The sequence below is a fragment of the Labrus bergylta genome, chromosome 3 (assembly GCF_963930695.1).
Source record: "Labrus bergylta chromosome 3, fLabBer1.1, whole genome shotgun sequence".
NCBI lineage: Eukaryota > Metazoa > Chordata > Actinopteri > Labriformes > Labridae > Labrus > Labrus bergylta.
The window spans coordinates 20487029-20545383 of NC_089197.1; the positions used below are offsets into that span (position 1 = coordinate 20487029).

A 58355-nucleotide genomic window follows, 5' to 3' on the forward strand; every position below is an offset into this window, starting at 1 on the left:
AAAGGCTGGAAGGTGGCTTTGAGGTCAGCGCCTCAGCTGGGAAAATAAACAGTTGGCTGACTCGAAGCACTGTCACAGCTAAGCCACTGTGTATATTGTTCAGGTGCTTTGGATTCAGGGTAGATACTCATAATTATTACAACCACAGCTGAACTCCAAAACCTAAGGTATGAGCTTTAACAATCTGAGTTTTTGCATAGATTCCATTTGGAAAGGCAGACATGTGGGTAGAAAGTCAACCTCAAGAAATTATGAATTATTTTCTTTAACCCTTTTTTTTTTTTTGTAAAATAAGCAGCGTCTCATTAAAAAAAAAAAAAAGGGAAATAATGGTGGCATCGTTTTATGTTGAATGAAGGCCGGTGTCATGGTGCTTTCAATCCTCAAACATAATCACAAGATAGGCTACTTCGGATTATGCATTTAATATGGATTTCAGAAATATGTTTAATTTAATTTAAGACTCATGAATAAGACTTCCAAACACTCAAGTGCTCAGTTTTAATTCCAGCCTCCTTCTTTTAACACCAGGTGGCGCCACAGGTGTCAAAGCAGCCAGTGTGGTGGAATTCTGTTCAGTATCATCCACCTCTATGATGAATTATGATGACACTTCAAGATACAAAATAAACTTCAACATTTCCGATTCTACGTTTCATAAAAAGTCATTGAAATATCAGAATATCAAGAACTAATGACTTTGAAAGGAGGACAAAGGCGAGTTTAGCATTTGGTAACCAACTTGTGCCCTTCCCTCTGAGAAATGCAGGAACGTAATGTATCATGGCAACAATGAAACAGAGTTTTTTGTGGGGTTTTTTTTTTAGGTTTCTGCATTCTCAAAATAAGTCTCAGTAAAGGAAAAGGGGATACATTCAACTAGAAAAAGAAGAAAAAAATCCAACAATATGTATGGAACAAATGATCATGGAATTACTGATGTAAAAAAGAAATGCCAATTTAAGCTTTTGAGATGGGCTGTTTTGTCTATGAAGTTTTACTGTCTGTAAAGAAGAAGAAAAAAACAGAGGGTCCTAAGTCAGCATCTTTCATTGGTCATCTTTCAAAGTATTTTTTTAAATTCAAAGTTTCTGACCCACTGTGAATACTTTCCCTGTACTAAGGAGAAAGTGTGATTGGCCTACTTCAAATATTGCTGGAGAATTTACATTATGTAGCCTACAGAGGCCCACAGGTCATTTTACTACTACTGGACAATTGCTTTGTTAATAAAGTCAGCAGACATTGCTGTAGTGTTTGGGGACAGGAATGTGCCTACAGGGGGTGAATGATCTTAGTCTGAGGACAGAACTGCAGAGTTAAGGCTCTGTGGTTGTGTGTGTGTGTGTGTGTGTGTGTGTGTGTGTGTGTGTGTAATTTTTAGAGGGGTGTGTGTGGAGGCAGTCACACGCAGCCTGTAGAAGGGCCCCTAGCGCCAGACATTAGTACTGGCCTGGCTGCTCACTTCTAGCCTACTATCGGAACCACAGCATCGCAGTGCTGTCGAGGCTTAAACACGGTCAGGCGTATGGACAGGCGCCCGTAGCTCCGGGACCCTCTCTTTCTCTCCTTTAGCAATTATCCGTGCACTTCGCGGACTACGCCGACCGAAGAGTCATTTCGGCTAAACATCTATCTTGTTTTCTGCTCCTCGGTCTCTCCGCTGCAGGGCCTCTTCAGTTTTACAGGAGAAAAAAAAAAAAAAAAGTGGGTGTTTGCTGCTCACTGGTGTTCCGGCAGCGGCAGCGGCAGCGGCGTGCGGCGGCGAAGTGTCCTCGATGGCAGGGTGGAAGGACGGCTCGGTGCAGGAGAAGTATCGGCTGGTTGTGGTCGGAGGCGGCGGTGTTGGGAAATCAGCCCTGACTATCCAGTTTATCCAGGTCAGTAGCAGCGCCCTGCCTCTGTAGCCCGTTGCTTTGATTTTCAAGCTTATCCGGGAAAAAAAAACAAAAAAAACAAAAAAAACAGCCAAAGATGTTTTCTTTTGAGGGGGGAGGCCGGTTGCGGGAACCCCAGAGTCTACCTTCCTCTTCTCTACTTTGCCCAGGCCTGCAACTATTTACCGAGGGGAGACGTGTATTTTTGTGAATCAAACGAGGAAGGGTGGCTGTCACTTTAACGTGCAGATTTTCGAGAGAGCCACTTCCACTTTGCACTTTGTAGCCACTAGTCAGAAGAGAAATGAAAGTGGGTCTATGGTGCTCCCGAGTTGTCCTATCTTATGAAGTTTGCTGAAAAGGAAAGTAGCTTGGGTGTATGCGGAGTTGTTACCACTGAAGGATAATGTCTGTAAAGGCCTACCAAGCCAGAGTTTCTGATGAAATGAGAGAAAGGCTAAAGACAAATCCCTTAAGAAGTAACATAGTAGGCCACTTAGCTCAATGAAGCCCTCAAAGAGAAAGTCGTAGCCTACCTTTTTTATAGAGTCACCAAACTATCACAGTCTCATCAAAATGCTGACTTTTTAAAGGTAAAGCTAAAGGTGGGCCCACTGTACAAATAAGTAGAACAGAAGAAGATGATTAAATTGTGTTTTCAAATGAAAATTCCAACCACGGCAAGCAACTTAACTCATGTAAATATTCATACAAAATAAACTTGGCAGACAATGTGTTGTAAAGTTTTTTTTAAAGCAGCCCACTTGAAAACTCTCATGTAAAAGGCATGAAAGGTTGACCTCCCCTGGTTGCATTCCAGCACACCGCAGACATATTCTGCCTGGCGTTGACCTTCCAGGCTTTCATAATGATCATTTAGGCGAGGGCTCCTTACCGGAAAGCCCACACACAAACAATGTACACACGACCTCAGTGTATGACAGAGATGACAAACTTTGCCCTTTTGCCTTCTGTGTTTCCCCCTTGTGTCAGTGTGTTACTGACCAGACTGCCGGCAGCTGCATGTCTCTACACTCTCAGACAACAGTGGGCTGGCACACGTTTCAGAGTGGGGGTTAGAAGCTTCTCTCTCTCTCTCTCTCTCTCTCTCTCTCTCTCTCTGTGTGTGTGTGTGTGTGTGTGTGTGTGTGTGTGTGTGTGTGTGTGTGTGTGTGTGTGTGTGTGTGTGTGTGTGTGTGTGTGTGTGTGTGTGTGTGTGTGTGTGTGTGTGTGTGTGTGTGTGTGTGTGTGTGTGTGTGTGTGTGTGTGTGTGTGTGTGTGTGTGTGTGTGTGTGTGTGTGTGTGTGTGTGTGTGTGTGTGATGGGAGTTGTGTCTAATGAGGGTTCAAAAAGCTTATTAACTGCATACCAAGTAAAAAGGGATCAGATAGCCATGGCACATATTTCTGACATAGCCTACTGACCCCACTGACCTAAAGCAGAGAAGCATTTAAAGCTGGGTACAAAACACTCGGAAGTCATTTCACTTAATTCAATATCCTGATTGTAACAATCCGATAATATAACTGAACTTTCTTATATCTAGTATAAAATCAGCACATTTTTGTAATTGTAACATTTGTTACATTTTGGGCTGATTATAACAGAGTTAGGTCTAAAACATGCGTGTTTGTGTTGAAAATCTTTCTTGACATCTGCCCATTAAAGTAGCACTTTGCAGTATCTTGCAAAAGCTCTTTTTCAGCATTAAGGTTTATTAAGATGCTAACAGAGATATAGCAACATAGCTGCATCCTAAAATAAGACATGTCCATGTCTAGTTAAATTCAAGTGGGTTCAACTCTACCTTGACAGTTTCTTGAAAGATATTAGAAGATGTCTGCGTCTCGCTGCAAATTTAATATGGGATGCAAACAGTAGAGAGCATCAGTGTGTACCATCATTTTCTTACAGAATTCATTTGAGATAGAGCCTGAACAATCCAGTTTTTAATCTATCTTTGACCTACAGGTAATCTCTGTCTTCTTTTTCCCCTCTGCCTGCTTGCATACATATCTGGTGTCCTGAAAGTGAAAGTAGATTAAGATGTTGACAGCAGGAGGAGGACACATATCCTCCTCCTGAGGAGATGTTTCTAGAAGATGCCTGCCAAGGGGGAAAGACCTCAACAGTTGGTTGTGAAGTGGAGGCTTACCCCCGAACTATATGTTAAGAGTTGTGGGAGGTAGTGAGGCTGGAGGGGTGGGGGGTCTGAGTCATCCTGGGTGGGTTAATGGTCATGGACCATGTGGAATTTGGCCCCTTAAGCAGAGGAAGTCCCCTCCGCTGCTGCTCTGAGGGCCTTCCAGTTTCGTATGGAAAGATGTGACCTGCTTCCTGATTCACTGGAGCAACGTGTGTGTGAATGTGTCAGTGGAAAGCTTGGCAGAGGGTCAGATGTAGTGTTGTGTTTTTGCCAAAAATATTAGGCATTCAATGTATGTTTTTTTTTTTTTTTTAATTACTGAATTATTACTTTTAATATAGGTGCTCTAATTTGTGGCACATTTTCATATTTAGACCAGGCTCCCGACAAGTAATCATCTAGACTAGTAATTGCCCCTGCACATGTCCAACGTCTCTACCCTTAAATAGTTTCTCTCAAACTCTTGCATAGGTTGCAACACACCATGTAGCAAAAATATGATATAAAAAGTCAGTCACTGGCTTGTTTCATAACAAAAAAACAGTTACTCAATGGAGCCAGCAACTGAGTTTTTGGGCTGATAGTATACCAAACAATTTTAAAAAAGCCTTAAGTAGAAGATATGAAATATACACGTTTATTTTATTTATGTTATATGCCCTACTTTGTGGAGTATTATTGTATAAGTTGTATTGCAAGCAACTGTGATTAATGTATACCATTGAAAGAAGCAAATAACTTATACCAGTTATGATTTAGATCTGGAAGTATTTTCTCCACAATTTCCCAGTTTGGGATCTATAAAGTTATTCTATTCTATTCTATTCTATGTGGCCATTTCATTCCAATAATCAATGTTTCATAGTTTTTCTAAGCAGGATTTAATGGGCATACAAGTAGTGAGGTTCAACTCCCACTGCTAATCTTCAGGTGGCTGAACAAAGTCTGGGACATAATAGAGCACCCAACTGAAGCAGGGATTTTGTGTGGTTCAAAGGATGAAAGATGATGTCGCCTACAGTAACTGAGTGGCAGGTCCCTTGGGGCTGCTGACCACCCTGATGCCAAGCAGTTGACTCAGGCTGAAATAGCACTGGGATGACATAACATTGAGTCATCTGACTAAAAGTTGTGGAACACTGTGTGTCGTTTAATGTGACGTCCGTGAGGGAGGAAGCATCCCAAGTAAGGGAAAACATGACTCACACTAGCCATGTGAAGACTGCATGTGGGGTGATGTGTGTTTGTAGGTTTGTTTTTTAAATCCACAAGTAATGACATCAAATACAGACTTTATTTGCACAGAGTAACCCAGAGTAGCTACTGGAATTGGATGGAATGAGATAAAGTGTGATTTTGTGGAATTGTAGTGCAAGAGATCAAAACTTTACGACAGATACAGACAGATTATTTTTGGATATTTGTAGACCTCTGCTTGATTCTCGGATGAAGCACATACAGGACCCTTCCTTACTCTCTCTTTTTTTTTTTTTTTACTCTCCTCTGTTTGCACATATCTGACATTTTTTCTAGCATGGCGTTGATACCATGTATATGTGAGGTCATTTTGGAGGAATGTAGTCATACGTAGCAATTTAGCAGAATAAACGTGGATTATAAGGGCAGCCTTCCTCGGGCATGTGGAGACAAGGTGCGGTAATGGTAGTAGAGATGAAGTCGAACGTGATGTGGGCGCCATGTCTTGAGCATTTCTCAGAAACAGCCACAGGTGGTTAGACAAAGTATTTGCAGCCACAGTTTTGTGCATTCGTGCTTAGGATAAAGTTTAGAAGTTTTCTTGTATCTTACACTTCTCACACACATCTATAGCCCTTTTATGTATTCAGGCTGTTTTGTAAGTCATACCGCTGTGTGCAAACAATTCCATTTATATTGTCTCTGTGCATCTTTTTAAAAAGTTAATGTCTGTCTTTTTGTTTTTTTGAAGAATGAACCATATTACGCTCCTGCTTTGCAGCTGGCAGGTGCGTGCGTACGTGTGTGGCAGGTGATGAGAGTGCTTGTTTGTTTGGTTTTGTAGGAGGCTCACCTGTTGTTTTCTCACGGAGCAAAGCCACAATTAGAGCAAAATAAGCCCGATGGAGTCGAAAACAAATGTACAGGCAAGCACAGAAACAACAATTCTTGTATTTAAAGCTGAAGAGGAACTATTTGTCGCACAACACAGAGAAAAGAGTGTGACTCTTCTTTTGTGAAATTACCATCAAATATCAATCAAATAACAAGCGGCTTCCATAGACATGCTGTTTTTGTGAATGGTTTCAGAGGCACTCTGCTTGTGAATAATCCATCCGGTCCTCAAAAATGAAAGAAAACGGCGTGTGCTCTGTTTGCTATAAACAGCATACAGGTTGGTAAGCGCTACATCCAGGATTGATTTAGTTGTAAGTTGCCGTGGTCGCTCTCACATAAATATTTGCTGTTTCATGCCCTGGTAATAACTTAACAGCAACATTTAAACAATAGCCAGCTCTCGTGTATTACTTCAGTATGTCAAAGTGTCTTATTTAGAAGTGTCCCAGCTTTCCCTTTCCCACCACCAACCTTTAACCTTATTTGACTCTTGTGCCGCTACGCTGGTCACAGACCTTTCACACATATATCACCTTCTTGCACAAAACCTTCGTGAAATACAGAAATCAAGTTCCACCTTGCATGGTTCTGTTATGTTATAGGATTTATTTCTTTGGTCTTCTTATTAGAGGTTTATGTAACAATGCACTTTTTTTTAGCTTGAGAGTTGAAGAACTGGTGTTTTAGAGGGCTCAAGCTCATTAACAACTTGTTCAGGAGACGTAAAGAAATTGTTTAATGAAACTAAAAACATTGACCAGTACAATGTACTGAACCTCCATTAATCTCTTTTCCCTTCTACATAGCTGTACTGATGTCTGTCATTGAGCTGCTACAACAATAGAACTTCCCTTCTTGGGATTAAGAACGGTTTATCTCATCATCTGTTCCCCCCTCTTATACCAAAACACAATTCAATGTGCCTGAATCATGAGCATGTTGGAAATATGTCGATTGACCAATCACAAAGTATCTCCAAATACAAGTTAATCCTGTGACCCCTGTGTTGTTTAAAGAGGGCTTTAACTCTTATGATTAAATACAATGCTTAGGAAAACCACCAACTAGCTGGCCTTATTTTGCCATTTTTTCATGTTTTACACAATACCTGTGTTTGAAAACCAAACCTTTTTTTTTTTTTTCACCACAAAATGATCACCAACTAATCTGATGCTAAGAGATAGCTAACTTGAGCTTCATCGGACAGCATCACAATTGTGTGCCCAATTATACCCGGGGCCTCCGTCCAATCGGTAAAAAGTATGCACGCTGTGTGAGAAAGCATTGCTTGTTTACATAAAAATACTTTTCTTATATATTGCAAAGAATTCCCACTTTTGAAGTTGCTAATGCTCATGTCGCGACAATGATGAATAATTGTACAGCCCATATTAGATACCTTCTGTTTCTGTTAACAACAAAACCTTTACTTTAGCACCACCACCATCATCACCATCAAGTATCGATCAAGTTTTTGCCATCCAGACAGAGGATCAGCCATGTCAATATTGTATTTTTATCTTCTGCAACTAAGGCAGAAAGAAAAATCCCAACAATCTATCACAAGATATCTAGTAATGTCATGAGAAGCCTTGTGTGAAATTTGCTGATTATTTTCATGCTTCTAAGGAGATAAAACTCCTATAATGATACAGGCCTTTCCTGGAGTACCACCCACAAGGCAAACCTTAACAATTTCTCATGCACAAATGTCAAGCATCTGAGAACAGTTTAATACTAATTAGATACAGTTAGAAGAAGCCCCATCAGAATGTTCTTCGTGCCGTCCATCACTTTTACTGTGGGATGTGATAACCATTTGCAGCACCTAGGGCCATCCCTCATGCTCCGTGTTTTCTTAAATGTATTGATAAGTCTGGCAGAATGCCTCGCAGGACACCATAGGAATGTTCATGCTGAGGGGAGTCAAGGATCTGTAAAGACACTCCCACCCAACTGGGAAAGCTCAAGAGAAGAGCAGGTCAACGCCTTTTTTTTTTTTAGATTTTGAAATAATTTCCTTGTTCAACAAAGAAAATGACTTTATAACTGTCTTGCTACTCGACCATCATACCTTTGCAGGTGTGATTATCTGACACTGCTCTGAAGACAAGAGAAACTCCAGTGATTGTTTGTCTACATGTCTATGTAGTGCTTTTCACAGCATATTAAACAGAGTGAAACATTTATCAGGACACTTTTACTTTTTGAACATGGGAGTGAATACATCGTAATCATCATCATTGTGAAAAATAGGTAGGATTTAAATCACTTATCTTTTCTGATAAGTCATAACAGGAAGAAGATGATTATTTCAGAATGACTAAAAAAGCAACTCTAGACGTTTCGTAGAGTGACACGTTACAGTCTGATGCAGATTCTGAAGAAGTCTTTTGTCTGACTGAAAATCTGCAGTGGAGGATGAAATTCACAACAACTGATAGATTATTACTCTGAGGTTGATTGATCTGAGTACTACCAGTTTGCAAAACTGATTAATTAATTGATTAGCTTTACTTAATGCGGCATACAAATTGCTGATTAGAAAAATAATTAGCAGTATGTGGCTTTGCAGAAATGGAGAGTATCATAGAACTGAAAGTAAGAAGTGAGAATGTCTGCTCATACAGAAAGACACATTCTTTTAGATTGTTAATCCATAACTTTGTTATACATTTGAGAATTATTTTAATCAAGAAGAAAAGATTTTGGACTGGTAGTGTTTACAGGATTTCACATGTGTTCTGCATAGGTGTTCTCATATTGTGCTTTCATGACCTATGGGTCACGCCAATTAACCGTGAGAGAAGAGCCTCATTTGAACCAGGTCCTCAAACGTCAATATGATGGTGATAAATATACATTATTAGGATGTAAATCTCAAATACATTATTTATAATTGTATATACCCAGAGTAGCACTGCAGCTAACATCATCTTTAAGAGTCACAGCAATCTACATCAAAGCTGATGCAGCCAATGACCAACTCTTCATGAATTTGGGTTGTGATTAAACACACTAGGAGGAGTAAGAGTGGAACTTGTTTATTGATGGACTCCTCGGATGAAGCGTTGTGAAACGTCTGTATGAAATGTCACTGTTTAGTTACGTTTACCTTTATAAATATGGGTGTTGTTTACATAGAAAACACTGGAGGAAGATGGTGGTGGAGTGTGGATGCTCACCTGAAGCCACTCAAGCAGGGACAGCGGGCAAGAAATGTGTGTGTGTGTGCATGCACATTTACCCTTACACTAGTGATTCATACACAGCAACAAGTGTTGCTAATGTTTCCATGAGCAAGGTATTCAATCACCATTTTATCACTTTGTATTACCCTCAGTCCATTGTACAGAGATGTATTAATAAAGAGAAATGTAACGAGGGATTCACTGATGACAAAAAGCATGTAAGGCTGTTTTCCTGTGTGATTGCATTCCTACCTTTTTCTTTCTCTTTCATTTACTTTCTAATGCATTTTCAGATCGTGCTTATTTTAAGTCTTAAAAAAAAATCATAATTATGTCATACTTTAGTGCACTAGGTTGATGGGGGTAAAGTTTCTCATTACTACTGAAGCAGTGCAGAAAGTACGTAATTATAAAGTACTTTTTGATCACGTTCAAGCCATTAAATATCATTTTTAAATCTAAAACAAGACCATATAGAATACCATGTGCTTCTGTTGTTTTGTAGAATCAAAAGAATACCTCGCTAGGTGTTTTCTGCATACAACTCTTTCAGAACCTGATCTCAGCAAAGTTACATTTTCTGCTGTCCCTTTTATTTTTATTCAATGTTACATAACTATGTGAAGCCAGTGTATGCTAATCATTACTCTGTGATTTTTTTTAAATGGGTAATTAAATGCATCCTACCTAATACAACTTGATTTTAGGCTTAACACTACAGAATTTAAAATGTTTGTACGTACTTTCACTTTTAGCATTGCCTTATGGTAAGAAAAAAGAGAATCACATTTTCACCTGCTATACCTTCCCCCCCCCCCCTTCTCCTCCTTGTTTTCCGGTCACTGCCTATCAGATAGTCAGACAGACAGCAAGGGCAGCGGGTTCCTCTCTGTTGTTTTTTGGCTTTTGTTCTGTATTCACACATGTGTCTGTTTCAGAATAACTGGCCACAGTATCAGGTCTCACATCTCACATTCATATAACAACAACTCTGGCTATGAGAAACCGCTCGTTTTAGCTACCCACGCCCAACACTGAAAAGCATTCTAAATAGATGTTGTATGTTCGCCTTTTAATCTGACAAGATTCTATTTAATCAACACACTACTGATTAGTCTGCTTATTATTTAAAGTGAAGATGTAGTTTTTCATGTGTGTCACCTTTTGAGCGTTGTCACCGCTGTTCTGCAGACTTTTTCGATGAAAAAAAACATAATGAACGGTTGTTGTTAGAGGCCTGGGCTTGTCCCTGATGCCGAGGCCTGAGCTGTCTGCCAGGCAGCTGCTGGACATTTGGCACGTCTCATGCAGACACTGTCCAGAGGCCTGCGGGGCACCTGCTGTCCATCAGGGGGAGGTGAGGCTTGGAATGAGACAAACCCCTCAACAGGTGACAGTATAGCCTCCAGCACGACTCGCTGTCCAAATGCGCTGACGACAATGGCTGAGTGTGACTCTTGCTCCTGAGTGTGTCTCCTGCTGATCAGATAGCAGATGATAATCAGAGAGGCTGTTCTGTCAGCATCAGGTACTACATGTGTAGATCCATTATGAGATATCTGTCACACAGCTGCTGTCTGACTGTAATGCTGATCTAACACACACAGCAAATGGGACTGTGTCTCCAGCAGCAGTTGCTGTTCGGAATAATAAATTGGCACAAGCCAGCACACAACCAAGTCAACAGCTGCCTAAGAAAGTGTGTTTGGTATGTCTTAACAAAACAGTGACCTCTTACAGCCAAGCAGCTTGGAGAACTTGCAGCATGAAACTCCGACCCCTTACACACAAAAGATACTCAACTTATTGACAAGCTTAGTTAGACTATACAGCTGCTGGAAACAATAAGAAACCACTGGAAAAAAAATGTTGTTCTCTGGTTGATTTCTGAACTCAACCTAAATGAATGTGAACTTGTTTTTTAAAGACTTATTTTTTTGAAGAGACAAGACAGTGCAGAGTCAGAAATCGGGGAGAGAGAGTTGGGAATGACATACAGGAAAAGAGCCACAGGTCAGGCCGTCCGCTTCGAGGACTACAGCCTCTGTACATGGGGCGTCTAAACTAACCACTCATCCACCAGCGCCCCAAATGTGAACTTGTTATCGTTGTATTATTTACAGTCTGAAAAATACTGCATCTTTATGTTATCTTAAACAGTTGTTATTCTCTGCAAATAAAGACTGAAATGAGAATATTTGATTTGGAAGTTGGAAAGTTGGGAGAAATATCTAATAAAACACACAAACAGTTCATTTTAATCAAACACAAACAGATGAAGACATATTTCAGCAGTTGTCTCTGAATTACCGTATGTCCAGATCTGTATTCTCATAACGGCCACCCAAAGCCTCCAAAACAGCCTGATTACAACTTGATGATTGAGTCATGTGAAAATTCAATTGGCAGATATATTTGTTCCTGGTAACTTGGTGACATAGTAACTACAAGGCTTTTGTACAGTCATAGATTGGTAAAGGCCATCTTCAAAGTTGGAATGGGAAAAAAAAAAAAAGAAAAGTAGATCAATCTTTTACATGCAGTTTAAATGGTTAGATTGATGTCAGGCAGATTTAAGATATAGTTGCATATAGATATAGTAGAGGAAAACAAACATTTCATATCTAATGGAAAAGCATTGCTGAGAATATACAACCCTTTGAAGGTGATCTTTTAAGATGGCCATGTAAGAAAATCTCAGCTATACTAACTAAATTGACTTACTTTTCCTGTACTGTGCTTTTTTGTTCCCCTGTATAAAGAGTTAACTGTACTCCAAGTTCACCAGCGTGCTAACGGCCAGTTAACAGCGCAAAAAAGGCAGGTCACCTTTTACCATGTGTTTTTATGGGGTCAAAGAGTAACATCTGCTGTTTAAATGCTGGTCTAATAAGGCCTGGATATGACAGTCTACTGGTTTGAGCTCTGTTTACTTTTACAACTATACCTCATGTCATATTTATACTTTAAACTGTTTGGTTCTCATACCCTGAACCCAAATTAATAAGTTTTCTACAATAATGTATTCAAGGTTTTCTTTTTCCATATTTTCTAATTTCGTAATTGTTAATAATGATCGTTTATGCTTCTGTATCCATGTAAAATGACTTTCATGGACGTTGGATTGGCAGGCAGAGAGGAGCCAGAGAGGAGAAGATGTGTCCATTAGATCTCATTTATGAGGAGCTGCCTGCTAAAGTAATAACATTTCTGCTGTTTGTATTGTAAGACTGCAGGCCTAAAAGCACACAACAGTAATGATGCTGTGTATCTGACATGATGCCAGTGAGTGGCCTCATTTCCTTTGACATATCACCCCATGCTAAGAGTTATAGTCTGCAGCAGAGCACACTGGAGCAGAAACACACACTCAGCATTTGTAGCAGAGAAGAGAGCGGAGACGGTAAAGGGTATTAATTCAGCACGGTGGGTTCTCTACACTTAGATCTTTAAGATGCAAAAAAAAAAAAAGCATCATTTTTACTGAGGTATTTGTATAAAAAAAATGCGTCACATGCCAGTCATTGGCATTTATAGAGATATTGGCTTGACTGTAATAATACATCTCTAAATTTAGTTTGGATTACAACTTTTCTGATCCTCTGAAAGTTCTTTGTCTTCAACACTGATCAGCATCTCGTTATGTGGTCAGTCATATGTTTTCCCTCAAAAGCGTGGAGGACTGACTGTACGCCACACTCGTTAATTGACTTTGTATGGGTTTTTCAAAGTAACACAGTAGTTTCTCTGTCCGTACCGACACTGCAGTGGCTGGTGTTCTTTGTCATAGTAAAGGTTTGTGAATGTGAGCATGTGCAGAAGCTACTTCTGCTCCAAGACCAGCAGAGGAAGATGAACTGAATTAAGCTGAGAAGGAAACAAAAAACAGGCAAACACTACAACGATCAAATACAAAGAAGCGTCTCAGTATGTCACATTGTACTTTTTGTTTTGTAATAGTCAGCATGATGCAATTAGGCGTCCTCCATCCTTAACTGCTGGTACAGTACTCACTGTTCCATCAACGCCTTGCTTAATTTTCTAGTTCATATCTAGTTCAAATTGTGTCGATTTTAATATAGAATCACATGGGCCAAGGTTTCACATTTTTACAAAGGCAGGCATTGATGAAGATTCCCCAAAGCAGACAGTAGTCAGGGTTGCTCACTATGAGTGTAACACTTTTAGAAATAAGTCTTTATTTTCTGTCCCCTCCAGCAAAACAAGGAAGGACGGTATAGAAAACTGCATTGATTACCGGTCAATGGCTGGGTTTATGGCAAGGCTTAATGTAGTAAAGGGGAACATAAGTGATGTCACATGATCAGCAGAAACAATACAGGCGGTTCACACAGTTCTGCTCTTTGTGTTGTTCTGGTTAATCAGTTTGACAGCTTCTAAAGCATTCACAAAGGTCTCCACTTATATTTCAACATAATGTACTTATGAAATGGAGAATAGTCAGAAGTGTGTCCACTATAGAGCACACAGGCAGCTTTGAGCCCAGTGATCTGCTGGGTGGGGGGGGAAGGACTTTTAAATGGCACCTCTTTGATTCTGCGTCTTTGAACACTTTTGAAGCCGCTCAGAGTCCAGCACACATTGATATTTAACCGGCCGATTGAAGTTTTAATGCCACAGAGGATAGAGGAGAGCAGGGGGTGGACTGTGTCAGGAGTGGGCCTACTTTGTGAGACATTTAACCTCTGCTTTATTCTCTGCATGAGTGCTAGCTCCTACTCCACAGCCTTGAGTGCTAACTGAGGCATTACAGACGAGGAGGGAGGGAGTTGTTAACTGATAACTTTGAACAACAAGCATTAAAATAGCCTTTATTCTATCTCTCGAGGTGGTATAGAAAGGTTTGCTGTGTTGCCATCTGACCTGCAAACCTATTGATGCAAACTCTGCTAATAATTGTTGTTTAGGAAAAATCCAAATCTTTGAAAACTGCTGAGGTATAGTTCCTTTTTAGAGATGAGGAGAGAAGCATTTGCAGCTTCAGTGGGGGCACCCGCAGGCGGCAAGCAAGGGGAGGGCCAACCCCCAGTTCAACTGGCTGAAGATCCTCGTAAGAGGCTGCAGTCGGGTCCAACCCACTGCAGTGTCGCCATCTGAGTCGGCGCGGCCTCTAGCCATGCTCATTGGTGAAAAGTCATGCCTTTCCCAAACCTTTCTTCCTGAGCACTGAGATTAGTAAGAATTGTCAGAATCCCCTGATGGGAGCTGGTACGTTATTGACGGTACGTTGATTGGTCAATACAGGTCGGACTACAAAGGAGAACTCCTCCCTTTCTGAAATTAGGGCTGTGCTCCAAAAATCTGTATCGATGCAGATGTTACAGAATCGACATGGCTGCAAAGCTGTGATGACAGTTTTGAAAGACAACTGACCTATCGTGCAGTTCACAATAACGGCATAGCAATCGCTCTGGAATATGAATATTTAAATGTGGTTCTAGGATCTCTTAGGACCTGAAATTAAGTGTTTTATGTTGTAGGATCCTTAATATGCCTCTGTTGTTATTCTCAACAATCAAGAACTGTTGTAGTGAATTCAAAGTAGGACATGGTCATGACCCAAAATCAATCAGGATTTGTATCGCATCGGGCCTCTTTATCGTGATACACATCTTATCGTGGGGTTGTGGGAAATATCCAGCCCTAATACGTTTGTACTAGACAAAATAAGAGAAGCAGTAGTTAAAAAAAATGCTGAAATGCACAAGACATTACATTATTAGGTAACAGATGGGTTAAGTTACATGAGGTAGATCGTTTTTTTTCCGGAATTGTCAAATAAGTGTCAGAAATGTGGAATTTCCACAGCTAATTTGGTTGTCTGTTACTTGAGTCATTTGTCTGACTTGTTTACAGGATGTGACTGCACTCCCTCAGCGCTGCAGGGACTTCTGTTGTTAAAAAAAAAAAAAACATCAAATGATGTACATAAGTCCAAAGTTAACAGAATTGTCCTTCAATGATTAGAAAGACTTGATATGAAACTGATTAAAATCCTTTTTCCATCCTTTTACCAACTCAGACCTTGTGTTTGAAGTTTGGCCAACATTTCTGCTGCTTCCAATAAAAATGGAATTACCCTTTAACTTTAGAGTGGCAGGATGTGCATTTTCAGTAAATTCACGATGCTGGATGGATGGGACTGTACGCCAATGGTTTATCTGCTGGGGCAGGGTTTCACTGCTCTGCCGGCATTTGAGGACAAGGCAATGATTAAAGGGACAGGCTATTGATCTGTTTCGCATTAGGATGAAATGAGCTTGTAGGAGTGATGTGCATGGGTTCATTTAATTCGGCACAAAGCCAAGGTTTAGTGCTGCACCCATGCTGTATTCTCTGACTCTAAACATTGAATGAAAGTGCTACAACTGCGGATGATGACCATGCAATATGACCGTTTGGCTTTTAGCTGGTCTACAGTTTTGAAGATGGCAAGTGTCAATCAAAACTTTGAGTTAATTTCAGGTCATTCTCTTCAGCCATGAGTAAAGTCTTCAAGTTTTCCCAGCTTTCTCAGAAAGCTCCCTGGTGGCCCTTTAAGGCGTCGGACACATTGTGTGCTCTCTTTCTCCCTTTGTGTATTAGGTATTGAATAAGTGACCTTTCTAGTTCGTATGAGCTCATGGGAAAAGTGGGTGTTTCCACAGGAAGTCAAAGCCTCTCCCTCCCCCTCCGTTTCTGTCGCTTTCCCTCTCCATGTAGCCCACGCTCTCCCTCCCCCTTAAACCTTTCATTCGGTCTTATTTTTTTCCACTTTTTCTCACTTCAAGCACTCTTAAGTACTCAACCAAACAGTTCTTCTCACACAGATTCCTGTGTGAATGCTGTGAAGCATGGGGAAGAACGGTGATGATGTTGGAGCTCAGACGATGTAGAAATGCAAAGGAACTGGTCCTCTCTTCCATCTGTTTAAAATTAAATCATTATGGTGGTGGTGTGATTACAGACAGCTGCTCAGAGTCCAGCCCCAGAGGTTCTGCAGAGGTTAAAGCTGTGTGTGTTTGGGGACAGGAAGTGATGCACTAATCCTCCCAATCAAATTCCTCCTTGATTAGATCAATACTCCATGCTGAACTTCTTTAGGATATGTAAGGCTTAGTCTGACCCAGAGAGAGATGATGTTAGAAATCAGAGGCCCGAGATTTATCTAAGGTACAACAAAGAATAACATTTCAGCAGGTATATATATTATATATATATATATGTGTGTGTCTCAGTGTGTTTTGATTGATCCATTTTTATCACAAACACTTTTAACACAAAATAAAAGCCAATGAAAAGCATGGGCCGTAAATCTATACAACAATTTAATTCACAAAATTCGACACAGTGAGTACATGTTAAAAAGGAGGTTGAAGGATGCACTTACACTGTTGTAGGAGCACAGAGTGTCTAAAGGTTAAACTTTACTCTCAAATTAGAACCCTCCTTTTTAAATGACATAAAGCAGAATATTCTTTGGCGAGACTAAGGTGATATTTTATCAGGTTACCTTCAGAAGAAATACTTAATGAATATTTGAGTTGGTGTCGCCATGTGTTATCAGAAATGTATCAACCCAGTCACATTCTGCTGTTTCCATAGCTGTGGCTGTGACCTGGCAGGCTCCATTCTGTCTGGCATGAAGTCTGTCCTTAATTGACACCGCTGCACTTGGCTCTGGCCCACTGAACAACTCTTTACAACATGTCTCACCTGTCCGCTGAGGGAGATCCAACCAACAACCTCCTTCAACCCTGTTTCCTGTTAAAAGTCACTGTCATCCAGGTTATTGAAGCTGATGTCACATTTGGTGTTGCAGGTTATATTGCTCTGTTTGCAGCTTAGTTAAGCTTTAGCTGAACACTTGCTGTGAGAGAACTAGAGCTTCTTCTCATGCTTTTCAAAGTATTTCTTGATATGAAATTATCTCTGTTTTAATATTTTGTTTAATAATAAATACATTTTATTTAGACTCAAGGTCACCTTACAAAACAGAGATAAAAATGAACGACAAAGTAACAATTAATTGATAACATTACTATCAAAAAGACAAATTTACAGTGAAGAGGATTCAAGAGAGGTGGATAATGGTCAGACTGAATATGCCAGTTTAAAAAGATCTGTTTTGAGATTAGATTAAAAAAAAATATTATGGATGTCTGGTGGGAGGGAGTTCCAGAGGCAATGGGGCAGAGCAGTGCTGAAGGCTCTGGACCCCATGCTGGACGGGTGGTCCAGTGAGTGGAAGAAGACCTGAGAGTGCGGACGGGTGTGTTGATGTGCAGGAGTTCAGAGAGGTACAGGGGAGCGAGGTTATGGATGGCCTTAAAGGTGAGGAGCAGAATCTTGAAGTCAATGCGATATTTAACTGGGAGCCAATAAAGCTGCTGAAGGACAGGAGGAGTGATGTGATTAACAGAAGGCCGTTGTGGAGATGATGTGAGCAGCAGGGTTCTGGAGCAGTTGAAGATTGTGGAAGGACTTGAGAGGGAGACCAAAGAGTAGGGAGTTGCAGTAATCAGTGCGAGATGTTACCGGGGTGTGTGAGTGAACGTAGAATGGCAGTACTGTTGGGTGTGAGGGACTGCTGGAGGCAATTGATGTTACGTAGATGGAAATAAGCGGGCAGAGTGATTATTGATGTAAGCTTGGAATGATAGTGTGCTGTCAGGAATGACACCGAGATTCTTAACCTGAGGAGAGGGAGGAACTGAGGAGTGATCAAGAGTGAGGGAAAACTGTTCCGAAATTGAAATATGTGCTTCTCAGATACATTTCCATTTGAATCAAACGTGAGCTACACATGACAACTTTCCTACGATGTAAGAGAGTTCAATCGTAGAAAAACAACATGAATAAGTAAAGAGAGTCGCTTATTACTACTCCACTGCCATGACATTTCTCAGATTCAAAAACTTGTTTTTGGTTGTTTGCAGCAATCACCCATATGATCTTTCTTGAATTTTTCATGAACCTAGCCTACTTAAAGTTGTGAAAACAAAAACTCAAATCCCAAGAACATAATTCCTCACCTTCAGTTTGTTTTGCAAAATGCATGAAACCACACCAAGCTACCTTTTTCCCCCACCCACCATCCAGAACTTGTTATACACGCACATCTTTTTGACTTTTTGTCCACAATAGGAACACAAGTTTAGTAATAATTGATGCTTAGTAAGATCACTGCTCTTCCAGCATATTTTCCAGTGTATTAGCATAATGAAAAAAAGGGGTTGTGGGCTGTGTTGTTTTGGAAATGAGGAAGTTGGGGAATATAACTAGTCTGCAGATGCTGACATTGTTTTTTCAAGAATAAACATTAGATGGTGTTCATCCTACATCTTTCTTTCATTAGGGAATATCTGCAGCTGATGTTTCTTAAATCGGTCTGTGAATCCTTATTTGGCATTGGGCCATACTGAAGGTAATGAACTCCTCACAGTGTGGATGACTGTTTGTAATAGCTCAGCATCTCTCTTTTTATGACAATCTAGTAGGCAGAGACATGATTTCGCCTCGTCTGAGTAGGTGCAGTGTGTTTTTCTTAATTAATCACCGGAGGTTTCCTATTTATTCATGTTTTGCAGTGAAAATCTTGTTTCTTTTCTGCCTTGGTGCTGAGTCAGTGGTTTTGTGCTCTGCGTGTGGTTAATGATGCGTTATCTTTTTACAACTTTAACCAAACAACCCGTTAAACTGACACAGGTGGAAAAGGATCTAAATTTGGTGTTTGTAAAGCTGTTCGTGTGAAGAGGAAGTGGGTGTATAGTGCAAACACGATGTTGATTACATGCCTACACATTTCACCCATTCTTGCTTTTCTTGAGGCGGGAAACCAGCAGCTGTGAGAGACAGGATTCGCTGGGTTACGTCTGGAATGAAGCAGTTTGTGTTTCACAAAACAGCTCGGCACAAAGAGCTGTGCTGCAGCTGAGATTTTCTCCACTGGCTCTGTATTCACGTTGAAAACAGGCTGTGTGTGTGTGTGTGTGTGTGTGTGTGTGTGTGTGTGTGTGTGTGTGTGTGTGTGTGTGTGTGTGTGTGTGTGTGTGTGTGTGTGTGTGTGTGTGTGTGTGTGTGTGTGGGGGGGGGGGGGGGGGGGGGGGGGGGGGGGGGGGGATGTATGGCTGGAATGCTGGACGGGAACTGAGTGACAGGTTTGGACTTGGAAGGTAGGCGGGACGGGGGAACATGCCTTCTGTGACATCACCACCACCACCCAAAAGGCCGGGCAGTTGCCTGCTCCAGAGGTGGAGTTTCCTTCCTGCTAAGCTGACCGGGGCTGAGTGTGGCCTGACCCACCTTGCCACCGAAATCTAAAGTGTACTGCAGCTCGGTTCAGCAGGGTTCTGGGATTTGTGTTTCTCTCTTTTGTCTCATTCTAGTTTTTTGGAAAGATTCCAGTAATTTGCTTCTTCGTGCAGTTTGATTATGCACCACCTGAGGCTTACAATGAAGGAAGTTAATACTTGCCTACATAGTTGGTCATGTCAGCACTGGCCTAATAATTTCCTAAGTGGAGCTTGACAATGTTTTTTTTTTTTTTTTTTCAACATCAATCCATGCTCCATGTAAAGTATGAGTTGTTACTGCAAGTCTGTTCTGTTTTAATAGTCATTTCAGCCTTGCAAAAATGTTGCTGAACACTTCTGCTCATTACTTCTGTGGCTTTTAGATGTGGTTAGATCATTTAGAAGCAGAGCTACTGTGGACCATCTGTGTGGGTTAATGTCTGTGCGTTTGTGTCACAGTCCCAAACTACACTAACACTTGAAGAATTGAGCCCCACTGTTGACCCTTCTGTGAGTGTGTCAGCTGTCTCCTCATGACAGCTGTCCAATGTTTTCATATCAAGTCTGTCTGTCCCATCAGTGTGTACCTGTGGTGAGAACACTGAAGTCAAAGATTGTCAGGTAAATATTTTTGGAGATCATGTCAAGGCAAGTCTAGTCAGTTTTATTTATGGAGAGCAGTGCCTCATGCTGTCTTAACAAGAGCAACTAAACAAGAATTCAGTCTTATGAAAGCATTGAAACATAGGCAAAATGATGACTTCTTTCTGAAAGAAAAAATCATAAACAAAAACCATATAAAGCACCCAATTATTACTTTCCGTTTTTCATACTTGAAAGAAATTGAGGCAGTGGTGAAAGTAAAGATGAGAAGGTACTCAGATTTAATATAGAGCTCTAGCTATAGATGGTTGATTACAATCATGTGGGTGTCGCTCCTGAGAACCCTGTGGCAGCGCTATCCTTCTCAAACAGCCTGAGTCATTGTGTTTCAGCAGCCTGTTATATGTGATGAAGTCATAGATGTAAGGAATTATGGGTCATATTACTGGACATGACTCAGGCTGCCTTATGTCACACAGTTATTGGTAGTCCTCCTTTTCATGCTGCCCTCTCTACTTTCCCACCGCTCTAGCTGCAGGCCCTGTTACCTCTGGCACTGCTGCCACTGCAGAACAGCCTCATCTATCACGGGAAACGGCTCTGAGAGAATCAGCTCAGCCAGAACACAGCTCAGCAGCTAGCCACACACCACCCATGCATGTGTGCAGGGAGAGGAGGAGTAGCCAGAGGAGCACCGTGCTCAATGCGGCTGCCCGAGGTTTACAGAATAAGAGGTTGACGGGAAGCAGAGGTCACGTGCTGTTAGAGAGAGAGAGAGAGAAGTGGTGGAGGGTGGGACCAGTAACACAAGAAGCTTTTTTTTCCCCCCTCTTCTGTCTCCGTCTGGGCGTCTGGAGGCACACTGGCAGAGCAGTGAAGCACGTTCAAGAATACACAGTGATACTGCTGAATTATTGAGCAATGGTGAGTGAATGTGACACAGGCCGGCGAGCTTGCATGCTGCATAGCGACAGGAGGAGTGGAAGGGAGAGATTACCTGCAGCCAAAGAGAGCTTCGAGTGAGATGAAGCCATTTGTATGCAGAAGATACAAGAGACACTGATGAACATTCGCATGCATTTTTTTAAGACATGATTAAAACCAATATTTGAGAGTTAAAACCATCATTGGACAATATGTAAGCTGATAACATATGTAACACTTCAACGCTTACAGCATGCTGTTTTAAGTCATTTATTTGGTTATTCCACAACAGTTTGTTTTTGACAGCACTTGTTTTTTTTTTACTTTCGCAGGTTAAACATAGTCAAACATAAATATTTGATGATCTTCTTTACTATATTTGGCACTAAATAATTTGAAATCAATAAACTTGAGTTGTTGTAAAGTAAAAACAAGTATTTTGCGCTCTTTCCTTCTTCCCTATTTTTAAATTATAGGCATACATAATTATACTGAAATTATAAATAACATACTTACAGCTGTAAAAGTCACAAATCAAACATATCTAAGACCTAACTGTACTACAGCTACCTGTGACAAAAGCAATACATTTATTTATATAGAAGCTCAAAAAACAAGAGTGTAAAATGTGCTTTGAGAAACTCAACAATAGAAAACAAGACAAACAAAGGCCACACAAGGCAAGACAATAACAAGGTAACATTAATAAAAAGTTAAACCAAGAAACAAAGAAAATAAACGATTGTAAAAAAAAAAAAGGAGAAAAAACTGAAGAAGAGAAAAGAAAATATGGTTTAAAAAATGCTACTCAATCCAATCAGCAAAGTGTTGTGATTGCTTCTTTTTTCTGACCTGCATCAGGTTTCTCTTTACTAAATTCTCCATATATTGCAGTAAATGCGGCATCAAGTGTCACAATAGATGTTAAAAACTGTACACGTTTTGCAAGCTCTTTGTTAGTCTTTACCCTCACAAGCAAATAAACAGCCAGTGTCCTTGTGCAAAACCACACACACACACACACACACACACACACACACACACACACACACACACACACACACACACACACACACACACACACACACCATGTCTGTAAAAGTTAAAGTTTAAATTGGGTTGTTAGAACAACAGGAAACCTTGTCCGGATTTTGTGTTCTAGTGGTCGCATCGTGTTTTAGGGTGCTGGTTTGACAGCCCCCAAGCACTCCCCTCAGCTGTCACCACTTAACTAGTCCCTGAAGAGAGCCAGAACTACAAAACATGGGAAAAATGTAAAAAATGCATGACTCCTACTCCACCTCCTTCTCCTCCTCCCTAGTTCCCTGCTTCCCCCCCCCCCCCCCCCTTCCCGGCCCCACCCATCCAGTTTTGAGTTACTAGGAGACCAGAAATTGTCCCCAAAATGAGAGAATCAAAGCCTCAGGGACTGAGTGGTGTGAGTGTTGCAGCTGAAGAAACGTCTTGTAAATGTGTTATTAGCATGAAAACCAGCCTGCTGTCTAAACTTAAGCAGTAGTTGTTAGTGTGAGGGAATATTTACTTCACACTTTTTGTGTAAGTGTCTGTCGACAGCGTGTTTACCTTCTGTCTGCAGAAGGGCAGTAAAGGTAGAGGTCAGTGAGAATGTCTGTGTTTTTACCAAAAACACAGGGACAGAGTGGCTGTTTGGTCTCATTGAAGCATTGAAGCCAGAGAGTTTACAGTTTTGTTACTTTGACCCAAATTCATACTTATTCCAGGCATATATTTATGTATAATTTAATGTAGTATAAGCAGAGCAGTCTGTCAGCAGAATAAAAATGTTATTTAAGTGTGTAGTGGGTGGACACTTATCTCCCAGCATGCATTGCACAAAGGAAATGTTACAGCTTTGAAAAATGAATTATGGATGTAGGTGAAACAGTGCAAGGAACATGCAGAAAACTATACTGTCTGTAGACCATGTTGCTTCCTTTTATACTCACTGCAAATCTTACTGTGTTGTGAACCTTTAAACCAGACCATGCCGGTTTTATTTAAAAGCTCCATTCTGATTCTGCTTTAGCTTAAGAAGATGGAATCTTGGACAGTCAAGATGTTTATGTTTCTTCTTTTTAGAGCTTCAAATGACCTTGCTCTTGCATACTTTACTGAACTCACTTAATTATATGTCCCAGCCTTATCACCTTACGGTACTCTTTTACTTTCCTTTTAAATAAACTGATACACAACCAGTGAGACAGCCCTCTCTTTTTATTTCCCTAAACTGTTGAACTCAATGCCCTCTAGTTATCAAAATGATGAGCATTTTTGGTATATTTTTGAAAAGGAGACGCACCTCTTTAATTTTGCTTTACACTCCGAGTAAAGGTTTGACTTCAGCATGGGTTTATATTGTTAACAATGGCTTTGTCCCTGCTTTTTTATTTTGTCTATTTCACTTTTTACAATATTTCATTTATTGATTTCTAATACTTGATCGGTTTTGCTGTTAAACATTTTTAATTTGATTGCTAAATGAATAAGCTAGTGTTGAGTTAAAACAAAACAAAAATGAAATGCAGTACTGTGCTAATTTTAACAACACCCAACAAGACTAAAAAAGGTGCATTGTTTACACATTTTAATTCCTTTGCATTTCAGGTCAGACATAAGAATTCCAAATGTTTGGCTCTTTGGCACTTCACTTGTTCATGATTTATCCCTTTTATAAAGAAGAACTTCACAAGCCTGGGACATGTCGACATAATGTATCTTTCCCAGAAGTATTTACATTTTTTCTCTTCTTCTTTCTCTCCTGCAGTCATACTTTGTCACTGATTATGACCCCACGATTGAGGACTCCTATACCAAGCAGTGTGTGATTGATGAAAGGGCGGCTCGGCTCGACAGTAAGTTGTCTGAACAAACACTACCAAAGCAAATACACACACGCTCAGACAAATACACACATGTACCCTATCAGTATGGTCTAACGCACTCATGGAATTGATCCCAAATTTGCTGCAAGTTATTTTGTCTATGTGTGATTGTGTCACTGTGTGTGTCCACGCGCTCTAGTCCTCGACACGGCTGGACAGGAAGAGTTTGGAGCCATGAGAGAACAATACATGAGGACAGGGGAGGGCTTCCTGCTCGTCTTCTCAGTCACTGACAGAGGAAGGTGAGTGACAGTTTCGTGTTCTCTACTCACTCACTTTTCTTCCCTTCACATCTTTCTCTCTCTCCCTTTCTGTTTGCACATCTCTGTTTACTGTTCACAATTACTCACACTCTTTGGCTCCACCCCCACTTCTCGCTCTACTCAAACAATAAATCTTGCACCCATACTCTCACTTGTTGACGCCTGTACTTCCGGACCCCGTTGTTGTTGTTCTTGATGTCATTTTTCTTCTGTTCTCAACACTTAAACCGCATCCGGTTCTATTGAATCCACTCATCTGCGCACCTTAGTTTCTATTTAAAGTGATATGGAACATTTTCCGCTAGATATGGAGATGCAAGTAGGTTTGAGTATCTCATTCAGTGCTAACATCAAACAGCTTCCATTAGGAGTTGGAACAGATGAATATAGAATATACAGTATGTGATGCTTCTTAATGCAGCAGAATAAGATGATTTTTCCTCAGCAGAATTTAAATTTTAAGAATCATAAATTGAACAAAGTTGGCTTTTTAAGAAACTATAAACAGCATGTTTTACAAACAAACCTAGTGAAAAAAACGATGATTTTTCTACAATTCCAAATATGCAGGGTATACACAATATCAAGAAGTGTCTTTGATTTCATGAAATGTTAAAAAGTAGATGTTAAGGATTTGAAAATGTTTGATCTACAATGTTTTGGGGCTTAAGTCACCTTTTGAGTCTGTCACACCCCGTCCTCTTTGTGTCCCTGCCCAACAAGTCAGCTAGCTGCCTTTCCCTGCCCCCACCCACTGCTGCCCCCTCCCAATGTTTACGTTGTAAACAGTCTTTCCTTCCTCCATTTATATTAGTCAAGTTGTTCCAGATTCACTATGTGCACACCACGCCGTCTGTGGGCCCGTAGCTGGAATGCCGTCCTGGGTTGTGGTTGCATTCTGTCTCTTTTTTTTCCCCCTCAGATTGACATTTTTATTTGCTCTTGGGTTGAAAAGTGCACTTGGCATTTATATTATAGCGGGCAAACGGTCAGGTCAGTGCACGGAACAGACCCTCAGACAAACACATTTTTAGTTTTTTTTGTGATAGTGTGGCTGACTTCTTCCCTTTTGCCTTTCTGACATGTTAAACTCTTAACTCTTGTACACAGTGGTAGTGACTCTAACTGGATTGTCATGGATTTGTTTGACTTTGCTTTAAATGTTTGCATCTGTATTGAATCATTATGTAACCTGTTCGTGCTGACACAATCTAAACACCACCTGATATTGTTTTACAGTTTTGAGGAAATCTACAAATTCCAAAGACAAATTCTTCGGGTGAAAGACAGAGATGAATTCCCGATGATCCTCGTAGGAAACAAAGCAGATCTGGAACTACAGAGACAAGTAAGTCCAACGGATTGCGCATATCTGAACGCACTGACCGACAAAACAGGCCCCTTGTTTGATCATCTTACGAGCTACATTAATATGTCAGTCTGGAGGAGTCACATTTGCATATTTAAAAAATGGAAGCGAGCATGTGCAGCTGCAGCTAGCTGCTAAGATACAAGAGGATGTTAGTGAAAGAATAAAAGAGAAAGGGAGGATGGATGGAGAGAGGAGGGAGTGTGATGAAATGATGAATCTTGGTTGTTTGTATGCAGAGGCGCATTGCCTCCTTGATTGAACCCATACTGCCCCCTTGTGTTTAGCAGGAGAAGTACCAGCACATGTAGATAATAACTGAAAATTTCACGAGTGTTGGTTGACTATGTATTCTGTTGATATGAGTCATGTGGATGATGGAGACATTATACAATTTGTATTATGTAGTACAAATGACCAAACAAGCCTGAGTGGCTCTGTGTTATAAAAACCTAAACATCAAAATATTATAACAGTTAGTTAATGTAGTTAATGATGACGCCCATTGTTTAGATTTTTTTAACTGTACATCTCCCCCTGTAACAATGCCTGCAGAACATAGTGGAATTATCTGTTGACCAACCTTTTTCAAATGTTTGCTTCACATTTTCTTAATTTATGCTAATTGGACTTTTCATTAAGAATATAGCAACGCTTCGGACTTAATTGCTTTTTGCATTATTCAGATCCAAATTATGTGCACAGCTGTTAAATAAAGAGAGGGTGGAGGGAGAGACTCCAGCTGCGTCCCAGATGCATACAATCTAATTTGACTTCGTAGAAAGTTAACACTTAAGAAATGATTCAATACAATACAATTGAAAATGAGTTTGCGTAGAAAACTTCTTCATTGTTTGTTTGATTAAACAATACTGTGTGGGACGAAAGAATAGAGTTCCAGAGTGACGAAAGAATCGCTCAGGGGAAAACCTGGTTAGTCTTTATTATTGCAGGGAACACAGTAAACATTAGATAGTTGTTAGTTGATAATCTAAAATGTGGTGTTTTGTTTTTTTTGGTTGTTTTTTCCTTGTCAAACTGTTTTTTGAGTATCTAGAAAAGCGCTATATAAAACCATTGTATTATTATTATTTTAAAAAGAGTTATTAATATTTTTTAATAAGCTCGTTGATATATGAGCTGAAATCAATATCAAATAGGAGCCATAGTGTGAGCAGCCAGTGCCTTCTATGAGTACACCGCCTTTCTTTATATTTTCCAACATGGACCCTTAAATGAGAAGACTTAACATATGGGCTGTTCTCTATTAGCAGTCTGGCTCTGTACCATATTATTCTGAATCCAGTAAAGCCACAGTTTGTATGTAAGTGTTAGATTGAAGAGGAGTATGAACACAAACAGTATACGCTATCTGACGAACTCCAGCTTTATATAAATATTATTCATGATTTTGTGGTCATATAGAACAATATTTACTCTACTTAAGCATCTCTAATGTTCATACATGCCAACTAGTACTTTTTTTTGATGTGTGGTTGAAAATAATTGACATGATAATTGACATGATTCATCATTATTCTTTAGGTAACCCAGGAAGAGGGCCAGCAGCTGGCCAGACAACTGAAGGTCACATATATGGAGGCTTCAGCCAAAATCCGTATGAACGTAGACCAGGCTTTCCATGAGCTGGTTAGAGTAATCAGGTAGGTGTTTTTTTGAATGCATCTTTTACATGTATGGATATTTCAGTGAATCAAATCTGCGTGGCTAAAAAGCTCTGCGTTCAGGGATTGCTATGAAAACTATTGCAGGAGTATGAAGGTTTTGTATATGTTGTCCATGGCAATTTGCAGAAAAGTTTTTATTGATTACATTTTTACATTAAAAATTATGCTTTCAATAGAATATTTCAAAAATAGTGATCAGTACATATAAGTAAAGTCATTTTTTCATGCAACCTGCTAATTTAAACAAATTAAATCATGTTTGAAAATGCACAGAAATAAATCTCAGTAAATTAAACCAAAACCTTTCTGAAATGTGAAACTAAAATGTGGAACCAAAATGTGCAAAAAAATGTTTTCCTTTCAAACAATTTTGAAGAAACATAGTTGTGCATTTATTATTTGTGTTTTTAAAGAAAAAGCACATATTGCACATGTTGACAGCAAAGTGTGTCATGATACTTTCCTTTCTCCCACTCCCCAGGAAATTCCAAGAACAGGAATGTCCACCCTCGCCAGAGCCTACGAGAAAAGAGAAAGACAAGAGCGGCTGCCATTGTGTGATCGTCTGAGTCGGCCTTATCACTGTAACTCATGCAGCTACTCTGTACCGCGCTGCCCACTCTGCCTGACATCACATCCTCAGAGGATGACTGACCGCTGCCTTTCTCCACGTGCATGACTTCAGACGGCCTTTTCGGAGATTCTCTGACCAGGAAGTGCTGTCCCCAGGACATCACTAAGGACAACTGACAATGCCAAATTTTAACACCACTCTACCTTCAGAAGTAATTTAATCCACATGAGAGAGTCCCAACACTAAACATTGCCTTCTAAATCAGCCTGACCGATTAATGTTTTGTACTCTGAAGGACTTCTCTTGCCTTGTAGTGACATTTGTACTTGCTACCGAGATTGAATGAAAACTATATATCCAGAATGTTAATACGTTTCTTTAGTTTTCCAGTGTCTGAGCAGAGCAGAGAGATTATCTAATGAAGCTTTGTGTATGTTGTGCCATATCCACCTTTACCCCCCATGTGCTAATCTGCTACTGTACATATGTGACATTTGTTGTGATTTTCAAAGTGTATTTCTAATGAACTATTAAATCACCACAGTACAGTGTGTGAGGTTGACTTTGGTTTTGCATATATGAAAGTGAATATATAAGTATGTATATAAATATAAAGCCTAGACAGACCTTAAAGCTACAATGATAGAACTTTTTGGCATTCTGCATTGAAATCTTTACTTCGTCTGTGGTTTCTGCTTTTCATCTCAATTGCCAAATATGGATTGTCTACTGTATTAGATTTTTTTTTAAGTTTTATGGATTGACTGATTCCAATCCAATACCAACTCGTCAATGTACCGAAAGTAGTGCATTTGTCTGAAATTCTTTCCTCAAGGCTGGCGCTTCCACCTAAATTTGCCATTGTTCATTCTTTCAGATCTCTTAGAAGCAGTAGATCAATGTATTGGTAACAAACTGTGTATCTTTGAAAAATAACAAGATTTAAGATCAAAACACTGAACACTTTATGCTCTATATTCAATTTTGTGATGTAAAGAAATCTATTTGCAGCAATCAAGGATCATTCCAGTGTCGTACATCTTTCTGTCAAACATTTAGACTACAAAATAGATCAAATAACTGTTATATCATTCCAATAACACAGTGTCAATGTTTTTCTTTTTATCTTCAAATACTCAATTTTCATAATTTGACCCCCAGTGAGGTGGAAACCAGGACGAGTGAAAGCATTGAGGTGCACATGGTGATACAGTTGCTCTCCTATAGGACATGAACTGACTGGACCTGCCACCTGTGGAGATTCATCCCCACAGACAAAAAAACACTGTACTGCCTTCTTTTTCCACCTCTGTACTTTTGTTCAGGCGTACTAATGAAGTACTGCAGTTTGTTTTTCATATCTTCATCTTGTAATATAAACAACAAGAAAATCAAATGATGGACTTGATTAATGTTTCTACTCTACTTTTATACATTATTTTCTTATCAAACTAGTTTACAAGTATTTTTATATGTGTATAAGTGAAAACATCTTCACAGCACATCTGTGTATATATGTCAAGAGGAATATTGACTTCTCTTCATTGTGTTTAACTGAAGATGACCGCTGGCCCAAATTAGCAAAATTGGATTTTAACCCCAGATGTGACAGAGAATGTTTTCCCCCCCTGCTGTGGCTTAATCATCAAAAAATGTATCTTCAGGTGTTAATCACCTGCTCAAAATGTAAAATATCTAGGTCAGGTGTTAGTGTTTTAGAGAGGATTCTTGCCTTGACATAGAGCTTCAAAACCTGGAAATGAACTATCATAATCACTAAGGTTTGATATACCAATTTCCCAACTTATTGGAAATCCAAGTGTACATCAAAATCATGCGTCTTTTTTCTTCTTTTTCTTCCATATCAGTGTCTTTTGCCCTGTGTGTAGCTTTTGGTGCTAAAATAAAATCTGTCATTGAGCCAGATGGGGTAGAGAATCTTTCTTTTAGATGCTCAATCAACAGCACAGACATGAACCTAACTTACTCAGCCTCAAATTGGGGGAATTAAAACTACAGTCAAAATAGGATTTGTTCACAGTATGGCTCCAGCTATTTTTTTTATGTTAACACCAGTGTTAGAAACAAAAACAAAATTAATTAACAAAAATTGACTTTCAAATACCTGAGTGTTTTTATTAGATTTGTGTACCATCTCTTTACATGCCTGTGTTTTCTACTTAGTTTTGTTTAAGATGCTGGTGAGCAGCAGCAGCGGCCTTTGGCCCTCTGCGACCTTCTAGTTGATTAATTGGGACAGCAAATAGATGGATGGTTGGAAGAATTTATTGGATTTCTTTACTTTCCACAGAGACCGTTAGCCTTATGCAAGGATTTGTGATTTGAAGGGGGACCTCGAATTCATTGTGTCTGCATTTCCTCTTCTTGCATCTTAGTCAGACCTCCAAACTGCCTATAGTTTTTTTTCTTTTTTTTTTCTATTTCTATCAAAGTATAGCCATTGGGAACAAAGATACCAAATAATACAAATACGTTGCATTCCAACAATGTAACTAGTAGGCACTGACTAACTAGACATCTCTGGTCCCCAAGGAGCTACATTTGCTAAAGTATATATTTCACAACATAATACACACAATCTAAAAAGTCTGATTCACAAACCTGTGTAAAAGCTATCCAAAAACATGCATCCACACAATCAATCAATAAGTGTTATTTTGTCCAAGAAAATGTGATAAACACAAACCATTGTGCGTTACAAAAAGCTGCACATATAATGGAGAAAGAAAGTTCAATTTATAAAGATATTTATTTTGAATTAAAACAAAAAAACTAGTTTTAATACCCCTTGTCATATTTTCTACAGGTCTATGCTGAAGGGATAAAGACGGTTCTTCCAAAAATATTCCCTTATTTTGAGTTTTAATGATAGATTGTCCAGGGTCAAGTTAGGTTGAGATGTGATGACTAAGATTTTCACATTTGTGCACTTCATCATCATTAAACTGTTGAAAGTAGACCCTGAGTTATTCATTTTCATAGCAGTTGAATCTCTATGATGTTGAGACTGATCATTCAGTAAAAACATAACTAAGGGCCTCCTCACCCAAAGTAACATCCTGCATAAACAGTATTTGTAAACCAACAGGTACTGTTATATACCATATAATAAAGACTAGCAGAAGTCAGAAATCCATCCTTCAGAGGCTTTCATTTTAATTTGTTGACATGAATAGTCTCTAGATCACAGACACTGAGGGTTCAAAGAGTATAAGGCATCTCATGAGGACTGTCTGCGTGACCTTTCCCCTCATCAATACCTTCCCTTTCTGGATTGGTTCACCTAATGATGGGTAATCTCCAATGTTTGTAGAGAATCACAGCCACTAAGCCCTAACCCTAACCCTAGGTTGTGAAGAGAAGAAGCCTTCTTAACCTTCATGCAAAAACCAAATAGCAATTAGCAGTTTGTGAGCCTCAAGTAAAAACGATAAACTTGATTTGTTTAAACATGCATGAAGTAAGATATGGTAATTGACTTCCGATAGTGCACAATACATTTCAGGCTGCAGTCTATCTATGTGTTTTTTTCAGTTTTTCGTGTGTTTGTTTTTCTGGGGGGGGCTTTCTGCAACATTGATTTGTTAGTTACTGATTAAAGATGTTCAGTGTTCGCTTTTTTTTATACTAAGCATGATATAGGTTACCACCAATAGGCTACATGACAGTTTCATGCATTGATACAGCCTATTTAATCAGGATAAAGTCTATTGATCGAGAGGACACAGACTGTCAAATTAATCAGCATTTAGGGTCCGCGTGAAAGAAACAAGCTACATCAGCATCCGCGCGTGCACAGTGCACCGACTGGTCGCGTGCCCTCCCCTCTCGGTAGTGGTGGTATAGCCCATTGGAGAGAGCGTCTGGCTCTGCACAGCCTCATTCAGCGATAACGACGACTCTTTTAGTTCGTGTATCATTTTGAGGAGACGAGAAGGAGCGGTTCCTGTTTGGTTTTTGCCGTCTCGCCATCAAGTCAAGTTCACCGGAGGAGACATGGAGGGAGTCAGCAGCAACAGGAGCATGTCTTACAGTAGATGGAGTTATGACAGGTAAGCGAGCTTTGTCGTCATGGTTATTGGACGTTTAAAACTGAGTAGTCTGTTGTATTCTAATGCCACGTTGCCAAATTGTAGCTGAATGTTGAGGCTGAAGCTTGTAGTGAAGGAAACCTGCGCAATTAGTTGACAGGTGCAGCGGATTGGAAATCGAGGGATGCGATGTGAGTGTATTAAGTAGCTTAAGCATCATACTGGGTTTGCTGGCAGACAGGATGTTCACTTCACTCTGTGTCTGTATGCCCATGGTGTATTCACTCACCCCCCCCCCCCCCCCCAACACAGGACAGCTGTCTCCAAAACATTCCCCATAAGAACGACTTAATCAATGATGTTAGTTATGGTAGTCTACCACTATTCTTTATTTCAGAATACTTTATTTTTGTTAATACTTACTCTTCTCTAATTTGATCTATCTATCTATCTATCTATCTATCTATCTATCTGTCTATCTATCTGTCTATCTATCTATCATCTATCTATTTATCTGTCTATCTATCTATCATCTATCTATCTATTTATCTGTATATCTATCTATCTATCTATTTATCTGTCTATCTATCTATCATCTATCTATCTATTTATCTGTCTATCTATCTATCTATCTTTCTGTCTATCTATCTATCTATCTATCTATCTATCTGTCTATCTATCTATCTATCTATCTGTCTATCTATCTATCTATCTATCTATCTATCTGTCTATCTATCTATCTATCTATCTATCTATCTGTCTATCTATGACTTAACACTTAAAAAAAGAATTAGTGAGTGAGTTGTATAAATCCTCATTATTAGCTCAGTTCTAAGATTATCTAATTGCTGGTGAAAGTTACTCAAACAAAGCTGGAGTCATTAGCCAGAGAATTGGTGTTAACTCCCAATTGTCGCGAACAGTGTGATCAAGACCTCACATTTTGGTAGAGTAACTAAGAGAGCCCAGGTGACAACACCAGCCTCAGAATGACAGGATTGGTCATGGTTGACTACAGCATTGTTTTTCAGAGGTCTGATTTGTCCAGGGGCTGGAATGAATGGTATGACTGCCTGAAATCTACCCAAGTGCTGCCCCATAATCCGAAACTCTTGGGTGTTAGCACATTTTCTTTAATACTCTAACTGAACCCACAGAAATGTAAAAACTGTATGAGACCTTATAGCAACAATAAGAAAACATTTGGTTTAGTGTGCTTTGGCGCCCACCGAAGGTCTCTGTTGTAAGACATAGTGCTATTACGCCTATGCCTCTTAGACAGCGTTTAGACAGAGGTTGTAAAGCTGGAAAGACTTTGAGAGACGCTAAACATAATGGTCGATTGACTCTGCAAGCCTATAGCCCGTTGTTTGTAAACTCTTTGCATGTTGAGTATGTGTAGTGTCTAGTGCTGTGGCTAAATGGCTACATTGTTGAGGGTTATTTATTATAGCTACTGGTTGAAATTATTTATTTATTTGTATGAAAACCTGACCCACAACTTGGGTTAGAAGACTTTCTGCACCCTGTACGCTGCTAAACATGAGACAACAATGACACCAATAAAAATACAGATTACTGTTACTTTGTATAATATCTGCAGGGATGTACGATCTGTTTCTTGCTTGGTCATTCTCTCTATTGTCTTCTCTGCTTCATCTGTCACCGTCCTCTTCCTCTTAGCCTGTATCAAAGCGTACAGAGACGGGTTAACTGGCTGCTTTATAACTGAAGGCTTCTGTGTGAACTAGTGCTGTAAAGCCGTACACACTTCTGTGAGATAACCTCGGCCCCGCTGCCAAAGTTACATACTGCAGTTAACACGAGATCGGGGTTGTGTTTTGGACATGGGATATACAGTATGCCATTCTCTCTGTTGAAAGTTATTTTGCTATCAAATTGAAATTGAAAGGATTATTTCAAGGTGGAAAAGTTACATATATTGTTGCATTAATGTTATATGTTAAAGTAGATATGGTTAACATATACTTAATAACACCTCTGAAAAAAGTTTGGCCACCCGGGTCAAAGAAAAAGCGCCCCTGTTGAAATACAAAACCTCATGATCAGAAATATTGTCAAAATATGTAGGTAGTTAATTTAACACACATAGAACTACACAGAATGATTGTGTTCACCAGTTAACAGCACTGTTTACAAATATCTGGAGGAAAACTAGCAACAAAAAAATAAAATAAACACTATTAGCCAAACAATTCCTCCCAAGTCAATATAAGCCAAGAACCAGAAATACAGTTGATAGTTGGAGATACACTGTTGTTGTATTAGGGATCACCAGAGACACAGTGGAGGAGGTTTTACCTTGACAACACTGTACATGCTGACCGAGGCATTATAATTGGTATTCTGAATCTGTGCTTGGACATCCCAAGAGATTACAGCCAGAGCCAGTGAGCTCTTAGTCGCCTAAGATTTCTCACAGTAGTATGAAATAATGTGTAACCACTAAACAGTATAAGGCAGTAAGATGCACCAGGGTCTGCTCATTAAAGAAGGGTTGCCTGTTGTTTGCTTTTACTCTAATGGCAAATTCAACATTTCCACCAGAAAACATTTTTTTTTAATCAAATCAACCTAATTAGATTTCTCTTTTGTGTGGACAAACTCAATTCAACCAATACTAAGATTGGATGTGCATGTTACATTTCCTTTCAGACAAAATACATTCCCATTAGCGGTTAAATATAGGTAACGATTACTGTACATAGTTTTATCAGATGTCTTCCCATGCTATGTTACTAAAGCCATTGCTTAGTATAGAGCAGTTGTGAAATAAGAAAAAGGCAATTTTCAGTCATACTAAGGTTTGAATTAACCTAAGGGCCATCTCTGTGAGATCTGTGCAGGCTTTGCTGGTTTTCTCTGTTGCCTCTAACTGTAAAATATATGAAAATGGAAAATGCATCCCTACAACATGAGCTAGCACAGATCCCACTGGAGTTGGGTATGAGTATACACTTGCTGAAATATAGACATGATGTACATGTCTGTTAGCACATTAGCACCTACTGAGCCCCTAAGCAATATCCATGACACCCGTGTGGTCCATCACTCATGTTTCACTTATTCTGCCTGATTGAACCTTGCCTAAGGACTGTGTGGGTTGACAATGCCTGTCACACCTTCTATTAGTTTGTAGCACCTTTTTGAGCAGTAGTGATCTGACATTGGCCACTCGTCTCAGACAGAGTTCTTCTCCTCTTCTTATATCTGTTTTCAAAATCTCAGTCGCTAAATGAAACTAAAACATCTCAGGCCTTGCAATTGATGCTGAGAATGAAACGTATTTAAAATTCACAAAAAGACATTCTTGTGGGGCGCGCTGGTGGCGCAATGGTTGGGGCGTGCGCCGCATGTATAGAGGCTGTCGTCTCAAGCGGGAGGCCCGGGTTCTCACTTTTATTATTTAAATATTGAAAATAGTGTAATAAATTGATGTAATTTGTAACAAAACGGTTATTATTAGTAAGACAATTAAACTACAATTATCTGTAAAACGACAGCTTTAATATAAGAAAAGTGCTTTGATAAATACTGTTTTTGTGTATTATAAGCTAAGAGCAGTTCGTTTAACTTAACCCTTGGTAAGTCAAATTTAATTGAAGACTTGATAGTAATGTGTGTGAACAAAATAAATGCTAACATTAGCTACCGCTAGTTAGCTTGTTAGTTTGTTAGTTTGTTTGAACGTTCGTCAAAGCGGTTTTGATGCGTTGTGACCGAAGGTGGCAGGCAGTGAGAGGCTCATTGTTGGAGCTGCAGTCTGCGTGCGGGCTGTGGTTTTGGCGGTGGACTTGCTATTGTTTGTAGCCTGATGTTGTAGTATGTTGAAGTGGCGCTGATCACAGGAAAAATGAATTGTTTACATATGGTTATGAATGAGTACAAACGCTGTAATCTAATGATCAAGCTAACTGTATTTATAGGTTAATCTGAATAAGATTACAAATGATTTGGTTTTTAATTTGTTTATTGAGAAGAATGTGGCATACAGTGTGTTTTACATTGTATTTCATTCTTTGTCATAGATGACAAACGCTGTGGATGTTTAATGTGTAATTTAAAGTTCAAGCATTAAAAAAGGCTTTTAACTGTTTTTGTCAAGGCCGGGTTTTTTTTGTGAGTTGGAGAAGAAAGATTCCACGATCCCTGTTTGTCTGCAACCTGCTCATCCTCCCTGGAGTGCTGTGGTCGTTTGCAGTCTGGCGAGCCATCCATCCGTTTTCGAATCCTGAAAGGAAGGAACAGTTTATTTTCCCATCTACGTTGGTGGTAGGACTATAGACTTTAATAGTGCATTCTTTTCCTTTTTCCCATTGGAAAAACAAAAAAAGTGGTTTAAACAACCATAAAGGACCCGAGTACATCTTTGTTGTTTGTTTTTTGAATTATTGTTGTCCATCTTGTGATTTGGGGATCTAGAAATATTTGGGGTTACAGTGATAAGTTTCCTTTATGCCACTGTAGCACAAATTTAGGTTTCAAAATTAAAGATCTAAAATAGTAAATCAACTAACCCCCATAATATTTAAAACATTAATCAAAACAAACTAGTATTAAGAAGGTCTAAACATAATAATAAAACCAAAAGTACCATAAAGTAAACAGCTTTAAACTAAAAAGGAGACTAAAACTGCCAAATAGGTATAGCTTAAGTTGCATAAACTAAGTAATAGGACCAGGACCCCTAAAAACCATCAAAACAAAGGTTTTTATTGTGATCATATTGTTGAATGTTTGTCTGTGTTGTGAAAGGAAAAAAAGGAGTATTCTAACTGGTAAACCAACTAAAGTGGAAAAAAAACTGAATAAATGTTCTAAATTGTACTTACCTTTCAAATGATCCCCTGTCTGTGTCTTGTTTCACCTGTGTCTGGTCGGTATCCATTTTCTCCTGAGCGAACCTAACTCCTGATGCGCTGGTCCAAGCTGAAATTCCTCTCATTGGCTGTATAGTGGTTTGATTGAAGTTTATACTTTATTCATATCTGTGCTCAGTATCCAAAAACAGAACCTTGGGTTACACTTGCCTTAGGGCTGCCAAAGACTATTTTCTTTTTTTTTTTTCAAAACATATACAACAACCAAGATTCTGGAGTAAACGTAGGGGAGGCTTTTATCAATCTTGAGGTCTCTGTGAACTGTTGTGGTGCTGACAGATGTTTATATATGCAGCATTAGTACAGTTCAACATGCACAAAGCTCTTATCTGCTAACTGAGCATAACATTATGATCGCCTACTAGCAGAGTTATTTTATTTAAGTTTCTTTAGTAATCGGACCAAGAGTAAGAGATGTAAGAGATAACAGCTAAATAGTCTACAATAATAATGTGTTTTTTTCAGCAGTAGGTCCCTATCAATTACTCTTCTTGTATTACAGAAGAGTTACTCTCATTGGTTGCATTTAATACAGAAAACAAACTCAAACTTTGACACCCCAAAAAAATGTAATATAAAAATATTTTTGGGTTCATCTGTGACTTTCAATGAAAATATTTTCTGCACTATAGACTGTAGTGCAGAATTGAAAAAAACAAAATGTTTTTTTTTAAATCTGAAAATAAATATGTTATTTGACTAGGTCTGCTGTCCAACAGTCATACCTTAAAGATAAGAAAAATCATGCTGGATTTTTTCTGTACTTGGACCTATAGCATGTGCAATCACAATGTTGTGGCACCCTCTAAGTAAACACTGTATCCTAGAGATGGAAGCCCAAGGTGGGCAGACAAGATACAATTCAGAGCCTACAGAGCTCAGTACAGACTCCATGCTTTAATCAAAGACAAAGGATCGATTGAATTTCCTTGTGTACATTGTGTTCCCTCAGTCCGACTGCACATGATAGGTATAGAAATAGAGGAAGCTAAGTTAAACTAATCCTAATTTCTCATCGTACATTATTGGTCTTGATGATGATATGATACAAGAGATGGAACTAAAATGAAGTCAGACAGAAAAGGGTCAAGAGTTTTGTGTTCTTTCATGAAGGCCATGCCGAACCTGGGATAAAAGAAGAAAAAAAAGGTGTACACTTTTAATTTCCCCACTGAGTGTTTTTTCTTTTACTTAGCAAATATCTTTTCATATTAGAGTTCATTGCAAAATGTCAAACGAATAAAAGAAAGTTCCTTTACAATGCAAAGTGTGACGAGTACGCATGTCATTTGGTTATAACTGAAGGCTTCTGTGTGAACTAGTGCTGCAAAGCCGTACACACTTCTGTGAGATAACCTCGGCCCCGCTGCCAAAGTTACATACTGCATGCAACAAAGTATAATTTTAACACTATAGGTGTGAAAACACCCTTAGGTTCAGTTAATTAACATTCACAATTCACTGTCTGATAGGCAGCAAAGAGCAGACACAGTGGCCTATTTTATCTAGAGTTTAGATCAGGTCAAAAAAAATCTAGCCCGACCCTACCCACCCTTATGCATATTCCCTCTGAGCCCGGCCCGGCAGAGAATCTAACATCTAATTGTATCCACATAAAAGAAGAAGAGAACAAGACCACCACCAGCACATATGTTATTAACATGTATGTCTATCTGTTTGTTTAACAACATGGAACAGTTGTTGATTTGGTTTCTGCAGCACAACAAAGACTAGATAACATTTTTACTTTAATGGCAAAAATGGGGCCGCTATTTAATGCTTCACAACACAAGAAGAAATACATGTATATTAGATTGGCTAAACTCTGATTTTCAACTATTTTAAGCTTCTGAGAATCAAATGGATTGTGACAGACCCTCTACTTACCAGGTTTTTGCAAGAAGGCAGCTGGGAGGTTACAAGTTTGCTACTGTTGCAATGTTTTCCTGTCAAAATAGATCTTTTAAAAGAATAAGACCTGTTTAGTTATAAAGATTGTGGTCGTGCATATATGTGATTACAGTGTTTCTTGATTTTTTTCTACTTGATGTGGAAGTAGTTCTAGGCCCTATTTGTGGGGATGCTTTTCCTTGTTTGCTCGGTGTCCATGTTGTCAGGTCTTTATTATTGTCTTTGAATGTTGGCTCTGTTGGTTTGGAGACGATGCAGCTGACTGAGTCCGAGACTTGAGTTATATCCTGACAATAATACTTCTATGTATTGATTTCCTAATGAAGCACAAAGTCTCTTTATTTTATGCTGCCATCTGTGACTTTGGTTTCAGATCTGTTCAGTTGATCTGAGGTGGGCTTATGTCTGTTCAGCTTGTGATATAGGTGTGAGCTGCCCACCACGGCAACTGTTGACCTTCAGTGTGTTGATGTGTATACAATCTCTACACTCGCAGACAAAGAGAAAGGCAAGAGATCCTTCCCCATGAGTGCGTATATAACACTGTTTGTTGTCTACAAGTCACACACACTTAGTGCTGTGAGCTCCTCAAGTGGGAATCCATTGAATCAGTGGCCAATGTGGGTGGCTTTGAAAATGAGTCAGAGCCATGCACATTAGTTTGAGACCGTAGACAACCAAACACAAGAGTGGAGATTTAATTCATCAGTCCTCTTAAATGACTGAAGATCTTTCCATTAAAAATGAAACACAATTCTACTGGTCAAAAAAAATAAACATAGATGAGAGTGGACAGGAAATGTTGAATGGTTAATCATCACAGTTCGGTTAGAGTTTAAAGGGATGTTTTGCTCGGTCCTAAAGTATTACATCGAAAAACTGGGGGTTCGATGGGGGTAACAAATGCTCCATCATGCTGATGAAATGGTGAAACCAACACAAAATTGTCATCCAGGAGAATCTTGATTGAGTTTTGTGCAAAGCTTACCCAAAGGTCATATTGTGATGTTCTTTAGTTAGGTCACATATGTCTGTGTGTATCTAATTTATACTTATTTCAACCCAAAACATTTTCTTTTCTTAACTTAACCAAACTTCAACTCAGACATGGACTGCATGTTTAAAGTCACTAGCACTTATAACTGCCATGTAGTTTTAGGAGATTTCATACATTTTTTTAAATGTCTTTTTAGGAGCCACTGAGAGTCGACCTTCACTGTCACATGATAAAGAGGAAGTACTCTTAAATTCACAATCCACAAGAACTGATGAGGACTACGATTGCTACTGGAGGCAGAATCCTTTACTGTTTGACACTTTTTTTAAAACATGGTCAATTATTCTGACTCAGTGTACTATCTTAAAGTGAACTCTAACAACAGCAATGTATTTCACCAAGACTGTCATGTCTTATTCATCAGAGCTCCTTACTCTCCATCTCACAACCATCCTGCTGCACTGCTGTTACTATGCAGCTCATAGCTTAGTCACTGTCCATCTGTTTCTGTAGAAACCACAGATAGAAAAAGGAGGAGTTGCAAACAGAGCCATTAAGGTTTCGTCCACTCTGATTTTACATGGAGCAGTAACAAAGTGCCTGAAATGACACTTTGTCACAGCCACGCTGTTTGTGCTTGTAAATGAGTTTGATACCCTTTTCATCATCAAGGTCTCCTTGTCACCAAGCTGTACACCAAATAAGAACATGATCAGATTTATGCCCCGGGAGAAGTACATCCAAGTATGAACCCTCGAAATTGGCAAAGAAACGCAGGCATTTCAAAACAGAGGACTTTCTGTTGAGTTCAGAGTTTGAGCATGTGGAACCTTTTTGTAGATTTTGACATGATACACATGCCTGCCAGATTTCGTACATGTGGCTGAAACAAACTGTTCGGGATCCCTTATACCTTTTCCTGTGATTGATTCGCTGAATTGTGTACTTTTTGTAATTGTAATTTTTATACCCAAGGATTACTGTGCACGACTCTTAATGTGTGAAGTTGAAATAATCTTAAACAACAATATTTTAGTTTTGGATTGAAATTTATTGCTTACATTTTTAGGATGCTTATTTTTGTTTTCATAAATTCTAAATAACATAGTGAGACTGTTGTTGGGGTTTTGGGTTTTCAGAGGCTTTTAAAATGAGCATTTAAAGATCTCTAACAAGCAAACTAGTTTGACACCTTTTTGCCTCTCTGTGGCTTCCATTAGGATACGCTGATTGATTGACAACTATATGTCAGATTTTGTGTTGAGAAATGTTTTTTGGTCATTGTGAATGCTATACGCTTGGACTGTCCACTTATTTTAATCTGTGATGTACCATCAGACAGTGATAAAAATGTATTTAATGCAACAAATATATATATTTTACTAGAATAATGCCTTTTGATGGTAAGTGTTGGTGCAGCTTTCTGTTCTCAAATATTACAATTACTGTAATGTACTGCAGCTCAATGCAGATTTTGTAGTTTTACATCAACCAAACTAAAGTAATTCAAGGTAAGCAAAGACACACAGGCTGAGTGAACACAATACATGATGAGAATAATAATTTACAAGCATGTACAGTAGTGGCTTGGTAATATATGTTACAATAACATGTCTTAGAAAAGGGAAGTTATTATATGCACATCATGTATTTGCAGGGCAATGCAAAAACAGCAAACTGAAGAAGATAGGCCCGAAGACTTGCTCAATATAACAAGGCTTAGCCACTTATGTACATCCCTGCATATTAGTTGTTTATGAGATTATGTTTTTCTGAGAACATCAGTTTGAAACAACAAAGCAAGACAACAGATAGAGGGGAATTAGTGAACAGATAATAAACCATGAGTCCCTCAGGATCCACTGAGGTGATCTCAAAGATTTTTCAGGTGAAGAGGGAGATTTTGTGGGTGGCATAGCAGGATAGAAAAAAACCTATCAGTCCAATCCATCCTCTTCAGGTAAAGAGGCAAACACTTGCTGTCTGTTACTGTAGTGATGCTCGTGGACTGTGAGCTGTGAATCAGAGGGGCCTGATGAGAGAGAGGAGCCACACTCACACTTTTATCAGTTTCAGTTTGCAAGATCTGTGCTGATCATTGATGGCAAAGGCAGTGCTACCATTTTAATGTGAGAACACCACAAACAGTGAACTAAGAACAGATAGTCGATAAATTCCTACTTACCCATTTTCTTTCCTTAAAGGGGCGATATGTAACTTTCAAAAATACTGCGTTTGTAGCGAAACACTGGATATTTACCGACACAATGTTTACAGAGGAGGTAAGTGGTCATACACATGTGAAAGTCTGTGAAGGAGTCTGTGTGTCTGTATTCATTCTCCATCCTACAAACGACAGTCTCAGCAGGCACTGGCTGAGAGCAGGAGTGTGTGATGAGTTTGTCCGCCTTTGAGAGCTCCTAGAGCGGATAGAAGTGTGTGGAAGTCGGCCTCTGGCTGTGGAGGTGAAGACCGGGAGTGTGTGATGAGTTTGTACTGTTGATCTCTGTAAGCGGAGCGGATTGAGGAGGACGTTGAGAACGTTTCGTGGAAAATACAACCCGGGGAAACTTTTTATACAGGCAACACAGATAGACAGTGAACATCTACTTTTTCACATCAGTTAACCGTTTGCTTATTAATGGGTGATAAAAAACGATTTATACATGTAAAAAGTTACATATAGAACCTTGAAAGTACTCCATAAGTGTAATGTGCGATGATTTCAAGTCTATTTAGCTTAAAAAAAATAAAATAAAAAAAATCGGTGTATTGTTTTTTTTTTTTGATAGTCTCGTTGGTAAAGCAGCAGTCCCTTCTGACCAGAGACCAGGCCCAAAAGCTTTAATGCTTTAGAAGGAATCTCTCCCTCCTGCAGAAATTAATAGCAGATTTGAAAACGGTAAACATGAAGGAGCTATCTACACTAATCTTTTTTTTTTTTTAAATGCTCAAATTTAAATTTGATTAAGATGGATTTTACTGTTATAACACAAAAAATAAACAAAAAAGATGGGCTGGAGATTTTCCAGCTCCCTGTGATGCCATGTGATGAACTTAATGTCCAAATTTGTCTTAGACTCAATGTTGCTCCACAATAGTGTTAAAGGTGTAACCTAAGTGATAAGGGCCAGAGCTCATTGACATCATTAGTTGGCATGAGGCATGGTAATTAAAGGCAGTGAGACAAAGATACCACTTTAAGGATATACTTAGGTGTAACCTCAGTGATGAGGGCTAAAGCTCCTTGACATCAATAGTTGGCATGAGGCATGGTAATTAAACGCACCGTATGTAAAAGGAGACTCGCGGGGAATCATGGGAGTGATTCTCTCTGCTACCCACCAGTGAAAATGACCTCTGTGTTGATAGTAGTCAATACGAACGGGCGAAACCGACCTGAGAAAGAGAATATGTTTACTGACGATGTATCCAAGTATTATTTACATGACATTTTTATCACAGCAGCAAATACAGCAACAGTAAAGCAGCAGCTCCCACTTCCTTCCACAACGGTCTTTGACGTAACATCCGGTGTTTCCTTGACAAAGACTAACATTTCGTGCCTGTCATGGCGGCCGCTGCCACAACAACAGTCCCGTTACAACTTTAAAATGATAGATTTCTATGGTTTTATAACTGTTGGAAATATTTGAGGTAATGCAAGTACTCAAAAAAAACATAGGCTTAGTCAATTTTTAATAAATTTAGATATTTGAATGTAAACATTGTCCTTCAAAGGCAGTGAGACAACGATTCCACTGAAAGGATCTATTATTCTGACAATGGTACCTTTAACTTTGTTACATAGTGTTTCTGTACAAGTGAAAGAAGGTTAATGACATGAATGCTTGCCTTAATAACAAAATCAGGCTAACTATGCTCAATTATTATTAAAGAAGCTAAATGATCAAGAGTTATCTTAAAACAAAGGATAAATCCTGAGTTACACAATAAATCTAATCAGCAGAATCTCACCAAACTAATTAACTGAAACCAATGACTCTCTTTTGATGCACTCAACAAAGAAAGGTGGACTCAGGTCTTGTCAGCTCAAGAGAAACTTGAAAAAGGGGCCTCCTCTTTATAGGAGTCTTGATTGGGGTGAGTGGATTCACCTGTGGCTGATTGATGTAGCTGGCACAGGTGTGCACATCGCTCCTCCTTGAGCTCAGGGAAATCATGGCAGACATGAACAATCTTAACTGTAGTACTACTATAAAAAAATACACATAATGTATACTTTAGTTTATATATATTAAATGACTAATTATGTTTACTTTTGTGTTGTAATGGCAATCATTGAGGGTCTGGAGCTTGATATTATTGAATGCAAGAATGGCTGATAGTGTATGTGTGTGCTCAAAATTCAAGATTCACACTCATACTTCTTCACTATGAATTAAAAAAAAACATTTTATAAGCACTTGCATAGTATTGTCATTACACTCCCTACATTGATTTGTCCATCATATTAGTTTCATTCAATGAATCATATCAACCTCCAGATACTGTCTAAGTCAGAGACTCTGCTATGGTGGTTACATTTTCAGTGCTGTTGGCCTTGGTAGAGTTTGAATAGATAGTTTCTTATTCTCCATCTTGCTTCAGTGTACGAATGCACTACGTTTAAGATGCAAATGAGAGAGGACAATCAGCAACACAGTCCCTGTAGAGGCTCTTAAATGTCCTCCAGAGGCACTCTGATTATTTATGTTCAATGAGAGAGAGAGAGCGAGAGAGAGCGAGAGAGAGAGAGAGAGAAGATGAGCTTTTAAGTCAGAATTGCTGCAAAGGCAGTCTTAAGATGTGGAGGTGTTCGTGTGGGACAACTTTCTAAAGCTTTATGAGTGTCTCAGTGATACATATCTACTATTAAAAAATATGGATGACAGTGCTTTATTTGTATAAACACGCCCCCATACTCGTACTTGATTAAAATATGTATTCATTTGTATTTATAACGAGATGTTTTTTGTAAAAATCATAAATTTTTTTGTCCGTGTAAAAAATGTGTTTTCTTTATTTTCAGATCTGCACTGTCTTATGATAAAAGGTTTTTCTTTATGCATCATAACCAAATGCCACCATCAAAGGTTATCTTTTTGTCAACATGGCATTTCCCATCAAAACAAATCCTGTGTTTTGAGACTTGTGAAGGCAGTTCTATGAAAGGAATCATTAGACTGGAATGATGACAGACATTGTGGCTTCCCCACTCCGATGCCTTTGCTGACTTCTACAAACAGGAGAGGTTGTTGGTTCTCCTTCACATCAAAGTTGATTTATGTTGAATTACCCTTTCAGCAGCAGGTGTGCATTAGGATCAAAAAGTCTGCAACAACATGACAACCCAGCTCCGCCCTTGGTTCATATAGATAGCTTGGCCAAGTAAATAAAAAAATGGAGGAGTTTGCAGGATGGTACCTCTTTATGTTAGTGGTACCCCTACTTCCCTGGCAATCAAATATGTGATCAGAGAGGCAAGCATCGTTGTTGTTGTTTTTTTGTGTGGTGCTCTTTTAGCTTGTCAATGCTGTTATTGTGTAACTTAGTTTATAAGAAAAGTGTATCCTCTATATTTTACTTCCCGGACATATAGACATCACCAGTCCTACTTAAAAAAAAAACTGTATTTGAAACAGTATTCACAGCAGCATCCTGCAGCCTGTGCTGTGGGCTTGTGTAATTTTCTGCTGTAGATTCACCTTGATACATATATATCAGATCGTGACGTACACATGTAGACAGAGTCATTTTAATGCCTGATACAAACATATCCTCATAGACCTATCCTTGGAAATATGCGAATACAAACATTGCATTTGAAAATATGGATGACAGTGCTTTATTTGTATAAACACGCCCCCATACTCGTACTTGATGAAGAAATGAAAGGCGATGCCATTGGTTGTTTGTTTGCAGTGAGTCCAATTACAGTGTAGAGTAAAAGGGCTTGCTTGTTATCAAGAATAGGACTCACGAGAGCTTTGTAGTTTTATCAGGCTCTTGCTTTTGAGTGTTTGCGAGTGAATTATTTTGGGTCTACAGGCCACTTCTCCATTTTCTTGACTCACTCTCTCTCATCATCCCTGTTCCCATTCACAATTTTCTGATCAACTCAAACTTTAAAAATGTACTATATTATTAAGTTAGTGTTTTGTTCAGCTGCTTAAAACTAGATGTTAAGGAATCTTATTTGTTTATTAAGGGTTTTTTTCAAAGATTCAATTTTGGGCTTTTGTGCCTTTATTGTAGAGACAGGACAGTGGATAGAGACAGGACAGTGGATCGAGACAGTTGAATACACACACAAACATTCTCGCCTTGCAAATGTATTTGCGCTAAATCTAATATTACAGTTCCTTGATTCTTTGGCTTCTCACACATCTTTGCCAGCTTTGCATCTTCTGAGTGGGAGGCGTTGTGTGTGTTTTAGGACATTGCAGCTTCACTCAGAGACGGTCAATGGCCAAAGCGCACCAAACCAAATTCCTATATTTTGTTACTTTAAAGGCCACTGCTGAATAAGCACAGTCCCCCTTGGTTTTAGGGACAACAAGAAAAATTGATCAGCAGGGCACATACTAGACCTCAATTAAATGTAAACTTGGTAGAGGTTAGAGATGTACAGCCATTTAAAGATAAACAATTTAATCTTAAAATCAATTCTCAAACGAACAGGGAGCCAGTGGAGGGAGGCCAGGGTCGGGGTAATGTGTTCAGGGCCAGGCTTATGAGTAGCTGTTAAAAGACAAACAGCAGCATTTTGGACTAATGTTAGACAGCAGTTTATAAAAAATAAAGAAACACACTATCAAAGTCCAAACAGAACACAAAGCAAACAGTCTTTTAAAAGACCAGTGTAAGATATCTACTGAATCAAATAATAAAATGACCTTACTACATCATCAGACATTAAGGAAACATGCTGTTGAAGTGCTGGCTTCTCTGACAGCAGTGCAGCAGCCAGTATGTCCTCCTCCTGAGTTTCCGGTCCAGTACAGAATTGTCTGTATTTGTTTTGACAAGAGAAGGTAGACAGTCTTAAGGCAACCCCACAGGCGCCATTTTGGACACCACTTGGTTTGACAGATATGAGACCAGGTATCACAGCAAATCAACAGGTGTTGCAGCGATGGAAGCGGGCAAGCGAACTGGTTCAGATAAATTAAAATGACCTGAGAAGCCTCAGCATTTTTCTAATAAGGGTCCAGGACGAGAAACGTGGTACAACTAGAAAAACTATTGGAGATGCTTTTTAAAAATATGAAGAGAAGTGAGAAAGGTTTCAAGACCGGTGCAGAGCTGGCTAAAAAGAGAAGCTTCCAATGTCGGCGACATGGCAACGTGTGTGCTCATTGACTCTAGGGAGGAGGGGGAAGGGGGAGTCAGCTCTCTCCAGTGTTTTGAATTTGCATTGCAGTACAAATTTGAAACGCTAGGTGTCAGGGTTACATATTGCTCCTATAAAGTATAAAAAGTTCATCTTCTTACTGGCTGCCTCTTCAGTTGAGCAGATCAACTTTCTTTGATCTCTGCTTTTTGTAGGTGCAGTTTGCTTCTCTTCGGATGCTGTGTTCGTCTTTTTTGGTGATCCAGGTCAAGCGGAAACCTCTGTTGTGAAAAAATTTAGCCAACACCGTGGAAAAAAACTGCCATTCCTTAAGTGTTCACTTGAGGCTGGCTCCAAAAGACTCGGAAGTCACATACACACACCCCATATTAAAATTTTGGATTTGAGAGCAGAAACTAACATGTTTACAGCCTGGCACTAAAACGATTTTGATGATCTTATTAGTTAATGTCTTCATTGGCACACACTGTACAGGGTCTGAATTGTTTTATAACTCTCCCGTTTTAATTTAATGAGGGATATGCATAATTAGGGGCATGACAGATCTGACCGCAAGCGGACATGTTGTTGCGGTTTGTCAGGAGATTTAAGGCCCGCCTCAGCTCCGCCTCTTTGCCGGTTGTTAGGTTGACCAGAAGTTTGATAGAGTCAGCATTTATATGGATATGTTTCCAAAACGATGCAATCAATCTACGATTTCTTTTTTAAATTTGATTTTACTTTTGCCTATTTATTACTGAAATTAAATATGGATTGATATTTTATTGTTTAGTCTCCTTTGTGATGAGATCCTCACTTTTAAACAATTTTCCAGACTCTTATTGAAACACTGGAAAAAGGACCAAGCTAGGTCAAATCCCTCAGCGCTTCCTACTGTGTCCATTTTAGTTAACAAGATGTCTTCTTTTGTTTATCCTGCCAAAGAGAATCAATATGAGGTTGAAACATGTCCTCCCTCTCTGGTGACACAGATGCAACGTGTACATCCCTTGTGCTGCTTTCATTCAGCCTTAAAGCAAAATACTTTTAATAATTAAAGAGGCGGCAAGGTGCAAATGAAAAGCAGAACATTGTGTTGCTTCAAAGAGACAGCTCCTACTCTGAATTTGCCGTTTCTCTTTTATTTTCCTATAAGCAGTCTGTCCTCTTGGACTCTTATTCCTCAACGTTTAATGAGTTTTTCCCCGTGCGAAATGATAACTTGGAAATAGGAACACACTGTTCTGTAACGATTTAGTGAATAGTGGAAGTTAAATTGTGATTATTTGAAAAATAAAGCCCCCTCCCACAAAAACCCCAATTGATGTTTCCTTAAGCAGGAGTGTTTGGTTTCTACCTGAACACGTGTCTGTATTTGTGATTGAAATTGACTGACTTTCATTTTCTAAAGCACCAGATTATGTTATCATTACATCAGACACTGGTACAGCTCTTTAAATGTAAATATTTTTAAATACATGTTTGTGGATGTGTGAAAGTTATAGCCTTTGATCCATTGGTGTTCATGTAGAATACATTGGATAATGTAGAAGATGTGCAGTAATTGTGAATTCCCCCTCTTAACAGTGAGAATAAAAAAAAAAATCTGAGTTGGATTTTTGAAGCCAGAAATGGAAACCTTCAGCTATTGAACAGCACCTCCATGTGTCCATGAGTGATCACTACACATTTTTGTCGCTGTTCAGTGAGTCCCCCTGTTGGTGTAAAAATAAAGCCCTGTTACTCACTGCAGCATCACAGTGTTCTTCCTGTATGCTGCAGACACAGTCAAATGATAGTCAAACATAGCTATGGCAACAGGGAAGATGCTAATGTGCTTGTGTTTGTGCATGTGTTTTTCTGCTAAAGCAATTTTTTTTTTTGTTTAAATAGCCTTCCAGTGAGCTTTTAAATGATAATTAGACTCCCCTGTTGCCATGGTCACGGGAGCGAACCGGCAGAAGAGCGTGTGTCAGAGGAAGCCGCGTGATCGCCGCCTCCTCGCAAAGATGCTGAGTTAGGATGCAAGTATCGCACACACCACACACAACCACACTGCCTCAGTCTCTCAGCTTATGTCCAATGAATTAAAATCTGTCATTAGCACTGTGCTCTCATCCATGAAATGATGACAAAGTCAGAATGACAGAGTCAGCTTAATTTTTAAAGTATTTGCTTGAACATGATTTCAAGAAAAAAGCTGACTAGATGGACTACTATGGCTCACATTTTCCTGCATTTAGCCCCAGTTATTTTTTCACCTGAGTCATTCTCTGTGATCACTGGGGATTTACTGGACTATAGAGGATGGCTGTGCGTGTGTGGCTCTGCACAAACTTATTTAAGAGCTTCAGATAAGACATAAAGAAAGTCATATGAGTAAAAGCCGCTCAAAAATAGTGAGTCATATACGTGCATCCTCCAAACATAGAAACAGAACCCACAGACTGTACAGTACCTGACAAGACGGCTCTCTCATTGAACATTTCTGCCGCTCTGCTGTCATTCTGTCAGCAGGGTGTGAGATATAAATGTGTGCATATCATACAGTGTGGATGGACTTCTTGTCCCCTGTTTGAACAAAACACACAGGTCATCGACCTCTGAAAGGACAAATTATTTTTTTGATTGTTTTATTTTCATGGTCTGTTGTTGGTCACTTAACGTTATGGAAATTCATTGCGTAAGAAAAAACAAACAGTCAAGCAGCTTAGTATGAATAATATACATGTACATGTATATATCCTGGGCAAATACTGTAATTAAAGACCGAAAATGACAGCTGCCAGGAGGTTTATACAATTATAGAAGAGTAATTATGAAATATCCACTGGCTACAGAAAAACCTTTGTCTTAATTGATTTGAGAAATTATTGTTGCAGAGAAAAATCCTGTTCTTTGTACTTATCCTTGTATAATGCACATTTGAATATCTAACACTGAAAATACTGAAAATATGATTACAAAAATCAACACCATAATATTGAAATCTTAGAATAAATACATCTCATGTAACTTCTACACTACTATTGCATCACAAGACCAAATGATGGACTACATCTTAAACGGAATGGAAAATCACATTTTGAATGTAAGGCGTAATTTGGCCCTTTGGAAATGTTAACACATTTGTATAAAAAGAGAAATAGGGAGAGATGACTCATCAGTCCATTCTGGGTCTTGTGCCTCTTTATAGAAGTGCCTCTTATTGTATGTTGCCCGTGGATACAAGTGATTTCAAAACAGCCATAAACACAAATCCAGCTCAAGACATTTGGCCTTTGTTCATGATGGGTGATGGATTCAGATCTGTAGGTGTTACAAAATCAGTGTTTATGTAATATGAAATCTTATTTTATCTATCAAGCAAAATATGTTGTTGATGGGTTTTTTTGTAGACAAACTACTCGCTTTATTGTCATGTAATTTGGTGAAGTATCTATCTATCTATCTATCGAAGGCTGAATTAATGAAATGTTGTGTTTACAGGTGATAGAAGCAAACACACAAGAATAGAAGTGTTATATGAAGCAGGGTGCAAAAGTGTGTATTGAAGCAGTCCATCTGGTTGCCTCGCTGGGACTCTGGGACAATGTTTCATCCAGCGTGACATTTTCTAATCCAAATCATGTTTTATGCATGGCCTCTGCTGGGCCACTGAGAGATGACATACAGGGATTTCTGTTGATACAAGGACTCTGTGTGTGTGTTGGTGAGTCAACTACTAGCTGATACTTTGGCATCGCTTCACACAGTGCTATAATCCGGAATACAGAACAAAAATTCACACACAATTAATACATTTTTGTCATCATTTCCAGCAAATAGACTACTTGAGAGGGAGTCAAAGGGAAAATATCTGATTTAATCAACTTTAACAGAAGACAAAATGCACTTTCACTTTTCATTCTATTTCATATAATCTCACTTTGTCCTTGAGGCTGAGATGAACATTTCTGTCTAAGTCTCTTTTTGGGGTTTTCACACTTGCCCAAAACTTCGGGGGTGAGCGACATGTGTGAATATTGAGGAAAATTCACTTTGAGAGAGTGGGAGTGAGTGGTAATGTTTATGTTGTATCCTGTGATAAGTGCACAGACATAGACTGTATGCATGTGACCAGTGTGATCTCTGTGTTGTAATGAAACTGCTTCATCAGTGTGTTCTTCTTTGCTCTTTTGTTGATATTGTGAATGTGTCTAACTACACATAGCATTCAAATAAAGGCAAAAATTGTCATCATAACGTCACTCTCTGTTGCTTCCTCTGCATTTTGCTTTTTGCGTCATGTATTGCCTTCTGAGACACCCCACCCACCCAACAGGGATTATCTCCAGCTGTGAAGTGAATGTGTGAACAAAAAACTCAGAAAGACTTCAGGGGAAGTTTTCAGGAGTGCATATGTGAAAATGGCTTATGAGTCACTCTATCTTAAAATACTAATGAAAGTGTTGATGCCTTGAAGAATCTTTCTCATGATTATAGCAACTTATCATCCCTCTCAAATAGATTTGTTGGATTGTATGTGAGATGACAATTTTTTTAAGGTCATCTATATATGAGATCATTCTCCAAATAGTGAATGGAACACCGAGACTGCTGCTGATTCATGGAAATCCTCCGTGTGCTGCTTCTAGCTGAAAGTTTTTTTAGATTTCCTAATCAGTCAGTCCAAATGCATAATTAGATTTTCCTTTTCTGTTTAGCAGAGGTTACATCAGGATGGTTTCATTGTGAAATTATAAAGCAGTGCTGCTGCTTGGCACATCAGAATGAATTGTAAAATCCAATGTTATCTGATTATGACAACATAATCTGATAACATTGATAGTTTCTCAACTAGACTGACAAATGTAGTTTAAAAATGCAAAGTAATCAAAGTTTTGAAAAGTCTTGAAAGCATTAACAGACAATTATGCTTCTGGCCACTTTTCTGACGGAGACGAGAGAACAATAAATCGCTCACTTGCAGTTAGACAGGTTTTCTTAAATATGCAAAACAAAAAAGTATGTACATATTTCTTAGTGCAGTTTATCTTGTATTTATCATGCATTTCCCTGCTCTCAAAGCTTGTGCAAAGAGGTTAGATATTTAAGCACCAGTTGGGTTTCATAAACCCTTAATATCTATCCAACATCGAGTAGCAGCCATTCTCAAGTGTGTCTAATATCACCAATTAATCCCTATGATACTCTTTTAAAAATGTTATTTTTGGGGGCTTTTTGTGCCTGTATTGAAGAGATAGGACAGTGGATAGAGATGGAAATGGGTGTGACATGCGGGAAAGGAGCCACAGGTGGGATTAAAACCTGGGCCGCCCTCTTGGAGGACTAAAGCCTCCACTCATGGGACGTGCCCACTAACTGCTGCACCACCAGCGCCCACCCTGTGATACTCTTTTACCCGATATTAATAGTTAGAGCATGCCCACCAACTTGTTGCTGAAAGGATCCCTTGGCTTGCTTCCGATCCCTCTGAAGTTCATCATGTTCCCATGTGTAATGTGGCGTAATGTGGATCCAGTAAGTGACTCACTCCCCAGTTTTGTCCCAATTGCCTCCTTTTGTATTTAAAGGCTGAAATATGTTATTAGTGTTGGTCATGGCAGTCCAATACGAATGCTCCTCTGAATGCAGCAGATAAATACAGCTTGTTTGGCTGTTGAGAAAACAACCGATTTTTGTGATACAACTTAACATCACAAATCCACTGCATGATTGGTCCCTGGTCAGGGTGTAACAATCTCTCCCTCTCTTTGAAGGGATTTACTTCAAATTTTTGTCAAGGACCCAGCTTTCGTAGCCTAGTCGACCGCTCTGGCCGAAAATGAATTGAGACCATCTGGTCTGCGTACTAGCTGTCACCGCCCTTACCCTGTCATTTCTGATCTCAGCCTGGTTGCCTAGCAACCTTGACAGCTGCCCGGGAACTAGTTGATGTAAAATACCCTGCTTACTATTATCCCCAACAATTCATCCACAAATGTAAATTAATGAAGACCAGACCCCTGTTCTTAATCTATCAAGAGTGAGCTTGAAAACATTGGAATTTGTCCAAACTAAACATGGTGATTTATAAAGCTACATATCTTGATTCTTGATGAGACATCTGACTCTTGTGCTTTCATTTTGCTGTGTTATGTTTCTTTTAACAACTCATACTTAGTCTGCAAACTTCATGCTGTCTGCCAATGAATGATTTTATCGTCAGACTTTGATTATAAATCAAAGTTTTCCAAAACTTTTTTAATGAACGGCGCGCAGTGAATCTTAGTTTATGTTTGGCCACGAAGGATGTCATGGATGGATCCTTCATTGGCAAGGGAAAGAAGGACGCATTTGGTGGCCGCACTTGAAGAGCCTTTGAAATAGGACAGCCCTCAACACACCACTGTGATACACAATTGGCTTTCAAATGTTCACTCCAAAGGATGCAGCCTTTAAATTGGGACTCAGATATTGCTGTCACCTGTGTCTCCACACCTGCGTCTGATTACTGCAAATGTATAGATCTCTGTGTTTCGACCCTTCTGTGCAAACCTGTGTGGATTTTACACCTGGCCCTTCCTGTGTTCTTCCCTTGATTTGTTGGACTTTTAGTTGGGTCTTTTGGTTTCCTTTGAAAAATGACTCTCTCAGACTCTATATAAGTAAGCCTGTGTTTTCTTTCCTTATGTTACAATAAATCTGTCCTGATCTGAGTCCTCTATCTTATAATAATAATAATAATAATACATTGGGTTTTTTATAGCGCTTTTCTAAGAACTCAAAGATGCTTTGACAAAATATAAAACCATAAAACAAAACAAAAAACGACGAGGACAGTACAATGAAGAAGTAATGTAGGGGGGAGGGGGGGAGTTAGTGGTTGTAGGCAATGTTGAAGAGGTGAGTTTTGAGGGATTTCTTGAAGGAGGTGAGTGTGGGGGAGTCGCTGATGTTTTTTGGGAGTGAGTTCCAGAGGGAGCAGCAACAGAGAAAGCCCCCCAGGACCTCCGGGGGCAGGAGGTTTGCATCTGCAGACCTGAGAGTGCGGGTGGGAGTGTGTCTGTGGAGGAGGTGAGACAGGTAGGGGGGAGCCAGGTTGTGAAGGGCTTTGAAGGTGATGATGAGGAGCTTATCTTAGTGTTAAACAGCTGCTACTGTTGCTACTGATATGTGTCATTATTCAGACACCTTCTGCCCTGTTCTGCCTGAAAGCCTGTGTTAGATGTTGTCAATGGTGTAAACTAGTTATAGTTCTAAGGCACAACAACCTATTGGCTTGATTTCAGAAACATCATGGTGTAGGTCAAAAATAAAAACTCAATACTAACTTTTGGTTTTAACAGGACTAGAACCCTGTATCCTGGGCGAGAAGTGCTGCACCCACTAACTAACTTTCTTGCATTATCAAAATTGTCACCTGATATCCAACACTCTGAGCATCTAATAATGCTGTTGATGGTTTAACATCACAGTGCCAAGTCTAATATGTCTCAAAATAGACACTGTGCATCAGTGTAAGACTACTAAAAAGGTGTGAATAAAGCTGCGCATACAGTACATGCTGTGAATCCTGTTAATAAGAGGTAGAGGAACCACAAAAGCAAGGAAACTGGAAAAAAGTAATAAAAAGGATGAAGTGCCTATTACGGAGAACATTTGTAAGAAAAGCTTTTGGAACCATTGCTTCTCTGCAGCTACAGGGGTTTTAGTTGATGATGAAAGTGTAGCAATATTAAACACACACACTCATACGGACATAATCGTTGCTCGTCATTTGGCACATGCTCTGTATGTATTATTAAGGCTGTTTGCTCTGCAGCTGTGCTTCACTCTGTCTATGAAGGGCAGACACAAACCAGAGATCCACTTTCATGTCACTGTGTGCCGTCTGTGTCATGGCCATATTTCTCATTACTGATACTGCTGGCCTACTGTTACCAACAATAAAATGCCTCTGGGAAAACACTGAACGGTATTTTGGAATTGAAAAATCAAATTTGATAAAGGGATGTTATCAGTCGCCCTTTAATGCTGTAATGGCTATCAGACCAGAGGGCTAAAAGGAGGAAGAAAGCACTCTGTTGTCTCAGGAGAATTTACTGTAGTTGTGTCTTCATTCAATTATATGAAAGTCAGCCTCCATACTTCTAACTCTCTCATGACCAAAGCCCAACTTCAAAGACCTGCCGTCAGCATCAAATATTAAGCAGGGTGCTACGCTTACACCTGTTCTTCTGTGGAGTGGCTTCCTCCATTTACCTTCACTTTCATCCCAGCAGCTGATATGCAAGGATACACACCATAAAATACAGACGTTCTCCGACAGTCATTTACATTCATGGGTAGAAACTACATCCATCTCTCTACATATTCTTAGGAAGTTTTATTCCACAAAAGCCAAACATAAAGATTTTTTGAATAGGATCATTATGTTGTACGATGTAACTATATTGCAGTCAGATGGTGATAGGAATCAGTGCTTTGCTCAAGTGCAGGGGCAGAGCTGGTGCTTTGTTGACGTGGGACCTTTCCCCATTCACAGTTACACAAGATCTCTCCCTAATTACTGAGCCATCCTGCCTCTCAAAAACAGTGATAATTGCACCGGAGAGGATTGATTATACAGGTTGTTTTTCTTCTGCAGATTTTCATGCTTTGGTTACTCGTGTAATAACTGCATTATGGGACGAAATTACAAAAAAACCCAAGAAGATGGGTCTCCCGGGTTGCGACACAGAAACTTAACTATTTCTCTCATATGAGCTTGATGGGAGCAGATGAGGATTTTTCTCTTGCGTAGTGAAGTAACGGTTCCCTTAATCACAGAAGAAACAACAGTAGAGGTTTGTAGGAAGGACATCTGCCTTTACCGCCTACTTCAGTCTAATACAAACTACTTGACTCATTTTTACACAGGAACAACACTTTTCTTAATTTCTAAATAGGCTACATCCTTAACAAAGACATGCATGCTATATAGTCAACTATCTTCAAAGATGTGATTCAGCCGACCCCTCTAGGTCCTTCAGTTTATTTAAACATCACTAGTGGTCTGTGCCCAGGTGGGAGACATACTGTGTGAGGGATTGATCTGTTTGGAATTTTATGAAAGCTGATTTATTTTATTGTTGTCCGCTCTGTCACTGCTTTCTTTCTGTGAGTCAAAGTGAAACACCTTTGTGACTTGACATTTCTGAAAGGCCATACCATAGGAGAATGCGATCAATGGTTCATTGTGTTTTCAGTCAAGCGGCTGCAACAGGATTGAATACTTGGGAGAATAAAAAGCAGTTCTGGTCACATTTGATACATTTCTAAGTTTATACATGTGTATAAATAAAAGAGAAAATGGCTTGGCTATTAAGTTCATTGACCAGTGTACATGAAGGCATATTGTTTCTGTTAGTTGACGGAATATGAAATGTTGAAAAATTTAACAAATCTCTGATGCTAGATTTATTTCAATACCAACGAACATATGGCCTTGTAGGATGCAACACCACAGAACGCATCTAAAGTTGGTAATGGTCATTCTAAAAAAATATATATATATATTTAGAATCAAGCAATATAACACTTAGGGTCATGCTATTGTAAAACTGGGATTATCTTCAGCAGTCACATGACCTGTGCTGAAATGTAATACTTAACAAACATTCAGTACAACACTTTGACCTCAAGTGTGACATTGCTTTAATACAACAAGTCTACAAGCAGCAGTGAGTCATTTAAAGTAATAAACAACTATAGAACAGTCTTTTCTTTATTTTATCATTCAAGCCAACATCACAACTAGATCCGACACTTGACTGGAACTGGACTGTGGCCAGACATTTTCATGCACTCGTGTTTCATTGAGTGTGTCTACAGATTTCAGCATATCAGCTAGCTTGTACTGTGTACATTTATTTTGAACTTTCCGTTCATGATGCACTTGTAGAATAAGAGACCTGTGACAGTTGAACTGGTGTCTTGTATTATTCAGAGATAGGATGATCAATCAAGACAAAAGCTCTTTGCTGTCATTTTGTGTGTACAGAATTCAGATCACCTAAAGCAGAGGGATGCAGTTATGAAGCCTGGGTGATTTTATATTCTATATCAGCACTTATGAATAGCCTCTTGTCCAGTCAGATCACTTGGTGATAGTGGTTATAGTCTACCACTGAAGTCTATCAGTGATGCGTTATTTGTTGGTATGTAATTAAAGAACATGAATGGACTCTACTGTGTGACTTTTCTCACTTAAATAGCATTTTGTACACTTTTTTTTTTGTGCCTTTAATGTAGAGATAGGACAGTGGATAGAGTCGGAAATCAGGGAGAGAGAGAGTGGGGAATGACATGCGGGCAAGGAGCCACAGGCGGCATTTGAACCTGGGCCACCCGCTTGGAGGAGCAAGGCCTCCATACATGTGGCGCGCACACTAACCACTGCGCCACCAGCGCCCCATTTTGTACACTTGCAATCTGTCAGCCTTAGCATGAACTGCATTGTGTGTGATCTGATCAGCACATAATATGTAAGTGCTGAACTGCAACCCAATCAAATAATATATACTCTATATATGTGTTTTCATGTGTCTGTATTCATGCACTTGAATGCATTTGCATATTTCAGTCTGGTTTGGTGCATTATATGTCCAAAATCCGTAGGAGTTGGTGCAACACACAAATGATGAAATACATTGAATTCAGTTTTGCCTGAGGCTCCTTTTTAGGGAGTCGGTAGATCCTTCTGTACTCAGAAGCAGTTGTTTTTTCTTCCCCCAAATACATGTCAGATGATTTCACTCTCTCAAATATGAAACACACACTTAACACTATAACAAATATTTGCTGATGTTGGAGTTGATATGAATTGACTCCTTGTGAAGCACTTTTGTCACATGGAATCTGCTCGCTTTAACTGTCTATAGATGGACTCCTGAATAACCCTGGGAACACAGTGAGTGATGTGTGTGTTTGTGTGGTGACAGTGAGGGGCTGCAGAAGGAGGGCGGAAGCAGATGTGTGTGTGAGAGCGGTTCAGAGCTGTGGCACTATCACAGGGAGCCTTTGTCTGCCTGCGGAGAGCGTTGAATTAAAGACTGTTAACACTAGTCTGCACAGTCGTATGCTAATGCCTCTTACTCCGAGAGAATGAATAAATAAATGATGGTAGAAAACACATCTTAGTCCCTGCTTTATATGCTTCATGCAACACACAGAGATAAAGGTGTGTGTATGTGTGTGAATGAAGA

The 58355-nt window shown here is 39.3% G+C and overlaps 1 protein-coding gene across 1 annotated transcript; it reads left to right on the top strand.

Moving 5' to 3' along the window:
- The first annotated feature begins 1443 nt into the window (after positions 1-1443).
- Positions 1444-29851, top strand: rras2 (RAS related 2). Its single transcript, XM_020632508.3, has 6 exons — positions 1444-1880; positions 23916-24003; positions 24173-24275; positions 25536-25644; positions 27211-27329; positions 27835-29851. Exons 1-6 carry the CDS (start codon positions 1779-1781, stop codon positions 27920-27922), a joined length of 609 nt encoding a protein of 202 aa, XP_020488164.1. The 5' UTR covers positions 1444-1778; the 3' UTR covers positions 27923-29851.
- Positions 29852-58355: the final 28504 nt, after the last annotated feature.

Coding starts and splice junctions, on each gene's coding strand:
- rras2 (XM_020632508.3), top strand. CDS start 1,779: ATGGCAGGGTGGAAGGACGGCTCGGTGCAGGAGAAGTATCGGCTGGTT. Junction 24,276..25,535: donor TCAGTCACTGACAGAGGAAG/GTGAGTGACAGT, acceptor ATTGTTTTACAG/TTTTGAGGAAATCTACAAAT. Junction 25,645..27,210: donor ATCTGGAACTACAGAGACAA/GTAAGTCCAACG, acceptor ATTATTCTTTAG/GTAACCCAGGAAGAGGGCCA.